Source organism: Hippocampus bargibanti, linkage group LG05 (genome assembly GCF_051943395.1).
Source record: "Hippocampus bargibanti isolate YZ-2025 linkage group LG05, ASM5194339v1, whole genome shotgun sequence".
Taxonomy (NCBI): domain Eukaryota; kingdom Metazoa; phylum Chordata; class Actinopteri; order Syngnathiformes; family Syngnathidae; genus Hippocampus; species Hippocampus bargibanti.
Genome location: NC_142738.1, coordinates 25,918,330 through 25,990,418, shown reverse-complemented (window position 1 = coordinate 25,990,418; position 72,089 = coordinate 25,918,330). Strand labels below are relative to the sequence as shown.

Genomic DNA, 72,089 nt, shown 5'->3' with positions numbered 1-72,089 from the left:
ACCTTCTTTAATCGATTGCAAACATGTATACTTTCCTCTTCAGAACTATTTGAATCATATTCATAACTGGATGTGTAACAAGAAAGCATATTCTCCGAATCCGAAGCCATTGTTTAGATTCTCGAGCAAGGCAAGAAGTCTTGGGGTGACGTCACAAACTGGGGGCGGGACTTTCTGATATTAGATTATTAGATTTTGGACACTTTAAGTCATTTTTATTGGTGTTTTGCATTTGTCTAAAAATATCAGCCTGCCTGTTTTGGGTATTTTAGATGCTATAAAAAGTTTTTCTGATGTCAGTTAGGAAATAAAAAAGTGATGTCGGTTGTCCTTTAAGTGTCGGCAAAGCAATCAAAGTACCATATTTGATTTAATGAGCCATTTCCTGGTTCACAGTACCGCAGGTTCGTGAGAACCGATGTTGTGAACAGACATTTAGTAGCACCTTACAGTAACATATTCCATTTTAGACAGTAAAGGAATTATAACAAGTTATACATCTTATTCAACGAATATACTTAGTTATAGATTCCTATACTATGTTACAAACTTGGGACCATTTGGCAAAATAAATAAACCAACATTATTAAGAAAGAAATTTTAGTTCCAACCTAATTTTCTTCATCATAGAATTAGTTCATGCCATATTTCTTACATGCCTAAAGCAGTCATGCAACAAAGATGAGTACTATTAGAATTTACATGCCAGTTTGCTGTTAATGTAGCCACGAGAGGGCACAAGCCAGTATCTTATTGTGCCGGTCCCAAGCCCGGATAAATACAGAGGGTTGTGTCAGGAAGGGCATCCGACGTAAACATTTTTGCCAAAACAAATATTGCGAATCAAACCTCTGAATCCCATACCGGATCGGTCGAGGCCTGGGTTAACAACGGCCGCCATTGGTACTGTTGACCTTTAGGGTGCCAGTGGAAAATTGACTATTGAAATTGAAATTGATTGTTGGTTGAAGAAGGAGAGGAGGGAGGTGTGCCCGGAGGAAAAGAGAGAAATGGAACGCCAAGAGTATAGAACTAAGAGTAGGAACTTTGAATGTAGGAACAATGACAGGTAAAGGTCGAGAGCTGGTTGCCATGATGCAGAGAAGGAAGGTAGACATACTGTGTGTCCAGGAGACCAGGTGGAAAGAGAGCAAGGCAAGAAGCTTAGGGTCAGGGTTTAAGTTGTTCTATCATGGTGAAAACAGAAAGAGAAATGGAGTTGGGGTTATCTTAAAAGAGGAGTTTGTTAGGAATGTATTAGAAGTAAAAAGACTAGCAGATAGAATGATGAGTCTGAAGCTAGAAATTGAAGGTGTGATGTTCAATGTTGTTTGTGGGTATGCCCCACAAGTAGGATGTGAGCTGGCGGAGAAGGAGAAATTTTGGTTGGACTTAGATGAAGTCATACAGAATATCCCGAGAAGTGAGAGGGTTGTAATTGGAGGAGACTTCACGAAGCCTCTTGGATAGGAGGCGAAACGTCCGACACCTTCAAAAAAGTACAGATGACGGTTGAAGAAACCTTCTCATCGATACTTTGCACCTTGTCTCACAGTTGTTCCCAAGGGGTACCACTTCCATGAAGGAATGCCCTTCCATAATTATTTGTCAGTTTTTTTGTATGATGATATTAGTGCAATCTGTACTGGGGACAAATTCCCTGTGTGTTCTCCATACTTGGTCAATCAATATGATTCTGATTCTGATTGAAAAATCATATGTTCTGCCCCAATTTCAATCGTGTGGAGCTGTCACTTTTCCACCTTGAAAAGTGCCAGCTTCGAGCTACAGAATACGGCAATTACAATTGGAGGATACGGAAACCCAAAGTTTGAACACCTTCGAATCTTTCCACTGAAAATAAGCCATGAGCTGCCACATATATGGTCCAACGATCATACAACACAGACTTCATGTAACGCTGAATAAAGTGAAACTGCACAGAGCCATGTTACTTTCGGGTATTCAGAATGGTGCTGGACCTCCTTTTGCGTTGTTTGCAATTTCTGTGCCAAACACTTGAAAGAGCTGGAAGAAATTGGTCATCCATTCCATAATCTTATAGTTTGTTTAAAATTGTTTAAATTGTTTGCAAAATGAAGGTGGTTACCAATAAGTGTGCCTTGGAACATTAGTGTGCAATGCATGAGTACGACTTGTGAAGTTTGGAAATTATTCAATTTTACTCCATTCAAAATAATGGATGACAAACAAATGTAGCTTTGTTCCACTTTACTGCCAGCAACAAACAGGAAAAGGCGGGCAATTACATTCTCTTCCACTATTTGGCACGAGTCACATGCCTGACATTTCAGTTACTTGGTATGCCGTGACATTTTTTTATGTCAAATAAAACATGGCTTAAAAAAGGTTGGGAAACACGGCAATAGAGAGACAGTGCCACACACTCCAGAGTGTACGAAAAACAAACGGGGCAAGTTATGGAGAAAGGCAAGGTGAATGACCTGATGACCATTTACCCTTTGTCCACTAAAATGCACACCGTCACTGGCCACTTTGTACAACTTCATGTCGTTCGTGTTATATTAAAAGCATCTGTTGGAAAGTGAAGTCATCTGTTTGTAGTTTTTTTGTTGATCTTCATTTGGCAGCTGACGCCGGTTGGTACCAAATCCACCTTGAGCAAAGCTAACAGTTTCTCTCTCACTATTAACAATTCGACCGTTTCTCCTTCCTATCAGGTCAAAAGCCTAGGTGTCATTCTTGACAGCACACTATCTTTCCACTCCCATATAAATAACTTAACCCGATCTGTGTACTTCCACCTACGCAATATCAATCGTCTTCGCCCCTCTCTCACTCCTCAGACCACTGCTATCCTCGTTCAAAGTCTTGTCATATTATTATTATTATTATTATTATTATTATTATTATTATTATTATTATTATTATTATTAAGAGACATTTATTCATGGGGCACCTTGAAAAATATAAAATACAATATCCTATATCATACCTCTGAAGATGGAGGTTACTGATTCGCTGTGGCGACCCCTTGAAGGGAAAAGCCGAAAGGAAAAGAAGAAGATTCATACGTTTTCGAGGTCCACACAGCTGCAGAGATTGTATGGAGCATTCTGGTCGTCATCTTGCTGTATTACTTGAGCTGTTTTTTCTTCTGACTCTTTACAGGAGTTCCTCCTCTCCCTCAGATTCTGGAGAAAATGAAGAAAATGAACAAATGATGAGAAAAGTCAAAGTTAAAATAAGAAAAAAAATGTCGCCGGGGACTGTCCACAAACACATTTTTGCACATATTTTGATGCATCTACAACGTTTTCTTTGCAAAATCTAAGTAGACTGACAAAAGAACAAATGAAATTGAGATTTTCAACACATGCGGTTTCAACAAATTAACAGCAATATTATCACAAATATAGATGCAAATATTTTAGTAAATATTGGGATGTCAATATATTTTATTATATCATCATGAAAGGACAACTGACGTCACTTTTTTGTTTCCTAACTGAATCAGAAAAACGTTTTATAGCATCTAAAATACCCAAAACGTGCAGTATGATATTTTTAGTCAAATGCAAAACACCAATAAAAATGACATAAAGTGTCTAAAAAGTACTTCAATTTGAAACCGGAAGTGGACAGTTTCAGAAGGTCCCACCCCCATGTTCGTGGTGTCACGGCAAGACGTCTTGCCTTGCTCGAGAATCAAAACAATGGCTTCAGATTCTGAGAATATGCTTTCTTGTTACTCATCCAGTTATTAATATGATTCAAATAGTTCTGAAGAAGAAAGCATACATGTTTGCAATCGATTGAATAACCAGAATCATCTTTATTGCCAAGTATGTAGAACACACAAGGAATTTGTTTCCGGTCGAACACGCTGCACTAGTATCATCATCAAAAAAATTGCAAAGAGGCACTATACAGTTCAATTTGGGCTGCTGTTCAAAGAGTTAATGGCTTGGGGGAAGAAGCTGTTTAAATGTCTGCTGGATTTGGAGCGCATGGATCGGTAGCGCCTGCCTGAGGTGAGTAGCTGGAAAAGGTGGTGGGCAGGGTGCGGAGGGTCCAGTATGATTTTCCGCACCCTAGTTTGGATTCGTGCAGTGTACAAGTCCTCGAGAGTGGGTAGGGCGGTACCAATGATTTTTTCCGCCGTCCGAACTGTCCGTTGAAGTCGGATTTTGTCCATTTTTGTGGTGGCCCCGAACCAAACGGTGATGGAAGAACACAAGATGGATTCGATGACATCCGTGTCATTTTGAGGCATCAGGGGTGGGGAAAAAAAAGGCAGAACATGGCAACAAAGCCGTGTAAGGAATTAATCAGACCGTTTCCACAGGCTGATTAATTCCTTACATGGAGCTTTGTCGCTCTCTTCTGCCTCTTTATGGTCCTACACGATGTTTTCAGACCAAAGTACAGCAAAATGCATTGACGTGATGGAAGGACTGCTACAATGTGTCTTTTTTGGTCAGGGGCGTTCCTTCAGTGACGTAACATACGGACTCGTCACTAACTCAAAAACAAGACTTCCGGAATATTCAGCGCGAGTCTGAAAACGTAAAAGATAGCTATATGCTGTGGAATCTTTGTAAAATAGGCTCAGTAGAAGTCATTTGAAGCCATTTTACAAATTATAGACACAACTTGTCCGGAGACGTCGGTTGTCCTTTAATGCACAATAAGTAATTCAACTACAACTCTAAATATGGACTTCTTTTAAGGACTGGGTTATGCCGAGTTCACATGAGCTTTTGGCCATTGCCGTGAGGTTGAATTTCATCTTTTGGATCACATCACCGCCTGTGTGATCAACCTCTTAGCCTGTCGGCCTCGCAATGCAAAGGTGCAGGTTTTGATTTTGGCTTTGGCCTTCCTGTGAGGATTTGATTGGATTGAATTGGATGTACCTTTATTAGTCTCGCAGTGGAGAATTTTACATTTCACAGCAGCAAAGTCATGAAAGGAAGACTAAAGGAATGAAAGAAGTAGAAAAACAAAATACAGGAGCTGTGGGGTTTTCACGTTCACCCCATTCCTATGTGGGTTTTCTCTGAGTATTAGTTTCCTCACACATTCCAACAACATCCATGGAACACAAAATCAGTGGTCCTTAACCTGGGTTTTGTCTCTCTCTCTCTCTCTCTCTCTCTCTGTCTTTCGCTCTCTCTTTCACTCAACAGAAAAGACTGTATACCAGGGAGTGGACATTGTGGCTAAATACAAGAGAAGGTGAAGCTTATGCGAACTATTCATTAGTATTGTCATTGGTCAACAAGCAATCACGCGCCTTGAATGAGTGTGCATTGCATACAAAACAGGCATGTACAAAACATCTAATCATTCAGCATTTTTCTTTCTCTGAATATGCTTTGAAGGAAAAAAATGTGATGTACAGAAGCTGTAATAAATGAAGCGCGATCTAGCAATGGGTGATCCCATCGTGCATTTAATCAGTACATTTTGTGAATTTTTCGATGACAGACATGCCTAAAAAATTTTTTTTTTTTTTCATAAGATCTAAGGAACTGGGGATGAAAATCTCCTGTTTAATGTGGGGAGATTGTCAAAGTAATTTCAAGTCCGACTTTTACTGAATTTCATGATTCTGTAAATCAGTAACAATGGGTGCCGTGATTCTCAACAGTGAGAATCTATAGCAATATGTGTGGAGTGATTGGACTAGGTGCCGCCATCTTCGTGCAATTTTCCATTTTCTTTAGGGGAAAAAGGTCTTTAAATGCTAAAGTAAACAAAAAAAAACCTCAGTAACAGATAAATTTACAAGTAGATAATCTCAATTGCCTGATACAGTTTTGAGGTGGGTACTACCGAGCGGTTGATTCACGTGAAATCAAACTATCCCACGTTTCGGTTCCGGAGCGTGGCTTGCTATGTGACGGCTGTGCAAAAGTAGAAGTGATGAACCTGAATGGTATTCACAAGCAAAGTATTCAACTCTTGCGTACTCACAGAACTCAATACCAAGTAACTGATACAGTCATAGTCTTGTCATTTAAAATCCCAACTAATATGACAAGATATCATCTTAAAGAAAAAACTTTGACATACCCTTTTTCTGACAAAAGTAAAAAAACTCACTGTACAAAGTTACAATCATTTCATTAGACAACATTTTCAAAAGGTCACTTGAAGTCATATTCAGGTGACAGTGTCCAGTTCAACCTTGCAGCCAAGTATTAGTCATTGCTTAAGCCGATGGAGGGCGGTCAGTCACTAATTGTTGGTTGACATCCAACTAGGGGTGATGCACACTTTTCAGTTGTCAGGCAACCAGTGAAGCCATACACGCTCGTGGCCCTTTGTCATATTAGCAATGACGCTAATCATTGTATTACGTTTCTTAATCTGCTCCTTCCTATCACTTTTGATTTTTGTTTAACCTTGACCGTGTGTGTGTGTGTGTGTGTGTGTGTGTGTGTGTGTGTGTGTGTGTGTGTGTGTGTGTGTGTGTGTGTGTGTGTGTGTGTGCGCGTGTGTGTGTGTGTGTGTGTGTGTGTGTAATGTTTGGTTAATAAGTGACTAACAAATGAACACCGCATACCAGTTTACTTTTGAACGTACTGTAAGTACTTTTGTGGTTGAAGGATAAAAAAACTGAATATTCTGGATTGTTACAGTCTTCAGTAATGTAAATTAGAAGGATTTTTGCAGAATGTGGGAGTGAAGGCAGTAGAAATATAAAAGAAAACAAAGGAGCTAGTTTCTGTTCAAGTGTTTGGTGACAAGGCCTCGTACTATCACAACACTGACACTGCAGTGAGCCACCAATGGGCTGGAGGCTATATGGATTATTCTAATTAATGAGTCTTGGAAAAGTGTCAGGAAACAATTCTCAGCACAACTGATTTACACTACTAGTATATTTGTCTGAGACCACCACTCAAAGTTTCTGCCACAACTGACATAATTTTGTAGGGTTGCAAAATATTTTTCATGTTTCTGTAATATTTAATATATATAATATGTAATATGATATATCTTTTAGCTTGAAAATGTCAAATTGTTTAGGATGTCACGTCTAAAAATATAAATTACTTTTAAACTACTGGATCAAGATGTTAAATGATTTTTTTTTTTTTGCCTGGAGTTTTATAAAGGACTGTCCCAAGTATGTTTGCTCTTGTCGGCTTTGAACAATCCTTTGAAAATGTCCAAGGCAAACATCAGCATAGTGAGCGATCACCCAATTGATTCACATTTCCGTAAAACTACCAGTACACCTCATGGCCCGAGGGGCGAATGACAAGGTTGCTTGCACAAACACACGTTTCTACACACATCGACATATGTGGTAGAAGCCCCCTCATCGTCAATTGGATGCCAGGATGATGCTTGGTGCTAGCCAATGGCAGAGCAATTGTATGTTGCAATAGGGAAACTCAGAGCTGCGACTCGCAGGCAACTCCTTGTTTTAAACTTCTGTATCATGAAATTTCTTTCGTAACAAGAGGCAATATTTTACCATTGAGACTTCACATAACTGGAAATTTTTGAATGAAGAGACATTCGTAGATGTTCCACTGTATAATGTTTTATCAAGATGATTTAGTAACATCAAATTTGGGTGTGTGGGTTTGGGAGGGAAGGGTTGGCAGCACATTATGATGATGATGATGATGATGACCCGTTATGACATGACACGTGATAGTTAATCGTCATTTCCGCTTGCTCCTAATACTCAACACACCTCTTGAAAATGTGTGATGCCACTGGGGAGGTTTTGAAATGTACTGCAATTTAAAATCTGCAAACCAAAGAGGGTTGTAAAACACCTTGAGATAGTCATATTTGCATACCGTGCCTATATTCTATGTGACAATTGCTTGTCCTCACCTTTTTCCAAGGGTGTATTTAAATGCGACAGATGGTTGTTTGAGCATTTGAGTTATAGGAGCGATGTCTCTGTGCTGGTCACAGCAAACATTCAACTACAGTCCTGTATTTCATCATTCATGAATTGCATGCTGCCATTTGTGGAAACTTAGCCTTCAATATTAACACAGGAATGAGACAGAATGTTGCTCATTTGACATTACAACTGGATTCTGTTTAGAAGTTATACGTTAAAAATGTTGTTGTTTCCTAACAAAAATAAAATGGATGATAACTCAGAGAGGCATGTCTGCCCATCAGGAAATTTAAAAATGTCTTAATTTTCCCAAACGGTCTAATAATGAGCCAGCCGCCCTCAGTTCATAAACTTTACCAAGTGTGACGTTCGCTGTACCAACCCGTCATCTATTAACTTGAGGCGCATGACGTACTAAGTTCTCACATCAATGATTAATATCATCATTATGATTTCAATCTCAATCCAAATCATTGACATTTCTCTCCATGTAAGAAATTCAAGGTATATTTTGATAGTTAGCTCTTACAGAAATATGAAAAACATATTCACCATCCCTGAAAGATCAAAGAGGCCGACATAGAGTAAATGCCATTGTTCAAATATCATCAGCCAACCCTGATCTTTCAGCGACCAGTGCACACCTGTTTGCTTACTTTATTTAATACGTTGAGTGACTAAGCATCTACATTGTGATCCAGTGCAAACAGTGAAACCCTGACAAATGTTCATGCCATGCAGTGTATTAATTAATTGGTGTGGTTGTGCAGAGGTGTTGGTGTTTGGATTCAGTCAGTTTTTTGAATGACTGACTGACATGCATTTGGGCTAAAATACTGTGTCACAGTTACCCCAATGTGGGCGGATAGTGTGTGTGGTTTAGTTTGCACGTGAGAGGAAGATAAAAGTGCTTATGTCACATACCTTAAAAGAAAAAAAACTCAACAGACCTGCATGACCAGTATTCGAGATTCAAAGCCTGGCTGTGTGCGTTTGCATGTGTACACACACAAGAATCAGAGGCTTTCTGTAGCTAGCCAATTTCAGCACACAGTGTCAAGTTACCACACACTAGGATCAAGCGCATCGTTTTACAGCCATTTCACCCAATTCCTTTACACCAAATAAGTTGCCCATTTTCATAATTTAAGAACCATTTAACAAGACTGCAAACGGTTGTGAAAAACTCCAATTTTGAAACAATTTCTTTATTACATTTGTCTGTTTGTAACAAAAGAATATTTTTATGGCGGTTCAAAATGCTACGTCACATAGTTTTGTGAGACAGGAGCCCAGCTTTGGACAACAAATATATCAAACAATAACCATCCAGATGCAAAGCAGTCTCCAGTCAAAACAATGTTCATCACTGACAGAAAAAGGAGTGGATCTTCATGGGATGTAAGGCCCACATTTCCAATGAAGACAGCAATGCAAATCTTTTTTTCCTGACTTTCAGCCTTTCTTCCCTTGATCAGGTGTTAACTGGCGATGTGTAAAGCCACCTGAGGCCTTTACCTGAGCGCTAAGTGTCATGTCGGCAGTCTCTATGGTAGCAAAGGAAAACAATACCTTGGGTAATGTATCGCCATGGAGCAAACTCAGGGCTGCTTTTCAGACTTGCAAGAGACAATTGACGCTGTCAGGAAATTTAGGAATGCTGAAGACATGATCTAGGACACAGTCTTCTTTCTCTGTAAGCTTCAGTGTCTCGATGGTTGCAAAAGCCAACCGTCCTCCATCTCTCCCTCTCTGCAAGTTCTGCTCTCACGCAACGATCCAACGTGCAGTAATTTGGGTAAATGATGAAATGTAATGAACAATTCTACAATCCAGTAGCTGTACAAATTTGTGTTTTGGCAGTTGATTGCGGCTAATTGTAAAATTCTTCAACTTGGATATTACCGCAGCCAGCAGTTTCCCACGTCAGTGCCTGTGCATTGTGGCGGAGAACAATTGCATCATTGACCCAAAATCTTCCCAAATGGAGGTCTGCATTCCATCCCATGACTAGCTTGGCCGCCAACATTCCATCCACTTTATATATTAACACCCACCCTCACCAATGCAATACTCAACCCTGTGCGCTAATGTTGCAAATGTATTCCACTATTTCATTTGTTATATTTAAATATGTTGCAATATGCAAATCCTTCTAATTACATGCTGGTTGAGCACGCCAGAGTGTCCTCCACACAGGCAACCATTTGTGACTCTGGTCGTTCCACAATGTTTGCACTTTCTTCTGAGACTGCAGTCATGTTTTATCTGTCAAATGGCAAATAGTAATGGCAAGTAGAATTTTTTGTGGAAAGTGTGCATTCACTCATGACTTCTGCATCATTCTGCAGCTTTTATGAAATAATACAAATGTATTTTTTTACACGCTGAAATGAGTGTAGATTTGTCAGACTGGTATAGTTATCTTTTGGCACTATACTGAATGTTATTAGTCAAGGAGGCCCAAAACCAATATTTAGAGCCGATATTTGTTTGCAGTAAAATCTCGAAAATATTCACATCACAGTTCTGATTATCGTATTTTCTGGTGTGTGAAGCGCACCTAAAAGCCTTGATTTTCTTCAAAAGTTTACCCTGTGTCTTATACACCGGTGCACCTTGTATGTGAAGTAATATTGAGCCACAACAGGTCTCACAACTACTATCAGTGCCCACCTACTCCATTTCCTCCTCTAAAAGAAGTAGTGCGTTACTCCAAACTACTGTCGCTCCTTATAATGTGGTGTGCCTTACATTTGGAAAACTTTTCTATATTTATATGCAGTGTCAGAAACTTGTGACAAAAAGTTAGCGGACACCAGGGTAGACAACTCTGAAAAGTTGCCCGGCCATAAAGTTGCCTGCCCGGCCATACAATTGCCTGCCCCATTTTTCACAACTTGAAACACAATAAGACGACTAATCGAAAGAAAAAAATGCGAAGTAAAATGGATTTTTTAAATTAAGGAAGTACCTACCACAAATGCTCTCTTGCTTAATTTATGGTAAATATCCCTTGCTGAAGATTTTGGTCCAGTTATCGTTTGTCATCATGGTGCAACAATGCAATGTTTGCGTTGTGTTGCCTGCGAAAAGCCACGTTGATTCCTCATTCTAAGCGCCTTTCAAAACTCTTAAGTACACTTTACAGTCACAGTATACAGGTAGCATCCGATTTACGATCGGCGCGAGTTACGACCCCCTGTACTTAAGACCATGACCGCCAGACTTTTTTTTTTATTCTACGGCTGCCCTTGCGACAGCCAGCAACGCGGCAGGGACGGAGGTACGTGCAGGATGATTTATTAAGCTACACACAAAGCAGTGGTCCCAAAAAGAGGACAAGAGAATAATCAAAAATAAAGAATACCAAAAACGATGAGTGGGCGGGGGCAATGGGAACCCCGACAATGGCGAGAAGCAACTCGCACACGGTGGTGCAGAAACGGAACAATCCCAAAAGGATTTTGGGGCTCGGACTGAGCATCGAAGACGAAGTCCTGGGTAATACAAAGTACAAATACAAGTTGACAGCGTCCCGTTTTCCCGCTGTCCTGAAGAAGGAAGCAGGGAGGCGTGGCCTCGCCCCCAGCTGTCAATCCAAGGGAAGCAGGGAGAGCGATTTTTGGACAGTTGTTTCTTTTTTTTTTTTTGACAGCTCGCATACGGGAGCCGTGCAGTAAGCGTATGGGCTGACATAGTAATAAAGATCGATAATACGAAATCTAAAATGATTGAAATGACCCTAAAAGTTATAAGATTTATAAACTGTCAAAGTTTTGGTATATAATGGTATTCAATAGAAAACGTTGCTTAAAAACAACAGATTCACATCGTATATTATCCTGTCGTCTATGAGATGCCAGCGTGTCGTCATTTGTTATGATTACGTGATCCACGCGTCAGCCATTTTGAATGCTTTTAGATTTTTGACTTACGACCGTTTTGTCGGAACGGAACCCGGTCGTAACTCTGATATTACCTGCAGTCCGAAGCACGAAACAGGCTTCTGATTGGCTTCCGTACCGAATGTTTGTTTGGCAATTTGCATACTTGGCACGGCAGCCAATCAGAAGCCTGTTTCGTGCTTTGGACTATACCGTGACTGTAACGCTTAGAAAGAGGAGTCCACGTGGCTTGTAGCAATTTGCTTGTAGATTTTGCTTTATTGAATAAAACAAACGTTTGATTTGAAAAAAAATATTGTTTGAAAATACACCATTCATTGGGGGTGTGCCTTATACTCCGGTGACCTTATACACCAGAAAATATGGCAAAACAAACTCACATCACTTGATTTTATTTAGATCTCTTTAAGATAATATAAGAAGGGCATGTTCATTCACAACCTTTCTGATTTGCAACTAATAAATGTTTTTTTTTAAATATCCTGAGTAAAGTTGGCAGGCTATAGCGTAATGTGAAAATGCCAACCAATGAATTGATATGTTTTCTGCAGTCAATGAAGTTTTACAAAATTCCAATATAACTATTCAATCATTCATTGACCACTCAGCACATTTGGAGCAGGTCACCAGTTGGAGGCATTTTCAGTTTTTTCCCCATTGGGACAGTGAACTTTAATCAACACAAGAATAAGCAGTGAAAATGCGCTGAACGTAGCATAAATGCTAGTTTTCAGCCACAGTACAAAGATGGGTTCCTAAAATAGTACCATGAGCCACATATAACTTGAACATGTGCATAGACTCAAAACACTATTTTTTTTTTTAACTGATCCACTATCAGATGTTGATTTTTTTTGTGTGAGGCCAATTTATATCAAAATTGCAGATATTGGGGCATGTAATCTCTCAACTCAACTGTATTTATATCAGTCCAGATCATAGTTCATCTATCCTTTTTCATGATAGAGTACATTTTAATGTCTTTCCAAGGCAAGACTTTGGTGCCCATATTTAAATTTGTTCCGAATTTACCCAAACACAGTCAAAATTATACAAAGGGGCTCAGATCATTAAAATTCAGGTAATTATCCTGAAGCAGGATCGTCCTTGATTACATAACGTTTGAGGTCACCAGGAAGCTTCTGGTGTAATACCAATTTGGTAAAGGATCTGGCCACTCCTCAGGAAATAGTAGAGTAGAGAATAGTAGAGTGAATTTAAATTGTTTTGAATATAATTGATCAAATGCGTGATAATTATCATTTTGGCCCTTGCGGCAGTGGCCCCGCCCTGCTCACCATAAGTACATTACATGACAAAAGAAAAGACACAACAGGATTCCCTCAGTGGTTGCGGGGGAATCTCAACTCTAAAATAAGAAAACAAACAATAGACTTTTATATTCTACTGGCCTACCATATACATCCATCCTTCCACCAATCCATTTTTTAATCAGTTCTATCCTCACAAAGATTGTGAGTCATGCTGGAGTCTATCCCAGCAGTCTTGGGCAGTAACTGGGGCTCGCCCTGAACCAGTTGCCATCCAATCACAGGGCACACACACGAACAACCATATGCGCTGATACTCACACCTAGGGTCAATTTGGAGTGTCCAATCAGCCTGCCATGGATGTTTTTGGAATGCGGGAGGAAACTGGAGTACCCGGAGAAAGTCCACACGCGCATAGGGAGAACATACAAACACCACGCAGGAAGCCCGAAGCCGGTATGCAACCCATAACCTCAACAACACTGTGAGGTTGACACACTAACCACCTGACCATCAGGACAACCCCAGTATACAATATGTTGTTTTATCACACAGCTCTTGTTCACGAATGTTCAACAGACCAACAGAGGTGGGCACTGGGCTTTGGGTGGCTTGTCCAGAGCCATCTCAATTTTGAAAGTGGCCAATTTAAATTCACCTCTTGTTCTCTGGTGATATAAAACTTGGCAACATGCGGACAGAGTCACAAAAGTTATTTTTTTTAGCTTGTGTCATAAGGTCACGAGATTTGAAAGAGATAAAATAATATGACACTCATGCTCATGAAACAAACTTCACACTGATAAATGTTCGAGATGACAATACACAATGTACAGCTCCGACAATACAGTGAGACCTCAACTTACGAACTTAATTGGTTCCCAGACAGAGTGTGTAATATGAAAAGTGTGTATCTCAAAAAACATTTTCCCATAGGAAACCATTAAAATGGGAATAATCCGTTCCCGGGTTTCCATAAAATATACTTTTCAACTAAATAAGCCTTAAAATTACACACAACATACCTTATTCTATGTATAATAAATGTGCTATTGTATTGTAATGAAAGAAATACACTGCATTGTATCATAAAGTCTTTATTTACATTTGTGATGGTCTTTTAGCGCTTCATGGAATGGCGTTGGAGGTCAAAGGGAATTGCTGTTTGGAAACAGAGGCGCATTACATGAGGACTGTAATTAAAGAAATAAACTGTGCTGTAAAATAAAGTTTTATTTACCTTTTTGATGGTCGTTGATGGCTTATGGAAGGACAGTCACCTTCCATAAGGACTGTTGGTGCTGTTCGGTCGTGTGCTTTCGCCAAAGATCACTCCGCCAGCCGTGGTGGATGTGTATTATGAAAATAGTGCTTATTATAAGGTTTAATTTTCATAAATTTGACGTTTGTAAGACGAAAAGTTTGTAAGATAAGTTGTAAGTTGATGTCTCACTGTACCAGATTTCAAATGAAAGAATGTGGCACGGAATGCTGAGAATTGTATTTTGACATTGTCTCCTGAAGAGCTGCGGATATGCTCAACTCGTTTCATTCCTTCAACTGAAAGGGAAACAGTCCAAACAAAAGGTGTCAACTGACACAAGGATGACTGAAAGGGGCACGGCTGTCATCATTGAAAAAAATGCATAATCGTAGACATATGCTGTACAGCAGGGGTGTCAAAGTATTTTTTTTGCCGCGGGCCACATTGTAGTTATGGTTTCCTCTCGAGGGCCGTTATGAATTTGGGGAAACCATTAGAATGTTTAATCCCCTCCACATACGTATTACATATAGAGCGCACAACAAATTAATGAATAACTCGTTTTCAAATCTGAAGTCAAGAATGACTTTTATTGTGGTTTACATCCAAAAATATGAAATTTTGGCTCAGATTTTAGCAATCATCATGGAATTTAACAAGTTTGATTTGCTTTGGCGGGCCGGATTTGGCCCGCGGGCCTTGACTTTGACACCTGTGCTATACAGTATTTGTAATCTTCTTATACAGTACAATCAGCAGCACGGTGGAATAATGTTGAACACCTCATCTTCGTGGACAGAAGAGCAGAGTTTGCATCTATTTTGGAATATACCTTGCGTTTCCTTAGTAAATAAGTACACAAAACATTTACCAAGGTACAGAAAAGCAGTCGCTGAGTTGAATTAAGGCAGTGGTTCTTCTTATTATCTTCGTTGAGGTATAGAACCCAAATAATTCATATGCACATTCACTCAACCCTTCATTCGTGAAAAATAGTTATTTTTTTCTTTTTTTTTTTACGATTTCAAAACATAAAACACTTATAAAAGCAGTAAAAAGGAAACACAATTACCATACGTATAACATGTATATGTTTTTTAATTGTGCACAAAATGAACTGACATGGTGAGACAGGGGTGTCATAATATGCATGGCATATCATCTATCAAACCCTTATGACAGAGTCACCGAAACCCTCGAGTTTGACCGAACCCAGGTAAAAAACGACTGATTTAAGGTCATGGTGTTTTTTATTCAACTCACCCTAGGACATATTGCTATTGAATGAACAGTTACACATTAGGCAATACAAGTTGCATCTATTCGCTTTGTAACTTGTCTCTATACTGTGTATTAAATTCAGTCAATGATGCACAAAGTTATTTTTTTTTAAATAAACATTTCAAACGTCAAGGAATGTACCCTCGCATTATGGCAATACGCACACAGAAAGTTGATATTTTCTGTCAATTTCTTTATTGTTGTATGGATGTCCAAAGCCATATATTCATTCATTCATTCGATCATTCATTCATTCATTATTTCATTCATTCATTCTCATTCATTCATACTCTGAACTGCTTTATCCTCACTCGGGTCCTGGGGTGTTGAAGCCTATCCTGGCTGTCTTTGGTCAGATGGTCAAAGGCAAACATGTTTCAAGTGCAGCTTAGTGTGTGGTATTCCAGTATCTGCCAACGGCCAATATAACAAAAAGATGACCAATGATTTCCTGTCTGTACAGTTACCATTGAAAAGTATCATGTACCAAGCACGATTTATTTTATTTCTGAAAGCAGAAAATTGGATGCGTATTCCACTCATTTGAAGTCACCTACCAAACCTAAAAGAAAACATAGTGACCGAAAACTTTGCAACAAAACCAGAAGCAAAACTAAACCACTTTTGCTTGCACGACTAATGAAGAAATTACTGATAGTTTTGCAAAGTGCGGTCTTCCTGAGGCCTCATAGTGCAAATGCTTCAAAACGCATGCATTTCGAACTTATGTCATTACATCTATTAAGTCACCACTACGACACGCTGAACCATTCAAATACACAAAGTTTGAAGTTTTGGAGGCAAAAGTAGAGGATTGTAGTCGGGAAATTACAATATGTATAAAATATAAATTTTCAGTTTGCAAACATTTGTGTGCTGTGTTCATAGATTTGTTCGGTCAAAACTGTGAACTGTGAACAAAAGCCAACCTATGATGAACGACAGAGTAGGAGACACGTTCTGCAAACATTCAATACAACCAGTTGCTCCTTTATTTGTCTGACAGCGTGGGTTTCAGGTAATGCCATTGTTCCTTTTGCGTCAAAGCCATATCTCGCCTCGACCCACTATTGAACGCAGGACTTTTTATGCTAAATATTTAACTGGTTTAACATTCACAACTGTTTTCCAAGCTGTTTGGGGAGGAAATAACTAATTCACATAATTAATAATAATAATAATAATAATAATAATAATAATAATAATAGTAATAATAATAATAATAATAATACATTAATAATTATATCGGAAGTGTGCCTCCCAGTTTGACGATGACTAAACTGCCCAACTAAAACTGAAATTGCATAATACTGTACCATAGCCTTACCAAAGAAAAAAAAGGCAAAGAAAATATGAAAAATGAAATATCTTTATTTCATTATAAACTAACCCTTTCTGGTTCTGAATGTAAACAATCATTGTTTATTATGAACCAGTTTCATGTTAAGAACGTCTCTCGATCTCCATTTGCTGAATAACTAAATTACAATCCCGATTTCAAGATGCTCAGCAACAAATTAAAGAATTACACAGAAAATAATTCAGCAAATGGAGATCGAGAGACGTTCTCTCCAAATCCCCAACAACTTAATGAGTCAATGGATCTTCTTCACTTTGTCAACATTATCTTATTATCATGACAACTGGGGCTGTCATGATAATTACTATTTCCACTTGTCATTCAGAAGAAGAAGATTCAATGAAGAAAAAATGGACCTGATACTTTTTTTCTGGACCCGATAAATAGTCTTTTACATAAGTAGTTGATTGCATACAACATAAACTTTCATTTGCGCTCCTCCTGTCAGTTAGCCTACTCGTTGAAATAATCTTAATGGTTGGTGAAAGTTTGGTTCGCAGGCCCATCGTTTTGTAGGTAAACATAGCTCTTTTTCTCGTTTAATGAGCCCCAGCAAGATTGACATGAATAAACCATCTAGTATGAATGCTTGCTGGCGTAACCATGAGCATTAGCTAATAGCTGTCTTTTACTGTGTTTTTCTTTGTCACATTTAATTTCTTCTTTAGGGGTTAGGGTTACCACGACCTCAGTCGTACAGGAGTGGTCCATCGATGAAAAGGTTTCTTCAGCCGTCATGTGTACTTTTTTGAAAGTGTCGGACGTTTCGCTACTTATCCAAGAAACTTCGTCAGCAAACTAAAGTCTGTCGTCGGAACGACAGGAACTATCAGTGGAGCAGCTTCAGTGGGTAGTCCTCTGCTCCCCCCAACCTGAGAGCAGGGACCTATCATAGCAGAGTCCGGCACCGCCATGTCTGGACAGTCGGGATATATATATAGGGTGTAAATTACCAGTAAGACTTTAGTTTGCTCACGAACTTTCTTGGATAAGAAGCAAAACGTCCGACACCTTCAAAAAAGTACAGATGACGGCTGAAGAAACCTTTTCATCAACTACCACGACCATGTATGACGCCCACCAAGAATTTAAATGTCTCTTTAAATTCACTGCTTGGGAGATAAAAATGGAAATACTGTGTGAAAATCAAATTAAAAACAAGGTGACAGAGTAAATTCCACTGTATCTGTATATCAAATCGAAAGAGTCGCGGAAAACACATTTTTATCTAGACAAACAATGTTTCTGAGAAGAGTCCAGAACAGACCTACGTGATGTGATAACACAAAAATGTCCTCACAAAAAAAGCAGGAAATGGGTCAGTTGTCACATACCTGGATAAAGCACGGTAAAAGTGCACTTGATATCAAAATGGGACACAATGGCCTTAACATAGTTTCTTGAAAAAAACATGCCAGGCTTTTTTTGTATAGTTTTTTTTGTCGCACCTCACTCAAAATTCTGCTTTATCCAGATGCATGTGACATTACAAACTCGTATTTGCATTTGAAGTCATGTTTGTTTTCATAACTTGAATGACAACCAAAAAATTTAATTGAACAAACAAAGACTTCATCTTCCAAGTTTTCACACTGCATAGCTTTTGGTTCCATTCTCCAAACTTGACTGTACTATCAGCTGTCATTATTTTTAGTTTTGACATACTTCAAACACCTCAGGCTGGAATCTAATGGTAAAAGAGCACATGTCAGCTGGTGTGATAAGATGCAATTTACAGATGCTCTGATTCATCTACTAACCGCAAAGATAACCTGTGATTATCCAACTCCTATTGTCAGGCATGTTAAATTTCATTCACTGGCACCGGTGCTCGTATCGTAATTAATCGGAAATCAACAGGTTACTCATATTTCAAGGCACAACAGTATATTTAATTTTACCATCACAACTTATACATTTCTTTAACATCCACCCATCTATCCATTATATTATCCGCTTATTCTCACAAGGGCCACAGGGATCAGGGTGGCAGTGGTTTGTGCTGGAGCCTATACCTGCTGTCTTCGTGCAGGAGGCAGGGGACAGTCTGAACTGGTTGCCAGTCAATTGCAGAGCAGACATAGAACAAAGAACAACTATCCACGTTCACACTCATACCTCCATTGGGACAATTTTGAGTGTTCTGTTCATATGCTGTGCATGTTTTTAGAATGTGGAAATCAGAAGAAACCCACACAAGCACAGGGAGAACACGGGTAGAAGACGCAAACTCCACAAAGGACAGCTGAAGCCCGAATCGAACTTGGCACCTCTGCACTACAAGGCCAACCCGCGAAGTCAACCAGCGGCCCACCTTTTCTTTAAAATGTAATTCCATAATTATCACAACATACCACAACATAACTACACATGTAGCTTCTTACCTAAACAACATAATTATTGTTATATTTATGAATTACATTAATGAATAAAATAAAATGGCAACACAAAATTAGCTTAGCAAGTTGGCATGGCCTACAATAACCGTTCTAGGTCTTCAAACGGCACCGTCGAAAAAAATATATGCATATTTGTTACTGAGATCATAATTATGTACATTACTATTCATTAATTAATAGAGAAGCCTTGTCACAATAAAAATGCAAGTGTTTCCGATTTCACCCCCTAATATTTATAACATATGTATTAGACCAGTGGTTCTACACCTGGGTTCGAGCGAACCCTAAGCGTTCCGTGAGTCGGTCTCAGGGGTTCGGTGGATCCTCCGCCACAGAGGTCCACCCCTCAGTCTAGTCTGCAGTTCGTAGGCAGTCATTGGAAGAAGGGTTTGGTGAATGAGCATATGAAACTTGTGGGGTTCGGTGCCTCCAACAAGATTAAGAAAAACTGTATTAGACAATCAATTATTTAAAAAAGTACAAAAAAAATCAATGATGTTTGAAGGCAAACTTGTTTCATATGATAGACTGTAGCTATAACATTTCCTCTTCGGTGTATGGTTTAACACTTCTGGAAATTTCACAAAAATCAAACAGCCGTTCAATAATTCTTCATGTGTTTACGTCATCCTCCCCAAGGATAAAAAGTTAACTCAAGAAGATAGAACAGATCAAACGTGGAAGAAAAAAAGGAACATTAACATGAACATCTGGACAAAGTGCACCAGAGGACTGGAAAAATAAAGTGTTTTGCCATGTTGAACGTTACGGAATGGCAATATTGGAATGTTTTTGTGACTCATTGTCATGACCCACGTTGTGCCATCAGCTGTGTTTCAGCTGATCGCCATCAAGTTCCTCATGCTCAATGTGTCTTTGTCGTCTTTAAAACAAAACTGTGCAAAGAATCTACTTTCTTTGCCACGTCATGAGGTTCTCAGCAAAACGCAGGAGCTGTTTGGGAAATAAATTCTTCAGTTCGCATGCAAGCAAAGGTACAGCTGATCCAATCATAAAACGAAGCTGTCAGCAACACCGAACAAGCATCAGCCACCCCAAATTATCATTCAAATTGAATTTCATGATTACCCACATAATATGGCAAAACATCACAATTGGCAAAACATCACAACCTATTTGTTGAACTCAGTGAGTCACAACCAAGGTGTCATATAGCACATTACTGTGCCATGACAAATCGCTAGGTATGCTGCAAAATTTTGTCAAAATTCACTTGATTGGTTCAAAAATTGCTTTGTTTATTTGATCTCGCGAGATTTGAATTATATCCATGAGTGAGATTGGCCAATTTCCATTCCACATCTCAAAGCTCTGCATCGGTGGGTTGAAGAAAGGATGTATGGACGCTACACAGCATTTAGGCCATTATATAACTATATTATAGCTGAAAAGAAAGATACAGGATTTTTATTTATTTATGTATTTATTTATGTATGTATGTGTGTGTGTGTGTGTGTGTGTGTGTGTGTGTGTGTGTGTGTGTGTGTGTGTGTGTGTGTGTGTGTGTGTGTGTGTGTGTGTGTGTGTGTGTGTGTGTGTGCGTGTGCGTGTGTTTGTGTGTGTGTGTGTGTGTGTGTGTGTGTGTGTGTGTGTGTGTGTGTGTGTGTGTGTGTCAATGAAAGGCACTAATCAACCCATTTCAATTTACCCATCAGGCACTTTTCCACGTATGTCGGACGATCACAATCAGTGGGTGAGCAACCAGAGCACCATGAATAAAATCTATCTAGAATAAAACGGGAGATGGTAAGGAATTTAATGATCAATTCATTGTGTCACACTGCTGTAACACATTGCAGAAGAAGAGTGGAGTGTGGTGAAAGTAGAGCAACAAAGCAGACTCCGTTTTTTTTGTCTCACAACATAGAAATTTCCCACTAGCAGCAGCAAATCTATGAAAGGTAGAAGTAGAAGGAAAAAAAGTATTTAGATAAATGTAAATGGTAAGATATAATCAATTATGTCAGAGAGTTTAAACTACAGTTCCACAAAGAACACTTAACAGTTCAAAACTGTAGTGAGCAGCAACTGTGAAGTTGTTTTACATGAATTAGTGTTTGGGTCTGACAAGTTCCGACCACCACCATAAAGAAATCTGAGTGTGAGTGGATGATCAAGTCAGGGGTGGCACCAGTATGAGGGAAGTGAGGGAGAAAGCTTGTGTTTGGAGGCAACTCAAGCCTTCTTTTCGTTTCGGCTTTTCCCTTTAAAGGACAACCGACGTCACTTTTTTGTTTCTTAACTGACATCAGAAAAACGTTTTATAGGATCTAAAATACCCAAAACACGCAGTATGATATTTTTATTCAAATGCAAAACACCAATAAAAATGACTTAAAGTGTCCAAAATCTGCAAAAACTTGAGCTGCGAATTGGGCATTTTCAGAAAGTCCCGCCCCCAGTTCGTGACGTCACGCCAAGACATCTTGCATTGCTGGAGAATCAAAACAATGGCTTCAGATTCGGAGAATATGCTTTCTTGTTACACATTCAGTTATGAATATGATTCAAATAGTTCTGAAGAGGAAAGCATACATGTTTGCAATCGATTAAAGAATTTATTCCGTGCCATTATGAGGTAACATTGAGGGGAAATGTCTCACCGAAAAAGAGGCACAAAATGGCGACCTCCTGTGGCCACCTCCGTTTCCACAGGCTGATAAATTCCTTATATGGAGCTTGGACGCCCTCTTCTGGCGGCTTTTGGGTGCCACATGAGGTCCCCAAACCAAACAAGTACAGCAAAATACATTGACGTGATGGAAGGACCGCTACAATGCATCTTTTTTTGGTCAGGGGCGTTCCTTTAGTGACGTCACGTACGGACTCGTCACCAACTCAAAAACAAGACTTCCTGAATATTCAGCGAGAGTCTTAAAACGTAAAATATAGCTATATGCGGAAGAATCTTATTAAAATATGCTCAGTAGAAGTCATTTGAAGCCATTTTACAAATTATGGACACAACTTGTCCGGAGACGTCGGTTGTCCTTTAAGGGTCGAATCGGTGTCCTCCATCTCACCCTGTTTTTAGGCAACCTCTTCTTTCACACCAGCTATCTTCATATCCTCTTTGACAACATCAATAAACCTCCTCTTAGGCCTTCCTTTCTGTCTCCTGCCAGGCAGTTCAAGTGGGCATGTCCAAATCATTTCAATCTGGCCTCGCTGACTTTCTTTCCAAAACCTCTAATTGAGTTGTCCCTTTGACATACTAATTCCTGATCCTATCCAACCCGATCACTCCCAAAGAAAACCTCAACATCTTCATTACTCCTATCTCCACTTCTGCTTCCTGTCTTTTCTTCAGTGGCACTGTCTTCAGTCCAAACATCATGGCTGGTCTCACCACTGTATTATACACTTTTCCTTTCAACTTCGCTGAAACCCTTCTATCACACATCACACCTGACATTTTTCTCCAGCCGCTCCTGCCTGCCTGGACACGCTTCTTCACCTCTTTTCCACTCTGTCCATTGCTCTGGACCAGGGGTGCTCAATACGTCGATTGCGATCGACCAGTCGATCACTAAGGCACCATCCCATCATTTGATTGATACACCGGACAACCAATGGGATCCATGGCGTGCTGAAACTGATCTTTGCAAAGTTAACAAGCTAGACGTTCGTTACATCCTAATTTTTCACTTGTTTTTTTCCCTCTTGAACATAAGATAGGGGATAAAAACGAGTGGGGGAGCTGTACCAAGTCAGAAGAAAAAAAGTATCCCTTTCATAAGGAATGGAAGAAGGACTTTTTTTCACGATGATATTTTCAAAATGGGTTTATCTCATCTGCCAGTTATCAGAGTGAACTCAAGTAAGGGCAAATAATTTACATAATTATATTGTGTTGTGCGACATGCGGTTATACATTAACATTGGTTTGAAGGATCCTCAATATTTTTGTCAATAAATATAATGGGTAGATCATTTTGACTTGGTCATTTCAAAAGTAGCTTTCATGCTGAAAAAGTGTGAGCACCCCTGCTCTGGACAGTTGTCCCCAAGTACTTAAAATCCCCCACCTTCTTTATCTCTTCTTCCTGTAAACTCACTCTTGTACTTGGGTCCCTCTCATTCAAACATATATTGCTCCTTGCTGCGACTGACCTTCATTCCTCTCCTTTCCAGGGAGAACCTCCACCTTTCTAGTTTCTCTTCCACCAGTTCCTTGCTCTCGCTACAGATCACAATGCCAAATGATACATCATCATGCAAGGAGATTCCTGTCTAACATCGTCTGTCAGCCTGTCCATTACCATAGCAAATAAGAAGGGGCTCAGAGCTGACCCCTGGTGAAGTCCCACCTCGAACTTGAATTCTTGTGTCACACTGACAGCACACCTCACAACTGTCTTACAGTCATCACACTTGTCCTGCCCCGCTCTGACATACTTCTGTGTCACTCCAGACTTCCTCATGCAATACCACAGCTCTTCTCTGGGCACCCTGTCATACGCTTTCTTCAGCTCTACAAAGACAGAAGTCAAATGTATTTAAAGACTGGCCAACCTTTACAAGTTTTCTCGAATCTCTAAAGGGAACCACATTACGGTTGTAATATGTAGTCTTACAAATAAATTTGTGTTCAAATTTTTTGTATGGTGAAAAATGTTCAAATTCACACAAAAAAAAGGTGAATTTTCACAGGTTGGCAGTGCTGTATTTAAAGAATCAACCCCAACAAAATACAGTAAAGTCTCGTTATATCGATATCGGTTATATCGATAGTACTGCTTATTACAATACTATTTCTATGAACTCAAGGAGAAAATTACATGCCCGCAGGATCGGATATATCGATTGTCCGGTTACATCGATATTTTTTCCGACTCCCGAGAATATCGATATAACGAGACTTTACTGTAATAACGGGCATGCAAAACGAGTAGACAACTCACACAAAACATCTGTGATGTCATTGATGGCTCAACATTGGGTCAACTATCATGAGTCGATTACAAAAGATATGAAAATGTGGAACCTCGAATACTGTTCTTCCATCACCGTTTGGTTCGGGGCCGCCACAAAAATGGACAAAATCCAACTTCAACGGACAGTTAGGATGGCGGAAAAAATTATTGGCACCGCCCTACCCACTCTCGAGGACTTGCACACTGCAAGACTCCAAACTAGGGTGCGGAAAATCATACTGGACCCTCCGCAGCGTGTTCGACCGGAAACAAATTCCTTGTGTGTTCTACATACTTGGCAATAAAGATGATTCTGATTCTGATTGAATATTTCATTGAAAACTTACCAAATTCTTACTTAGCTAGATATTGGGAGGTCAATATTTTACTTTTACTTGAGTCATATTCTTAAATACCGGTGACTCTACTACTTGAATACAAGTGCACACTCACTATCAGTCCAGCTAGGATGCAACTGTGTTCAGAATTCAACAATAACATTTGAACTCATGTGAAGTGTGAATTCTGAACATCGCAACATACTTGGTTATAGATATGTATCCACATGTGTGTAACCCAATGGAGTAGGATTCATGGCCAGTGAGCTCAACTTTGGTTTCAAAATGTCCCCACTCGTGTTTGGAGAATTTCAAGTTTGCTTTTGCAAAATTAACACAAGCTCTGGTGTTTTCTTTGTAACACACGCCATCTTCTTTGCCACCCTGGCTGATTGCCCGGACGTACTGTGTGGAGAAGACAGAAAAAAACAGTCCAAAACAGACAGTCCTGAAGCTCCTTCAATGTTGTTGTCACCTTTCTTGATTAGATTTTTTTAATATCAATATGGGGTAGTTACTCCTCACTTCACACAAGTTTTGTAGTGTCAGCGTTCCTTTTTTTTCTCCCCCCAAAATAATCTAAATAAATAAATACAAACACAAACAAACAAACATACATACTGTACATACATACTGTACATACACATACATGTATGTGTCTGTGTGTGTGTGTGTGTGTGTGTGTGTGTGTGTGTGTGTGTGTGTGTGTGTGTGTGTGTGTGTGTGTGTGTGTATGTTTGTGTGCGTGCATGCGTTTACGAACTTGTGAAATTCCATGATGCTTGCTGAAGTCCTAACCAAAATTTCTTATTTTAACAGTCATTATTCTTGACTTCAGATTTGAAAACCAGTTATTCATTAATTTGTTGTGCGCTCTATATGTAATACGTATGTGGAGGGGATTAAACATTCGAATTGTTTCCCCAAATTCATAACGGCCCTCGACAGGAAACCATAACTACAATGTGGCCCGTGGCAAAAAAAATTACTTTGACACCCCTGCTCTATGGCATCTCAGTTGATTTTTTTTTTATTCTGCCACCAATCGTCGAATACATTTTTTTCTCGAAAGAGTTTGACAAGTTCCAGGTTGGGTTAATAGTGGGAAACATTTTGAAACAATAACCTATTGAATCACTCCCAAAAACTTCCACTTGACCAATGGTGTGTTGACACTTTGTATTCATTGACTGATGTGTATAATTTGAGGGTGATGACACGCTGCCACAAATATCTCAAACTCACATCAGCTAAAATGTGCTTGTGACACATGACTACACACTTTGTTCCACTTCAAAAGTCCAACCATTATTGACATGAGATACAGTAGCAGTAGCAGTGTGTGCTGCAGAGACGTAATAGCAGTAGACAAACGCTTGCTGCTGCCATTATATGAAACTTCCAAAAGAAAGATCCAAATTGGCAAGTTGTCTAAATGCCTTTGCAACATGAGACTAGACACACTTCAAAGTAAAGTTAGTGAAACAATTGTTGCTCTTCACGACATGGGGAAATGAATGTCAAAATATGAAAAAGAAGGAATGAATGGTGTCATCTTCAGTTATTTCTGAACAGTCAGGAATATAGGAAATAAGACGCGGAACACTCAGAAAAAGGATAAGAAGAAATCCCCATAAATATTTTTGAAAGCATTTTTATGAATGACTTCAGCGATAATCACGATTATACAGTTTCAAATTTCTCGTCACTGGTCACCCACCCTGTACAAGCAAACTACTTGCTGGTCTTCCGAAAACACAATTCGAGAAACAATCAATCCCATTAAGGAGCGCATCGCAGGTTTCTCACTTTTTGTCCTGCTCTCAATGGGACAAGACAAACCAGTTTTTTCCTCCACTTTGCTTTTTATCTCTCTTCCACTTTGACACCCCTCCACCCTCAACAGAATCACTTCCATCATCCACCTTCAGCCATCATCTGTACAAAAGTGAAGGTTTCGGACGTTTCGCCTCCTATCCAAGAGGCTTCGTCAGCGAACTAAAGTCTGACTGGTCGTATCGGCCCCATTTATATATCCCTAATGTCCAGACCTGGTGGCGCCGGACACAGCTATGATAGGTCCCTACTCTCAGGTTGGGGGGGCGCGGGACCCCCCCCTGTGGCCCCACTGATTGTTCCTACATTCCTGACTAACGATTGGCCTATTACACCCACTCCCCCCGGTATCACCTCATCAGCATAACGACCCTCATCAGCATTGCGAAAGTTGCCTAACCTGTTTTGCCTGAGCAGGCTATTGTATGAACGATCCAAATTGAACCTCACACCACCAGACCGGTTTAATGAAGGATTTTGTTGTTTTATAAGAATCGCCTCTTTTACCCCCCTTTCAAACCATCTATGTTCTTTCGCTAAGATTTTAACCTCATTGTCGTCAAATGAGTGGTTGCTAGCTTTTAGGTGCAAATGTACTGCCGATTGAGGCCCATTAATATTATCCCTGCGATGTTGATAAAGTCTTTTTTTGAGAATTTGTTGAGTCTCCCCAATGTACTGCTCTTTACAATTTTCATTCTTACAATGTATGGAATAAACTACATTACTTTGTTTTTCATTTGGTAGCCTATCTTTTGGATGCACTAATTTTTGCCTTAACGTGTTTATCGGTTTGAAATAAGTAGGAATTTTATGTTGCCAAAGGACTCTTTGTAATTTTTCAGAAACTCCTGCAATGTACGGTACTGCTACTCCTCTCCTTTTAGAATCTTGAGAATTATTGGTTTCGTTTCGCTATTCTTTCTTTCTGACATTTGTTGAATGACCACTGAGGGTACCCACAGTTAGTGAGTGCTCTCCTGATATGTATGTTAGTCAGGAATGTAGGAACAATCAGTGGGGCCACAGGGGGGGGTCCCGCGCCCCCCCCCCCAACCTGAGAGTAGGGACCTATCATAGCTGTGTCCGGCGCCACCAGGTCTGGACATTAGGGATATATAAATGGGGCCGATACGACCAGTCAGACTTTAGTTCGCTGACGAAGCCTCTTGGATAGGAGGCGAAACGTCCGAAACCTTCACTTTTGTACAGATGACGGCTGAAGAAACCTTCTCATCGATAGCTCTCTCCCTGTGTGTCTCTTTTCGCCAACAGCTCATCCCTCCCCAACAATCAATAAAAGCAAAGCAAAGGAGAAGAACAGGTCTCCAATCCTGAAAGTCTCACAAAAACGCCCGCTAAAGTTGTGTCTAAAGTAAATGACATAAAAAGGTACTTGAAGGCTAGGCTATTTAAGAATGTGTTTTGCTAACCTCTTCTTTATCTGTTATCATTGTCATTTCAGGTGTCATTGTCCCATTTCATCCTGCTTGCCCTAATTTACTTTTACTCGTTTGTTGTAAACAAATGAGTAAAAGTACATGCATTTTGTGACTATTGCACACAAAAACCCATATTACTTAAAACAGGGAAAACCCGCTGAAGAAAGCATATTTACTAACATGTAGCTTCTTGGTGAATCAAACACACTACATCCACTGTGTGAGATCTTCTTTTGAAAACCATTGAATTTCATTTCAAATTTAAATCAAGATCAAATTCCTACATTTTCCCAATGTCCCATGCTGTCCACAATTGTTTGAGTCGTTCAATCTACTCATAAGAGTCCCGCTCAAAACCACATCATGTTGTTTTGTTGGTCCCACTTTTATGATTGCGTCATTATACCACGAGTCATTCAGTATTTTTTTTTCTACATGTTAATGTATTTTAAGATTTGAGACCATTTACAAATATAAAATCCTACTTAATGGTCATTAATCCTTGGTAAGATTTTTTGAAAGTGTTTTTAAGATGTCATGTAAATGAAGGCCTTGTTGTTAGATTATGTGTTTTTACGACTTTTCAAGCATCTGTAAGAGCCCTGTTGTAACTCTGGCTTTGGGACGTATCTGGCACCCTCGTGGGCAGACTTGTAGGGAATCTACGGGTTTTTACAACACAACAACAAGAGGACACCTCAAGATTGGGAACATTGGGCCTTGTAATGTAACACTGTGTATGACTTTGACAAAATGGTAGCAGCACAGGTGAGTGCATGTTACATCTTGTCAACTAACATCCTGGTAGATCGTGTCACTATATCTTCACAGGCTAACATTTGTATTCGGGCTAAGTGTAAAATGACTGATCCAGTTTGTAAGGGGCAGTGATTCCCAACTAGAGATCATCAGATCATCAGGTGGATCATTGTTGGAAAATTGTTCAATTTCATTTAATTGCTCTGATAATGTACTTGGTTGATCTGCCAGTGCTGCGACCAATGAGTGGCATGCGGTATATATAAAATGCTCTTCCACAAGTCGTAAATTCGAGTGTGTTGCAAATTCACCCTCAGCCCAATATTGTTTTTTTTGACTGATGTCAAATACGCCCCCTTGGGTCAATACTGTAAAGGTTGGGAAATACTGGTTTCAATTGTGATAAAAAAATTAGTACGTCGGTATGGACCATGAGGAAAGCAGGTAAAGGTTTGGGGCCTTACATTGCCTAACTATAAGTTAAGTCGGGGAACATGACAGTAAATGTCCAATACACCTGCCAGGCTTACATTGAACATTTTTTTAAGACGCCGGTGATGTCAGCCATGATCGCGCTCAGGAGACAGCTGCTGATTACCTGGACCTCCTCTGTGTCGTTGTTGCTGTCTCGGTCCAACTCTCCGATGTAGTATTGCTCCATCCACCGTCGGGCGTTCTCCGAGTGTCGATGCGGGGGTCCCTCCAACTCCCTGCCCACGTCTTTCCCCGATCTGCTCAGTATCAGCGCTTCCCCTCCCGGGTGCATCCGTAAGAAGGCGGTCACGTCGTAAACCCGGGATCCGAGTCGCACCCAACATGAGTCCTTCGTACAGTGGCGGGTCACCTCCCTCTCCGTGAAGAACCGGAGGGATGTGGAAGGAGACATGTTGGCACTGCGGATGCAGAATCCACCTGTGCCGAGAAAAAAAAAACTATTTTGGGGAGTATGAAGAGGGACAAAAGACCTTCACTTCTGTTCGAAGGCTTGTCGTTTAGAGAGTTCAACTTGACAGTTAACACAAGACGCTCGAAGACAAAAAGTACACAGAGGGAGGACAAAGTTGAGAGGCGGGGTCTAGGAGGCGTTCACCGGCTCCGACAAATGCAAATTCGTGCATAGTTCAACGGGAAATGCGTGACTTGTCAAAAAAATGACTTCCAGATCCGAAGAATCAGTCATGTTTGTCCATTTATTCATTCGGTTTTCTTGAATGATTATTCTTAATACTGCTTTCACAAGGCATTTAAGGTCATACATGAGTCTTAACGTAATGCCATTTTTTCTTTGACATTTGATTTCCCATTTTATATGAATGCATCATGACATCTAACCGCACCTGTTGCTCAGGAGGCAGCTACCGAGCCACCCAGCAGCTCGTCGGGTTTGACGGGAAGCACCGACTGTGTACCGATGGCGTCATGTTGACGCTGTTGTGCTGCACTTTAAAATTGAACGAAACTTTTAGAAAATCCAGTCAGATGTTTATGTACATCTAACGAACCCGAAAGCTATCGTTTTTTTCCCCCAATGTCCAGGCCGAATAATAGACATGCCAATAAAATGCTGCACTACTCTGAATCCTTGTGTTTGATAAAAAAAAAAAAAAACCTGATATTTAGATCAATTTTGAAAGTTCTGTATGTGATAACCAATGGTTAAATTGTCAGCTAGCACCAAAAGCAAACGGTGTGTTTGTGAAAATTAGTTGTTTTTGGGGAAAAAAATGCCGTATTTTACAAACCACTAAGGTGGCATGAGAGAAAAGGGAAACTGTGCGTTGTGTCACACCTGGAACTCTGTGTTTTTTTTTTGTTTTTTTTTTTTTTTGTGGTATGTTTTTACATATCTGTCAGTTCCTTCTTTGCCTAAAAATGGATGCTGACTTGCCTTCTCTTGGGCAATTACTGGTAGTTGTTTCCATCAACACACCGTGTAGAAAAATATTCCAACTGAAAATAAATGTGTATGGATGTACAGTATTTGGGGAAGAAAGTGAGCGTCGGGGAGTGGGGTGCTGCTTCAGATCAGCATCCGATTTTGGGACCTTTAATTAGTTCAAGAGCGCCCCTTGGCGAATTTGGGTGATTGTGCAGTCAGCAGGTCTTTTAAGTGTATGAAGAAAATAAAGTTGTAATGTTCGGTCCCACTTTTTAAGTATGAAAGCCCATGCTCAACCATTTGAGTATTGACTCATATCAATACAGAGTAACCGATACAACAAATATTTTCCTTCATCCATCAATCCATCCATCCATTATCCATACCACTTATCCTCACCTGGGTTTGTAATTTGTAATAAATTATCTGAAATTAAATGTAAATTCCCTAAAATAAAATGGATGGCGAGCCGGTGGTCTAGTGGTTAGCATGTTGAGAGCTCACAATGTAGAGGTCTTGGGTTTAATTCCAAGTTAGTATGCTCTCCGTGGGCCTGCGTGAGTTGTCTCTGGATTCTCTGGTTTCCACCAACATTTCATAAACACGCATGGCAGGCTGATTAAAAACTCCAAATTGTCCTGAGAAATGAGTGAGTGTTATCATGAAAGCCTATTCATCTCTGTGTGCCTACTGCCAGAAGACGGCTGGAATAGAGGATAAAGTGGATCCGAACACGAACGAATAAATACAACAGCAAAAAATGGACAGCTCTCATAGTTTTGGTCTTGTTCAAAATGTTGTGGGCACTCCGGTGTCCTTCCATATTGTCAAAACATGCATGGCAGGTTAATGGGAAATTTTATATTGTGGTGTTAGTTTAAGCTTGAATGGTTGTATGTCTTTGTGTGTCCTGCGATTGGCTTGCAACCAGTACAGGGTGTCATGATCTGGATGGCGACCAACGGGGGGCGCTGTCGGCCCCGCCTCCACCTGCACAGGTGCTGGTCGTCCCAATCAGATTGACGACCAACGGGTAGCGAAGTCAGCCCTGCCCGCAGACTCGCAGGTGCTGGTCTTAATCAGTGACACTTAAAAGGACACCCGGCACGACCATCCGGTGTCGGTTCATTGTTTGCTGCTTGTTTGTATGCTGTGCATGTGTTTGTTTAACCTTGGCGGACTTTTACTTTTGGTCTTCTTTTGCTACTTTGTCTTTTTCCATTCAGATGATTTTGATGTTTTACATTTTGTTTCTGCTGACCTTTATTTTAATACAATTTGTCAAACAACCTCCTACTCACACCTGCCTGCTTCTTGGGATCCGCACCCGCCATCACCACCTCGCAAAACCCGACACAGGGTGAACACCGCTGACCGAAGCCAGCATGGGAAGAATGCTTCTCATAGCTCTTCTAAAGATAACCAGATCAGAATTTTTTTTATGTATCTACAGTAAAGTCTCGTTATATCGATATCGGATATATCGATAGTCCCGGTTATATCGATACTATTTCTATGCACGCACGGAGAAAATTACATGCAAACAGGGTCGGATATATCGATAGTCCCGGTTATATCGATATTTTTTCGGACTCCCATGAATATCGATATAACGAGACTTTACTGTATGTATGAATCTTCATGTGGGGCCTCCGTGCTGGGAGGTGTGGCCGCTTTCATTCTTGTTAGTGTGAATCAGCTTGGAATATCTTTAACTTGTTTCTCTGTGCATTGCTATGTCTTTATAAATATCGTTCATCAGAGTTTATGTATGTGTGTGTGCTTGCGTTTGTGCGTGTGTGTGTGTGTTGAGGGGTCCTCTTTTTATGATGTAATTATCAAGTTTTAATTACACAACCTTTCAGTTGAAATATTTTACGTTTGAGAATTGCTAAATAATTAAAGTTTAATTGATTAATAAAATAAAATAGCCCACAACATAACATTCAATATCATTAGTGATAATAATAATCAAAAAGAGTGTCCTCTTTTTAGAAGAAGCCCGAATGCATCACAAATGGTCCTTGAGGGCTACCTGGCACCCGTGGGTACCATGTTGGTGAGTGACACACAGTCTCGGGAGTCTGAATTGGTCTTTTCTATCTCTGGGGTTGAGGTCACCTCCGTAATGAAATACAATTAGACTGTGTCTGGGCCCTGGGGGCCGATTAGAGCCACCAACAGACTGGGAATCAAGTCTCCATCATCACATGGCATTTTCTCTCAGGTATTTGAACAAATAGACTGTTTGGTTGTGTTTGCTTGCCTTTTCAGCATCAAAAGTGAAGTTCGTATCATGAATTGTAATCAGAATAAGAATCAGAATCATCTTTATTGCCAAGTATGTAGACCATACAAGGAATTTGTCTGTAGTACATGCTGCACTAGTATCATCATGGTGAATTGCAAAGAGGCACAATACCGTTGTATTTGGGTTACTGTTTAGAGAGTTAATTGGGGGAAGAAGCTGTTTAAATATTTGCTGGATTTGGTGCACATGGATCGGTAGCACCTGCCTGACGGGAGTAGATAGAAAAGGTGGTGGGCAGGGTGCGGAGGGTCCAGTAGGGTTTTCCACGCCCCTGTTTGGATTCTTGCAATTTGCAAATCCTCGAGAGTGGGTATGGCGGTGCCAATGATTTTTTTTTCCGCCGTCCTAAATGCCCGTTGAAGTCGGATTTTGTCCATTTTTAGGGTGGCCCCAAACCAAACGGTGATGGAAGAACACAGGATGGATTCGATGACAGCCGTGTAGAAATGTTGCAGCACCTCCTGTGGCAGGCCATGCTTCTTTAGCAGCCTCATGAAGTACATCCTCTGTTGGGCCTTTCTCAGGATGGAGTTGGTGTTAACCTTCCACTTCATGTCCTGGGAAACTGTGATTTCCAGAAACTTGAAGGTCTCGACGGTTGACATGAAGCAGTTGGATAGTTTGAGGGGCAGCAATCATCAAATAGTGGTTAAAAACAATCATCATATATTTATGTGTAGTGTCACATTTAGATTTCAAGTGCAGCAAGAGTAATGTCAATTTGAAAATACGTAAATACTGTCTTCTTTTCCCTCCGGCTTTTCCCTTGAAGGGGTCGCCACAGCAAATCAGTGTAATCCACCTTCAGAGGCTTGATTTGCATGTTGGTTTTGGCCAAGCTTTTACGTTGGAGGCCCTTCCTGACACAACTCTCTGTATTTATCCGGGCTTGAGACCGGCACAAGAAGACGCTGGAATATGTCCCCTTGTGGCTACAGATCAAGCAACTCTATGAATTTAATAAAGATGAAGATGCTCAATAAAAGGCTTCCAAACACAAAATGGTCATCAGCACGGCAACATTCAAAAAAGCAAAACTATATTCACCATCTGATGACAATACTCTGTACACAGACTATCCTGTGCAGTAGGGTACGTCTTCCACCACTAGGGGGTATCTTCCCCAGCCCACGATGTAAAATGCCCGTTTACAATAACAATAACAATAATAATAATAATAATAATAATAATAATAATAATAATAATAATAATAATAATAATAATAATACATTTCATTTATGCACTGTACTGAAGATTACATTCAATCCAAAATGTGGATCCGATCACATTTTGTTTTCTGATCTTTCAGAATAAGATGGTTATCTTTTGCGTTAATGCAATCGTCGTGTGTTGTGCCAATAAAAGAAGGTGTGATCAAGGAGGCGCCTCAGTGTGTTTGACCAATGAGCTTTAGATAAATGTGCAATCTTCAGTCGACAATATGCAACATCCAGACGCATCACTTGGTTTAGAGATGACACCAGACACTGAGTGACGATGACTTCCCGAGAGGGACAACCGGCCCCACTTTTTTGTTTCCTAACTGACATCAGAAAAACGTTTTATAGCATCTAAAATACCCAAAACACGCAGTATGATATTTTAGTCAAATGCAAAACACCAATAAAAATGACTTAAAGTGTCTAAAAACTACTTCAAATTGAACCCGGAAGTGGCCAGTTTCAGAAGTTCCCGCCCCCTTGTTCATGGTATCACGCCAAGACGTCTTGCCTTGCCCGAGAATCAAAACAATGGCTTCAGATTCGGAAAATATGCGTTCTTATTACTCAGCCAGTTATGAATATGATTCGAATAGTTCTGAAGAGGAAAGCATACATGTTTGCAATCGATTAAAGAAGTCTCATTTTGATGCGTCGGGAGAGAAATGTCGCACCCAAAAAAGGCAGAATATGGCGACAAAGCTCCGTGAAAATGGGCTTATTTGTCTCCTGGGAATTTTTGTCAGTGAATATCAAATAGTTGTTCGGTGCAACACACAAGGATTCACCATTGCGTTATTTATGTGTTTTCGCCATCAACACGGATCAACACGAAGTTTTAAGACCAAACAAAGTTCTGCAAAATGCATTGACGTGATGAAATGACTGCTACAGTGTGCCCTTTCTCGGTCAGGGGCGTTCCTTCCGTGACGTGACGGCAGGAATCGTCACCAACTCAAAAACAAGACTTCCGGAATATTCAGCGCGAGTCTTAAAACGTAAAATATAGCTATATGCGGTGGAATCTTTGTAAAATACGCTCAGTAAAAGTCATTTGAAGCCATTTTACAAATTATGGAAACAACTTGTCCGGAGGCATCGGTTGACCTTTAAACGGAATTACGTATATATTCACATACAATTTCACCTCCATATGGAAATCTCGACAACCTCAAATGACTCACAAATCGAAGTGCAAACCTTTCAGAATAAGGGTGAAGTCATGTAGTATTTCTGTATAATTACAACGTTAAACAAGTTATAGCAGTGTGTGCAAAATAAACAAATAAACAAACGAATGAAAGAATAAATAAATAAATAAATAAATAAATAAATAAAGAAAGAAAGAAGAGAGAGAGAGAGAGAGAGAGAGAGAGAGAGAGAGAGAGAGAGTGCGCGCGTGTCTGCATGTGTGCGCGAGTATGAATGTGTGTGTGTGTGTGTGTGTGTGTGTGTGTGTGTGTGTGTGTGTGTGTGTGTGTGTGTGTGTGTGTGTGTGTGTGTGTGTGTGTGTGTGTGTGTGTGATGTCACTGCGTTGATGACGGAGGTAGCCAATTGGTCCTGCACAAATGTGTATCAATAAGAAAGCAGCCACCTCACAGTTCACACTGCTTTTTTCACTCATCATCATGGCTACTGTCGTGCAAGTAAGTATGTGTCCATACGCTGTGTAGCATTTATTGACAAACTAAAACATTTCAATGATTAGTATTGGCGGGAATGCTTTTTTTTCTAATTAGTGCCTGGTAATATTAAAACAAATGTAAGGAAACAAGGATGCTTTATTCTGTTCTGTGTTTGTTAAAATCAATCAAATGTACCATGGAATGTTTTCTCGCCGAGCTTTGCCGTGTATGTAATTGTCCTGGATGAATTAAGCAATTGTTAGTTAGCAACATGATCCAGTGTCAGTCCTGTAAAAGAGCACAGGTTTAGGTTTCTGTTCGAGGAGATGATTAAGTCTAGTGCCATTTACACTATTCAGACAAAAAGGAGGGACGCATTTGATATACATTTTATATCACTTGCTTTGGTTGAGAGGTACAGTAGGATACATTGTAGTTACAGTTTCCTCTCGAAGGCCATTATGAATATGGGGAAACCATTAGTGTAACTGGCGGGTATCTTGTCATTGGTTGCCACGACAACAAAAATATAATTTATGTATACTTGCTGTTCTGTAAAAGTGTTTAATGTTTAGATGCGAAACTTTATATGTGTGTTTTTCTAGATTCGGGCATCGTTTGTAAACATTTCTTGAGTGAATTTACAAGTGCAATCAACTTTGAACATGTGTCTTGGAAAAAGAGGAACAAAGTCTATTAAATGAGGGCTTTAAATAAATTAATACATAAATAAATAAGTAAATATATATATATCCATCCATCCATTTTCCGTACCGCTTATTCCTCATTAGGGTCGCGGGGGCTGCTGGAGCCTATCTCAGCTGTCCTCAGGCACGATGCGGGAATTACAGAGATTAGAGAATAAATTATCAAAGACGATTTTTAGAAAAACACACATATAAAGATGAAACACTTTTACAGAACAACAAGTATAAATAAATTATATTTTTGTTGTCATGGCAACCAATGACAACATACCCGCCAGTTACAATTAGCATGGTTCATCTCCTCCACATATTACATAAAGAACTCGCAACACATTAATGAATAATTCGTTTTAAAATCTGAAGTCAAGAATAATGTGTTATTGTGGTTTACATTGGATAATTTGACATTTTCGTCCGGACTTGAGCAAGCATCATGGCACCTGACATGCTTTATTTGCTTTGGCAGGCCAAATAAAATGATGTAGCGGGCCCGTAGTTTTCTCACTTAGCACAAAATGAAGTGAAAAAAAGGGCGGGGTTCATTTTCATTTTTGGATTGATGCCACATACGTTCTTCGTTTTGCTCGTCAAACTTGTCATGGTTTCACTAACCAATCAGATGATGGAAAATGTGGACAATATTGTGAGACAGCTAGCGAATTTGAAATCGGATGGTTCTGAAGATCCTTGGTAGGTTCAACAGACATGACAGTACAGATACAGTACATGAATTGTGACAGTAAGATCGAACATCCACATCAACTGAAGGTTGTACATTTTATTTTCGAGAAAAGCCAGGAAATGAAAAAAAAAAAAAAATACTTTTAGGAATACATTAAGATCATTCTATGGGGAAAAATATAACAGAATTTAAGTTGCACATGTATGTCAGTGTGATTGCGTATAATCTTGAATCATTTTCATTGAGTAAACATATGCTTAAAGAACAACCGGCGTCACTTTTTTGTTTCTTAACTGACATCAGAAAAATGTTTTATAGCATCTAAAATACCCGAAATACACAGTATGATATTTTTATTCAAATGCAAAACACCAATAAAAATGACTTAAAGTGTCCAAAATCTGCAAAAAATTGAGCTGCGAATTGGGCATTTTCAGAAAGTCCCGCCCCCAGTTCATGACGTCACGCCAATACGTCTTGCATTGCTGCAGAATCAAAACAATGGCTTCAGATTCGGAGAATACGCTTTCTTGTTACACATCCAGTTATGAATATGATTCAAATAGTTCTGAAGAAGAACGCATACATGTTTGCAATCGATTAAAGAATTTATTCCGTGCCATTATGAGGCAAAATTGAGGGGAATGTCTCAACGAAAAAGAGGCCACCTCCGTTTACACAGGCTGATAAATTCCTTATATGGAGCTGGGACGCCCTCTTCTGGCAGCTTTTGGATGCAACACGAGGTCCCCAGACCAAACAAGTACAGCAAAATACATTGACGTGATGGAAGGACCGCTACAATGCGTCTTTTTTTCGGTCAGGGGTGTACCTTTAGTGACGTCACGTACGGACTCGTCACCAACTCAAAAACAAGACTTCCTGAATATTCAGAGCGAGTCTTAAAACGTAAAATATAGCTATATGCGGTGGAATCTTTGTAAAATACGCTCAGTAGAAGTTATTTGAAGCCATTTTATAAATTATGGACACAACTTGTCCGGTGACGTCGGTTGTCCTTTAATGTGATTGTAGCAGTTTTTTTTGCATGTGATGAAGGATCACAAATGTATTGTATCGTGTTGTATGATAATTACAATGTTGGAGAAAAATTGCCACTCAACATATTGCCCCTTCTTCCTTGTGCGCTGACAGTGTGCATCCTGCTATTCGCGAGGCAGCGTTCAGCCTCTGCAAATGTTTGGCAAGGGACGCGCTCGTGGCAACTATTTGTCACTCTTGACTTACCAGGGTCCTCCCTATGTCCCACGACCACGCCTGCCTCTACGCACTCCAAACATGACGCTGCGAGAGATCTGTCACATGCTGAAGCTGATGAAACAGGTCAGCAAAAGAGAGACTGCTGCCAGGTTAGGAACACATATGCTGGAGAATTAACTTTTGTGACTAACTTTGTTCGTTAGAGGGTAAACTGCATGATTACATGCTATATTTTATATAATATTAATAATAATAATAATAATAATAATAATAATAATAATAATTTGTATTTCTAAACACCTTTCAAAACTCTCAAGGACACTCTTCTGAAATTTGCTGTTCTTGAGGTTTTAGCACCCGATATCGATGCGTTTGTGAACCCCATAAGATGCTTCAGGAGAAACCTGAACCGAATTCAATGACAATGCCAAAATTCGAAATATTTTATGAAACCGAACATTGCCAAGTATGAAAAATTGAGTTCAAAAGAGGTTCTTTGGTGGAAATATTTCCTATCTATCTATCTATCTATCTATCTATCTATCTATCTATCTATCTATCTATCTATCTATCTATCTATCTATCTATCTATCTATCTATCTATCTATCTATCTATCTATCTATCTATCTATCTATCTATCTATCTATCTATCTATCTATCTATCTAGCTCTATCTCTCTCTCATTATTTATTTATTCATTCATTCGTTTGTTTCTTTGTTTATTTTGCAGACACTGGTATCAGAATCAGAATCAGAATACCTTTATTCGTCCCGCAATGGGGAAATTTGCAGTCCACAGCAGCAATAGAAGAGGGATGGGGTTGGGGTGGGAGTGAAAGGATAGAAAACAAGATATTCTAAGCATAACAAAATAAAAATGTCAACTGTATACTGTGCAAATGTAGATGTGCAAAAACCGTTCTATAAACAAGACTGTACATAATGCAGAATCAAGAAATGCATTTAGATATATTGCAAAATAACTTGATTAACATTGTAATTATACAGAAATACTATATGACTTCACCCTTATTCTGAAAGGTTCCCACTTAGGTTTGTGAGTCATTTGAGGTTGGAGGTGAAATTGGATGTAAATATATAATTACGTTTAAAGGGCAACCGACACCTCCGGACAACTTGTGTCCATAATTTGTAAAATCGCTTCAAATGACTTCTACTGACCTTATTTTACAACGATTCCACCGCTTATAGCTATATTTTAAAATATTATTATATATTATATAATATTTTTTCGAAGATCGAAAACAGGACGAAAATTAGTCGTTTAAACATCGCAAAACGAATTATTTTTTTTCTTTTTATGGAAATTTCATTTTCACTCACTTGAAGAACGAAATTCCTTTGTTTTTCAGCTTGTAGTTGAAGCATCCGTAAGCGAAACATTGCGGCCCCCAACTGTTGTTCCTTTTTACAGCATCCATACGTTAAATAGACCTAAATACGCTCAAAACTATCCTATTTCTATGCCAAAACAAGCCACGTTACTATGGACGCTACAACTCGTGCCGTCACTTCCGGGTTTGCAATCAACCTCGTCTCTACGCCACTTCTAAACCTATCTATTTCTATGGTCCCACGTCACTGAAGGAACGCCACTGACCGAGAAAGGACATACCTTGCATCACCTCAATGCGGTACTTTGTTTGTTCTGAAAATTTTGTGTTGATCCGTGTTGATGGCGAAATTAGAAGGAAAACGCATAAATAACGCGATGGTGAATCCTTGTGTGTTGCACCGAGAATCTATTTGATATTCGCTGACAACAATTGTAAGGAATTATTCAGCCCGTTTTCACGGAGCTTTGTCGCCATCTTCTGCCTCTTTTCGGTTCTACATTCCCTCCCCCCCTAGATACCTCAAAATGACACGGAATAAATTCTTTAATCAATTGCAAACATGTAAGCTTTCCTCTTCAGAACTATTTGAATCATATTCATAACTGGATGTGTAACAAGAAAGCATATTCTCCGAATCTGAAGCCATTGTTTTTTAATTCTCGAGCAAGGCAAGACATCTTGCCGTGACACCACGAGCAAGGGGGCGGGACCTTCTGAAACGGGCCACTTCCGGGTTCAATTTGAAGTAGTTTTTAGACACTTTAAGTCATTTTTATTGGTGTTTTGCATTTGACTAAAAATATCATACTGCGTGTTTTGGGTATTTTAGATGCTATAAAACGGTTTTCTGATGTCAGCTAGGAAATAAAAAAAGTGATGTCGGTTGTCCTTTAAATCACAAGTTGTTCTATAAAATGTACAAATAGTATGTAGATCCACTGTGATCTGCAAATTTGATCTTGTAATTATCTGTACCCTGAAAAAAAAACAAAATTTGGAATTGTCTTTTTTAGTAGCTTGTGGAGCCATCAATATGCTGGTCTAGCCCATATGAAATCGAACTGGAATGAATGGTGGCTCTGCACCAAAATTACTTACATTAAACCGGCCAATGCCAAACAAAATAGAATCTTGAATTGAGCTAATAGTTAGCAAAGGGCCCTGTTTAGTGGTCATGCCCTAAAACTCATCTTTCCAAGTGACATTTGGGTTCCATGCTTGGAGTGGCCAACACAAACGATGCTGTTGATTAATTTGCAACATTTCCGGTCAGGAAAGGAAAGCTTTTTTTTAAAATATATTTGTAAATTGAAAATTGGAATAATTGTGAGACCTCAATCATCAGATCGCTGAAGAAATTGAAGTGGGAGACAGTCAATTGTGCTGCTCACAATTGGTATATGTTTCTGACAAACCAGTTAAACAGGTGATAATAGTGATATAGATTTGAGGGATTTCATTTAACTATCATGTCTCAAGCCTACACGTAATCAGTAGCCACAAAACACGATTGTTCCTTTTTCTTTTGCAACATTCACTCTATTCAGTTGCACGTACAATTATGGAAAAAAAAGAGTCAGCAACGGTCGGTCTACGTCACAGGTGTCAAAGTCAAGGCCTGCGGGCCAAATCCGACCCGCTGCATCATTCTTTTCGGCCCGCGAAATCAAACTTGTTAAATTCCATGATGATTGCTAAAATCTGAGCCAAAATGTCATATTTTTGGATGTCAACCACAATAAAAGTCATTATTCTTGACTTCTGATTTGAAAACGAGTTATTCATTAATTTATTGTGTGCTCTATATGTAATATTTGAAGGGATTTAAACATTCTAATGGGTTCCCCAAATTCATAACGGCCCTCGAGAGGAAACCATAACTACAATGTGGCCCGCGGCAAAAAATGACTTTGACACCCCTGGTCTATGTGTTCACATGGTACCAATTTCTTATGCAAGCAATTTAAATGGATTTTTCCATTCTCAGTGGAAGTAACACATGACAAAATGTATAATGATCTTTCTATCTAATAACTAGCCTAGTTTTATTGACTAAGATCTGTGATCACAACTTCATTTGACCGTATTTGTGTATGGATATATTTTTTACTCCAAGGCAGTGTGCAGTAAATAATTGAACAGTAGTACTGTGTCACCACAACAAGTATTCAATCACACTTGCTTCTCTCATTTCTCAGCCTATGTGTCCGGTTTCTCTTTCTTCACAGGAAACAGGCGTGTGCAGCCCCGACACCGGTCGCCTGCGGCACCAAAGCGGAAAGGAAATGTATCCCAAGCTGTATCAGACGCAAACGCAATGTAAAACGTACCTGCTGATTCAGTAGTCCGAGAGAACCAATTTTACTATTTGCAGAACCCTTTTTTTTAAGTCTTATTTACTATCATCACAAATACACATTACAGAAATACTAATGCAATGACGGCATGGCAAACTGTTCAAGTCCAGTCAAATTGAAATCAACTTCCCTAGGGTAGCAAGCATGCCAGTGATATGGTCACATTTGTGATGACTGTTTTGTCTGCAAACCGTCCTGCGATCAGATTCAATCATGTTTGAAAATCAATAGGTTCTGCTGTTTTGAAGGTGAATTAAACAGTACAGAAAGTGGCAAACATTTGGATGCAGTGCTGATTCTGTTAAATAATTTCAAATAAAGATAATACAAAAATACAATATTACATTGATTTATGTTGATTAGTTAGAGCAGTGGTTTTAAAACTGGGTTCGAACGAATCGTAGGGGTTCTGTGAGTCGGTCTCAGGGGTTCGGTGGATCCTCCACCGCAGAGGTCCACCCCTCCTCAGTCCAGTCATTTAAAGAAGGGTTTGATGAATGAGGATCGGAAACTGGTGGGGTTCGGTGCCTCCAACAACATTAAGAACCACTGAGTTAAAGCATGGGCCTCAAACTCCTGTCTTCAAGGCCCGCTTTCTTGCTTGTTTTTCACCTGTCCCTGCTGCAAAACACCAGATTCTATTATTCAGCAAGCCCTGCAGAGTCCTGATAACGGTCCCGGTCATTTCAATCAGGTGTGTCGCCGGAGGGAGAAAGCGGAAAGCGGCCCTCGAAGACTGGACTTATAGACCCATGAGTTAGAAAAAAGGCTTCGTTGAGGAATATATTTTGTACTTTCTTTGATATTGCAAAATAATATTTGTCTAAGTTGACCGTTTTGAATATTGGATGGCTCAAAGCACCAAAGGTAATGCAGTGTGGTTGAGCACATGATATGGACCCTCCTTGCGATGTGTGAAGATGAGTATTGCTGAACGTGAGCGAGCAGTCATGTTTAAAAAGAACATTCGAGGGAAGTTGACACTTTGTTCCCAAGTTTACTGACAATAATAGCCATAACTGATGAGTGGTGACTCCTACAAAACCAGCCTGTTCAACTTCACAATTTACCATAACACAGTACGAAAAAATGTCAGACCATAGCCACTTTGATGAGAGCTAAGCTTGGTCTCCATACGTTTGTAGTTTTGAGAATAACGGTATACACTGTACAGTCAATATGGTTGAAAATGTATGTATGTTGTTACTTTCCCTCAGAATTTGGGATATCCTCAGTCTGACAACTTGCACTTTCTGTGGGAATTAAAGCTCAATGGGAATTAACAGTGACCATGAGTTCATTTAGAATCAAGCATGAGCAACTGGCAGTCCATGCGTACACAATCCCATGTTTCCTTAATTACAGTGACACCATTAATAGTGGTTCAACTTGGATCGTTCATACAATAGCTAGCTTAGGCAATATAGGATTAGTAATACTGATGAGGTGATACTGGTGGAAGTGGGGCAATCAGGCGTTAGTTCAGAACAATAGGAACAATCAGTGGAGCAGCTGCAGGGAGTAGTCCTCAGATCCCCCCAACCTGAGAGCAGGGACCTATCATAGCAGAGTCCGGCACCGCCATGTCTGGACAGTAGGGATATATATATATATATATATATATATATATATATATATATATAGGGCCTAAACTACCAGTAAGACTTTAGTTTGCTGACGAAGTTTCTTGGATAAGAAGCGAAACGTCCAACACGTTCAAAGAAGTACAGATGACGGCTGAAGAAACCTTTTCATCGTTGGACCACTCCTGTACGACTGAGAGCTTACACAGACATTCCATTCCAATACAAAATAGTAAATTTCCACTGTACTTTAAAGTTGTAATATCACCATTCACCAGTAGTTACCAGCCATGGAACAACAGGTCTGATACTGCCCGACACGACAATGTGAATAGGCCTAATCATAACTTCTGGATGATTTGAAGTGGTATTAAGGACAAACGTAGTATCTCAATGACGTTAACATTGAGAGTGAATTTATTTTTGAGAAAATATAAAAACTCAAAATGAAATCGTGCAGGACAGGAAGTGACTGGTTAGTTCAGCCACCTCACAGTGCAGAGATGTTTTCCCCCATACTCGGGTTTCCTCCTACATTCCAAAAATGGATGGCTATGAATACAATCGTGAGCACAAATGGTTGTCTATGACAGGTTGGCAACCAATTCAGAGGTCCCCCGTACCTGGCTGTTTAACCGCATTATTACCTACTAGAAAGAAACATCACCCGTAAGCAGTTATGTAATCGTAAACATACCCCTCAGAAGAGAACAGGTGCAGGTATTTGTTACATTCACGTCGCTTTAGCTTTTACTTACTGCAGTCTGTGTCATTCCATGCTCTCATGCAATGACAGTAAAGTCTCGTTAGAACGATATTGGTTATATCGATAGTACTGCTTATCACGATACTATTTCTATGAACGCAAGGAGAAAATTTACATGCCGCAGGATCGGATATATCGATGGTCCGGTTATATCGATATTTTTTCCGACGCCCGAGAATATCAATATAACGAGACTTTACTGTACGTTCTTTTCCTTTCATATCGGTTAGTTTTATTTTCAAAACATTTCCAGTTAACCACGATAGACAAGGAAAAAGAAATCGTCCCACAGGCCAAGTTCATCTAAATAAAAATCATTTATTTGTCATTAATATTATTATAATTCTAGCTAGAGAGAGTCCACCATGCCACTTTCAGAACTGGAGTAGTGCTAAGACATTTGTCTTTCAGGGAAAAAGAAAGCGGTAGGGCTGGGACAAATGGATGATTGCATGGATGTACGTATCTCAGGGGGCGGGAGAGGGGGTTGTGGTGGCTTGTATAGGGTCACACTCCTGTCCATCTTCCATGCTGATGCAAACAAAGAGGCGGGACGATATAAAGGAAGGATGGAGGCATGGCGAGGAAATCAGTCTTTAAAAGTAGTTTTTCCTTGAAGTACATGAAACTGACATGGGAGGGGTCGGGGAGTGAGCAGCTTCAAGCTCATTGGTCAGCTTGCTGGACAGGACACCAGAACAGGCCAATCACAGACTGATACAGGGAGGAGGGCGTATGTATGTAAGTATGTATACCTGCTTGCATGTGTATGTGTGCATGTCTGTGTAACTGGTCAGTTACTTTGATCCATTGTCACTGTACACTTGTCAAAGTTACTGTCACAACCGCGGACAAAGTTGAGGTAACAAACGTCCTTCCTTTGTACTTTCTGCAGAGAAAGAGGGAAGAAAAGATACAGGGGAAGGAAAGAAGGAGAAAACAATTAGAGAGCAATGGATTGCTACATTTGAATTGTTCATAGAGGCTCCATGGATCCATGAGTATTTGTCTGTCAAGCGTACTTATTTCCCTTCACTTCTCATGCTAGACTAACATTATATGAAAAACAAATAAAGGTGAATGAAACTGCAGCTACTTCTCCACCCGCAAATACTCAAAATTTTGTTTCGTCCACTCACTTCTTATAGTAGCATTCCATGCCTGCTCATTCCAGAATAGTGTGGCGTACAGTTCTACTAATAACCTCTACATGTGCAGGTGGCCCCTTTATGTCTGAACATGGGGCCAATTCTAAAATTGATGAGGCCTGATTTAACCAGATTGCCGAAGTATACAAAACTGTTTGAAATAAACCAAACTACATTCATTGGAGCATGATATTTCTAAATTGCAAATGAAAACCCCTTGTTTGAGTTAAATCTATTTTTCTAAAATATCAACAAACAATTTTAATTTAAGTCAAATAATTTAATCAAACACTAAATATTACATACTTATCACAAGTGTCGACTTCAACAAATGTCTTTGCTTTGAAGATTTCCAATGTGCAGCAACAGCTCTGAAATCATTCCCATTATCCACTAAATACAAATCATTAACAGCAGTTTGCTGCATCGAATTGTCACGACCCGACTTATTCGATTGTTTCTTTAAAAAATTGAATATTATTATTGAGTTTGCTGCATCTTTTTATTGTCTTTTAGTTTTACTCCTGTTCTCACACTCCATCCATACTGCAACCATCCCCAACGTTCCATGTAAATACAGTGATACCTTGGCTTACGAACTTAATTGGTTCCCAGATAGAGTAAGGCGAAAAGTGGGTATCCCAAAAAGTAATTTCCCATAGGAAACCATTAAAATGAGAATAATCCGTTCCCAGGTCCCCATAAAACATAATTTTCTACTTTCTAATTTTCTAAGCCTTAAAACTACAAAAAATATACCTTATTTTACGTATAATAAATGCGCTATGGTATTATAATTAAAGAAATAAACTGTAGTGTACAATAAAGTAATTTTATTTACCTTTGTGATGGTCGTTGATGGCTCGATGGAATGGATAGATTTTTGCATAAAGTATGATGCAACAGCAACAGAGGCAAGCAGACTCACTAGAAACATCATTAATAGCTGGTTCCTTTGCATGTCTTTTCATTTCAAATTGAACTGATGGCTAGTGTGGGTTATTTGTGTAGCCTGATTGATGGGAATTTGAACTATTAACTATTAACTTTGAACTATTAACGTTGAAACGAGTCCAAATTTCACTGTTTTCCATCCATTTTATAACTCTCTTTCTCTGTCGTCTGCCTGTCTCTTTCAAGTTCAAACCACCTCCCCTCACGGCTGCGTTCTTGACCAATCACGTGGCTTGAACCGAAGACTGGGGGCGGGGAATAGAGGACAAAAAAAATGTCGGCAGCCATTTTCTTTTTTGGAGAATGGCTTCCCTCTCTCTCTGTTTGTAAACACCCCCCCCCCCCACTGCTGCGTTCTTGACCAATCACATGGCTTTAACCGATGACTGGCGACGGGGAATAGAGGACCAGGCTCGTTCGCGAACGACACATCACTCATTGTGGCATCTCCGTGTGTATCCCGAAAAATAGTTCGTATGCCAATACAACATTTTCATAAATTTAAGGTTCGTAAACCGAAAAGTTCGTAAACCGAGGTATCACTGTACTGCAATGCCCAATGGGTAAATGAATCTTCGATTAGCTCTTTCGGCAGTTTCCAGCAGATGACGGAAAAGCCTGATATGACGACTTTGGAACGCACCCAAACAAATGCAAGTTGATTATGGCTTGATATCCGTAAGGCAAGATGGAAGATGACGAAAGATAAAACCTCTGAAGTCAAACAAACAGCTTTCAATTGCCGTTTAACTAAATTTGTTTCTTTAGCTATTTTAACAGAAGAATGTCATATGTGGCACAGATCATGTAGGAATTTGCATTGCAGATGAAACCTTGCATTTCTATCAATTGCCATCCCTATCAGGGATCTCCTGAGCATAGTGCTGTTCACAGATCAAATTAGTGTCAGTATTGAAATGCTACTTTTTTAAAAAAAAATCATGACTGGACCACTTATTGCATTTTTTAAATCCAGAATGCAAAGAGAACTTTCTTCTTACTATTGATCTGACATTCCATAATGTATTTTCATTCCACCAAATGATGCCATTATTTCAATGAAATTTCTGATGGGCCCATCCCAGATTTTATTATATATCGGTCACGTACCTGTGTTTCATCGCGTTGTGGTGTTGCCACTGGAAACCATGTTGTCAGAGTTTGACAGAGACTCCTCCTTTACAACGGGGTCTGTTGTAAAGCACACAGGTTAGTGTGAAAACATCCTGAAGCTCCACACTGAGAAATGATTGAATAACAATAAACTCCACTGTGTTTACCTGTCTCTCAGATATTAAATCTTGGATGCAAACAACCTTTCTCACTCCTAACTGCACTAAATCCCAACTGCTAATAGTTGGTCCTCAGACCCTCACCCAAACTGCCACCAACTTGAATCTCACTATCGACAACTGCACCCTGTTCCCCTCCTCTCACAACATTGGTTTCCTTTTCGATAATCGACCAACACATCACCAAAATCACCAAAACCGAATTCCTCCACCTCAAAAACATGTCTCATCTCCGCCGTCACTGTTTCAACACCACTCAAACCCTCATCCATGCCTTCATCACCTCCCACCTTCACGACTGCAATAGCATGCTTCACGGTACAACCTCCAAACTCATCAATAAACTATAGTAAATCCAGAATGCTGCCGCCAGTCTACTCAACCATACCCACAGCCATGATCACAACACCCCCATCCATAAAAACCTCCACTGGCTCCATGTTCATCAGTGTATTCAGTTTAAACTACTCTTATCCACCTATAAAGCCCTTCACAATCAGACCCCCTTCTACCTTTCTGACATTCTTCACCAATGCACTCCTGCTCGCAACCTTCGTTCCACAAACACAAACCTCCTTGACATCCCTGTGGCCAAACTCAAAACCTGGGGTGACCGACCCTTATCTATACCCTCTGGAACGCTCTACCGCAACACATCCGCAACTGGACCGACCTCCAATCCTTCAAATTAGCGCTTAAAACTCAGCTGTTCCGCAATGCTTTAAAAAATTAGTAGTCTCTTTTACCAACACTTCCTTTTGCTCAATTACATCTATTTTGATGTCAATTGTGTATGCTTGTCTACAGGTGTACATTTTATTTTGCATTTGAAGCTCTTGTTAAGTCTTTGAGTGTGATGAAAAGTGCTTTCAAAAATGAAATGTATTATTATTACTGTTGTTAATAAAAAGCAGCACAAACTAACAATCAAATGAAGAATAATTCAGTGGCACTTCCTAGCGTCAGTGCAGGTCACGGCTCCAAAATCCACACTCGAGTTTCATCAAATCAATGCTGGTTTGTGTGTGTTACGAACAGAAGTAGGGATGCTCCATGGCCTCTGTGGCTGTCAGTCTTTGTTGGTGGTCATAGCGAAGCAGCTTATCCAGGAGGTCCACAGCCTCTGGACTCACTAGGTGCTGGTTTTCCGTCTGCACAAACTGCTCCCAGCGCTTCTTGCTCTGTCTGAGAACACACACACACAGTGAGAAAAGAATTAGTGGTGCATTTTCCTCATTGTACTTGCGGCACAACATTCCTAATAAAACCACCGTGTACGGTGGTTTTATTTATATACGGTTATATTTGTGGTTATATTTATATTTATTTATATTTGTGGTTATATTTATATTTTATAGTCCCGCCCCCAGTTCGTGACGTCACGCCAAGACGTCTTGCATTGCTGGAGAATCAAAACAATGGCGTCAGATTCGGAGACATTGTTACACATCCAGTTGTGAATATGATTCAAATAGTTCTGAAGAAGAAAGCAGACATGTTTGCAATCGATTAAATAATTTATTCCGTGTCATTTTGAGGCATCAGGGGTGGGAAATGTCGCACCCAAGGGAGGCAGAAAATGGCGACAAAGCCTTGTAGGGAATTAGTCAGCCCGTTTCCACAGGCTGATAAATTCCTTCCATGGAGCTTGGTCGCCCTCTTCTGGCGGCTTTTTGGTGCAACACGAGGTTTTCAGAACAAACAAGTACAGCAAAATACATTGACGTGATGGAAGGACTGCTACAATGTGTCTTTTTTTTTGGTCAGGGGCGTTCTTTCAGTGACGTCAAGTACGGACTCGTCACCAACTCAAAAACAAGACTTCCGGAATATTCAGCGCGAGTCTTATAATGTAAAATATAGATATATGCGGTGGAATCTTTGTAAAATACGCTCAGTAGAATTCATTTGAAGCCATTTTACAAATTATGGACACAACTTGTCCGGAGACGTCGGTTGTCCTTTAAGCATTAGCGATGCACTTATGAGAGTTGTCTGTTGATCTGGTAAATAAATAAACAACAAATATTTAGTTTTACGCCGCCATTCTTTTTTTTATCTCAGTCTCCTAAAGATGGTGATTTTGAACACACCCCTGTTCAAATGCCAGGTTTTTGTTATACTGATACAAAAACAAATCATTTCATAACCTTTTCCGTCAGTGTATCAATGAATCACATTTATAGTGAACCAATCAAAGTCAAACTCATCTTAAATTAGAACCAACTCACCTGCCAATAACAAAGTTTGAGTAGGCTTTGCACCCTCACAACCCTTTAGAGAAGTAAAGCCACATAAACACTGTAAAATCAACAGCAATTTTTAAATTTATTATTTTCAATCACATAACCAAGCACTTGAACAGTGGTGTGTAGATTTTAAATCCATGCTGCGGCGAGCCCTGATGGAACACGCTGAAACACAACAACTAAATTTGTAGGTTATCAGTTAATGATGTATTTACTGACATTCGTCAATAGATATCCCATGTCCAATATGGTGGGTATACTGATAGATCATAACATTGAGCCTACATGCTTCAGGCACACGGTGTCTATATGAACATGACTAATCTTCATCATCATAATAATAATAATAATAATAATAATAATAATAATAATAATAATAATAATAATCCTCCCACATTCCAAAAACATGCATGGCAGGCAGATTGAACACTCCAAATTGTCCCTAGGTGTGAGTGTGACTGTTGTACGTCTTTGTGTGCCCTTTGCCCTGGGATTGGCTGGCAACCAATTCAGGGTGACCCCTGCCTCGTGCCCGAAGACAGCTGGGATAGTCCAGCACCCCCCGCGACCCTAATGAGGAATAGGCGGTACGGAAAATGGATGGATGGATAATAATAATACATTTAATTTCTAAGCATCTTCAAGTCCAAGATGGCGGCCAAGTAGGCAGCCGTCAGCAAGTGCTCTCACGAGCCTTTGCTTATTTTGTTGTTTTTGTGTTTTCTTTTGTCACTGAGTTGTTGTGCGTCGTGTGAAACAGATATGGATTGTTTTTCAGCATTTTTGGACACGACATCCAAAAAGGAGGAGACTCTGCTGAGTGGTTGCGCCTTTTCGGCACGAATATGCCAGCACTGTTTTTGATTTGGGAGGAATGTCAGTGCCATTTGACTGTCATTTCTGGATAGCTCTGGTGCAATTGTGCTTTTTTTGCGCCTGTAGTGGGCAACATTTTTACAAAAAAGGTTGGCTTGAGGAGCCCACGATGAGAAGAAAGGTGCATCAGCGCAGAGCGCCGATGCGTATGTTGAAGTGTTGCGGCTTGGAATTGAAGCGGATATACGTGTTATATAATGGATGCTACAGTATGGACAGGATGTTGCAAATTCCCCCATTGTGGGACGATTAAAGGCTTTCTGATTTTGATACAGCTTCGTGTTTGCTTTCAACATTTAGCTTGTAGCAGACGTACACATTTCACAATGACGTCCCCGATGCACTGGTGAAAAGGATGCTTTGATCCTCTCCTCTTTCATCTAAAATTGCTTCATACAACAAAAAGGGTGCAGAAAGTGCTTAAGATTGAATGCCTGTCTGTGTCTTTTGTGTTGTGTCACATTATTTGTTATTTTGTTTTGACTTCAAGATGGTGCCGCCAGAGTAGCTGCCTTTACAGCAGGTCCTGTATTTTATTGTTCGACTTCTTTCTTTCCTTTCCTTTGACTTTCATCACTTTGCTGCTGTGAAATGTAAATTTCTCCACTGCGAGATTAATAAAGGTTAATCCAATCCAATTGCATGCTCAAGGACAAGTGATAACACGATGATTGCATACAAAAGCAGACGGCATTTTTGGACTATTGCAAGTGGATAATTGCCGTTTGTCTTTTTATTTCACAAATATAGAATGTTGACTGGAAAATGCAATTCTGTTGTTGGGTGTCGAACTGCTTCTGCTTGCACTAACACTGTTTCTGTTCACAACATATTTAACTACAAACCATCTCTAGTGAGAACTGATGTGATCGTCTTACTGTCCAAGTAGATCTTTGAATCGTGGATCCAGTTCGATATGGTATTTACGCAGGTAGCCAAACAGCTCGTCTGTCCCCAGAACTTTGGCAATTCGCACCAGCTGCAAAACAGAACAGTGTTAAAAATGGAGGACGTAATTGTCATATGAATGTCTGAAATCCCATGGTGAGAGCGCAACCTGGTCATAGTTGTCCTGCCCGTGGAAGAATGGCTCCTTCTGGAAGATCATACTGGCAAGCATGCAGCCCAAGCTCCACATGTCTAGGCTGTAATCATACATCTGAAAGACCCCAAATAGCACAGCTACTATTATATGCTACACAACACTATTAATCGATGTTAAAAAAAAAAGGATTTAATAAAATCGTAATTACATATATATTAGAAGGAGGGTGGGCTAATGAGCAAAGTTAGTAACTCATCACAGGGTTAAAAAATTATTCTTCCCACTTTATATGTGTGAAAGTACCTCAAATGAGGTGTGATTTTGTGCCTTACCTGGTAATCCACCAGGAGCTCAGGTCCTTTGAAGTATCGCGACGCCACTCTGACATTGTACTCCTGGGAAGGGTGGTAGAACTCTGCCAACCCCCAGTCTATCAGGCGTAGCTATGGAAACAAACACTGGTTAAAAATCATGCATTTCAAGAGAACTGAAAAATATGGAAAGAGCATTATAAAGTGGTCGGTTTAATGTACGAGGAATGTAAACTGGCCCCACGAGAGGGAAGTTCTTTATTTATTTCGTTCATTTTAATGTGTTGCCGTGGTCATAACGCGTCAGTTTGTTGCCCCCTACTGGACACGTTGCGAATGTGTACCATTCATCCTACATGATGAACATTAAGGACTACGACTAAACTGTTCAAATGCTTTCTAGATATGATAAACAGGTTGAATGTCTTCAAAACGACCTTGCAGCACCATACACAATGAACACAACAGCAGGAGTTTCATATTAGGTTACTGTATAATATAAAGTAACTGTGTGTAAGCTCTCAGCTGTACAGGAGTGGTCCATCGATGAGGTTTCTTCAGCCGTCATGTGCACATCTGTACTCCGACACCTTCAAAGTACAGATGACGGCTGAAGAAACCTTCTCATCGAAACATGCGTGTGTGTGGCTCTCACTGAAACACATTTCTAAATATTTTACTTTTATGGCCCTCTTAGTCAAACAGGTTCCCGACTCCTGCTCTCGGGGAATATTTGCAACCAAGAAGAAACCCTGTCAATCTTTGATGTGAATCCAAAGTTGTCTGTCGTCAAAAACACTGCCAGTTGTTTGCCCCCCCCCCGGTGGGATATAAGGGCTTGAAGATCAGAGCAAATTGGGAGAGATAAGAAAATGGCATCTGTTTTTAGCAATCCACTGTTTCACTCATTCTTCATGGACATGCACACAGTGTTTGAAAACTTGATGTCTCACAATTTTCAACATGTATTATTTATTTACTTTGTGATTTTGTTGACTATTTTAATTGGAAAAGATTGTAAGCAACACTCTTCTCTGAGGTGGTAGTGTGTCAAATTAATTTGTGACACGAAATAAATACCCCTGGTGAATTCCTCATAACACGGTCGGGGACCTTTGGGAATTGTTTGAAATATGTCCAAATCTTCTCAGAAATCACGTGTCCCTTGACTTGATTTACAATAGCTCTGTCAGCAACTTTGTCAGATCTCATTTAGTGTGAAAAATTCCACCATGCACTTAACACCAGGTGAACTGTTCAGTAGTGGTCGCGAACAGAGTGGTGGAACTAAAATTACATCTGCTGTTATTTTCAGGCTTGCCCTCCCACACTATTCACACATACTGTATTAGAGGAGCTCGCATTCCCACCAAGACAGAGAATATTCTTGAAAGTGAAAAAAAACTGATGAGGACTGTGACCAAATGAAGTGACAAAAAGACTTTTATGGTGCTATCCCCATGATATGTATAAAATAGTGCCTCAGTCTCAATTGCTTAACTCGTGGCCAGCTCAGAGTGCACCAAACCTCATCCAAAGCGGCAACTGTGGCTCAGAGGTAAGTGCATGTCATCCAGTAGCCAGAGATTCTGCTGTTAGAGGCCCGCTCTGTTCAAGTACCGCGTCGTTGTGCCCTTGGCCAAGACACATCACCCACCCAGCCTCCAGTTCCCCTCACAGTGGTGTACAGCTGGGTGTGAATGTTTGGTAGTGGTCAAAGGGGCTTTAAGCGCAAAATGGCAGCCACATTTCCATTAACCTGCCAGAGGGAAGTTGTAGCTACATACATGTTACAATTTAACCTAAAAAAAGCAGATGTAATGTTTTTGGCAAAAAAATGGTTGCCGTTCGTAAATACTTGCACTCACTTTCTTTACAAACCAAAGGCGAAATCCCAAATTTTGGGGTGATGATAAACTCAAACCTGACTTTCAGTCATGTCAAATCAATTGAGTACAACAACCTTTTACCATCTGAAAAACATATCCAAATTGAGGGGCTGCGTGCTACAAACAGACCAGGAGAAGCATATCCGTGCTTTAATCTACTTGATTACTACCATGGTCTTCTGACTACACTCTCACAAAAGACTGTCAAACTGCTGCGCCTCATTCAGAATGATGTAGCTCAGGTTCTGACTAGAACTAAAAGATCAGAACTCCAGTCCTAAAGGCTTTACAATGAATCAGCTGATGTATCGATTCAAATTCTGCTACTGATGTAGAAATTGTTGAATGATTTGCGTCCTGAATACAATCAAGAAATCCTATTTGAAAAGTAGGGCTCATCAGCACTTAGGTTAAGACTTCCCGTACAATGTGTACAGGCTCATAGAGAGCAGACCCAGGAAAGAGGACAGAGCTTTGAGATGTCCACAGAAAATAAAGATCCCAGGCTTATCAAGGCATTGTTGACATGTGGTCCCCAACATCGAGGCGTGCACACGTCCGTGTGTCATCAAGGAGGACACTGCCTACCTTTCTCAACTGGTGGTCAATCATCACATTGTGGGGCTTGACGTCGCGGTGCATGATTCCCATGCTGTGACAGTAGTCCAGGGCCTGGGCAGTGCGCATAAACATGGAAAATTAAGAAATATATTGGTGGGCAAAAGATTACCGTATTTTACACACTATAAGGCGCACCTAAGAGCCTTCAATTTTTTTCAAAAGCTGACCATGCGCCTTATATATGGATCAATATTGAGCCACAACAGGTCTCGCAACTACGGTAAGCAGCCGAGATTCCATTTTTCCCCATAGAAGAAGAAGTGCGCGGTGCATGCTGGAATATATAAAACGGCATCAACAGAGCATTCAAAGCTAGACTGGGAACTGCGCGGGAGCGGTGGATGCGAGACAGCGCCGGACGACATACGTCACGTCACTATCTGCCAGTGAATCGTAAATGCCTGGGCTGAAAGGAAGGCAGGAATTGTCACTGAACTGCCAGACAACAAGAGTAACACTGACTCCATGAATGACGACTTGGATGAGACGGAGCCGGCCGGGCGTGTTGGATGCCCAGCTGTTCAATTCGGACATGGAAGAAGAATTCCAGGGATTCGTAGATGGGGAATGAACTGATAAAGTGAGCTTTACGTGTTTCCTTTGTGTGATTACAGTTCAACAAGATTGTGAACATGGACATTAATACGTGAACAACGGTTATTATGCTATTGCTTTAGTTATTATTGTGAGAGTGTTAGTATATTGTGATTGCACTTATGTTTAAATTACCCTAACAGCATCAGAATTTTTTTTATGTGTTTACTGAATGGAGGAAAAGTTCCCCTCCACTAGCTTGCTGTTGTTAAAAGATAAACTGCGACACGAAAATACAAATACTTTACCTTGGAGAAAATAATAAAAGTTGTTTATTCCTTTTGAGAATGAATGGAGTTCTTAGAAAGCAGATTTGTAATCTATTAATAAAGTTTGACTGACCTAACTGTTTTGTTGACATTCCCTTTAGCGTAGCACCATCTAAGCAGCGTCTAGCACTGGATGCATAACGTAGCCTATATTGTCGCGCCTTATAATGTGGTGCGCCATATACATGTATATGGAAAAAGTTGTAAAATATGTCATTCATTGAAGGTGCGCCTTAATGCCTTATAGTGCGGGAAATACGGTAAATAAAAGACTCATTAAAAATGTTAAGGTTTCTCACCTTCAGTAGTTCATACATATAAAAACGGATATCATAGTCAGTCAACTTCTGGTACAACTCCTGCATGATGAGAAACAAATGTCATTTGAAAACATTACAACATTAGACAATGGTTGAATAGACAATATATGTTACCTTAAAGTCTGTGTTATTGATGCATTCAAAGACGAGTGCTGGAGTTCTGGACTGTGATGACATGAGAAGTGGTACACAGAAATCAGAACCTGTTCATTTAAAGGACAACCGACACCATTTTTTTGTTTCCTAACTTACATCAGAAAAACGTTTTATAGCATCTAAAATACCCACAACACGCAGGATGATATTTTTAGTCAAATGCAAAATACCAATAAAAATGCTTAAAGTGTCCCAAAACTACTTCAAAATGACCTCAGAAAGTTTCATTTTCAGAAGGTCCCGCCGCCTTGTTCGTGACGTCACGGCAGGACATCTTGCCTTGCTCGAGAATCAAAACAATGGCTTCAGACACGGAGAAGATGCTTTCTTGTTACTCATCCAGTTAAGAATATGATTCAAATAGTTCTGAAGAGGAAAGCATAAATGTTTGCAATCGATTAAAGAAGTCCTTCCGTCTCATTTTGAGGCGTCTGGACTTCAATGTAGCGCCCAGAAAATGCACAAGATGGCGCCTAAGCTCGATTGGAAATGGGCTGATTTATCTGCTGGGAATTTGTGTCAACTAGTATGAAATAGTAGTCTTGGTGCAACACACAACGATTCTCCATCGCATTATGTTTTTTCCTTCTAATTTCGCCATCAACACCGATCAACACGAAGTTTTCAGCCCAAACAAAGTACCCAAAATGCAGTGTGTGTCGCTTTCTCGGTCAGGGGCGTTCCAAACGTGACGTCACGTCAGGCACCGTCATCAACTCGAAAACAAGACTTCCTGAATATTCAGCGCAACGTAAAATATAGCTATATGCCATGGAATCTTTGTAAAATACGCTTATTAAAGTCATTTGAAGTGATTTTACAAATTATGGACACAACTTGTCCGGGGGCGTCGGTTGTCCTTTAACCCCAAATTAGCATACAGACAGTGATGAGAAAACTGGTGAATGAATGAAACCCAGATGCAAAATTGTTTCAGTTTGTAGTTGAATGCATTTTCTTTCAAAATTCAACAACAACATGCATGTCCAACACAAAGGTAATTGTCTTATGGACTGATTACCCCTTACTGGCTCCAGCACACATGCAACCCTCATGAGCAGAAGCGGTTCGGATAATGATTGGATGGCTGAATTGCAGTGTAGGGAATGTTGTCCAACAGCCACAAGACAGATGTGCAGAAGATACATTGACTCACCCAACTGACATTTAAGTGCCACAGTCACCCAATATTAGGCCACAAATAAACAAATGTTTTGTCAAAGGCCCATATACAAATCGAGAAGTCAAAATAACATGTAAAAACAAATTTGTTTCAAAATCATGTAGATACACAATATTTACACTGTGGATATCATCACATGTGATATGCTGTGTTTTTCAGACCGGCGGCGCACTTAGTATACTTAAATTTTTCTTAAACATAGATAATACAGTAAAGTCTCGTTATATCGATATCGGATATATCGATAGTCCCGGTTATATCGATACTATTTCTATGCACGCACGGAGAAAATTACATGCAAACAGGGTCGGATATATCGATAGTCCCGGTTATATCGATATTTTTTCGGACTCCCTTGAATATCGATATAACGAGACTTTACTGTAGTTCTTGTAGGACCAAACTTCACGAGATAAAAGGATATAGCTAGCTTCCAATAGCTGCTGTGATTGAGCTAAAATTGTTGTGTAATGTTGAATGCACTAACTACAATGAAATAAGTTTGTAAACTGTACACTGCTTCACAAAAATATGTAGTACACCTTTCATTCATCCTAAGCATGGTTTTTTTCTTAAATGGAGACATGCATGTATTCATGTTGTGGCGAATAATATGGTGCGCCCAATGATCCGTAAAATATGGTATTTTCAGCAGTTTATTTACCACGGGGTCTTTGACTGTGTCCACAAGACGGATGATGTTGGTCCCACCTCTCAGGTTTTCCAGGATCTTGATCTCACGCTTGATCTTCTTTTTCTTAACTGGCTGAGATGTGACATGAGATGGGGGTTATCACATCACAAAGTTCTCCCACATGTCACTTTTGACCCTGGATGCGAAAGCTGCTGATTCAGCTCATCTGACTCTGCTCTGCATGCCTCAGCATCATACTGTCAGTCATTCAGACAACTCTTGCAGCAACAATGCAGTTTACGTATCAGTACAAAGGCTTATCTTATTTTTGCTGTCTTCCGTAAATAAAGGTGCATTCCAACTGATGTGCGCTAAACAGAGTTGACCTTGGCTAGTTAAAAAACAAAGCTGATAAACGTTGCCACATTAGCAAATGTGCACTAATTCTATCCTGTTTTTCAAATCCCAGAGCAACTAGTTAAAAAAAAGATGTTTAAAGTAACAGCATGAGAGTAGCTTTTGTCTTGTGGTCCATATGACAATCAGCCAGGTGGAAAGCTGCAGAATCAATAACAGCTGAAGTTGCAGGTATGTTTTTACAAGGTGCAATTATTTTACAGCGGATGCTTGCACAACTCAAGATGACAAATGGGCAACAGAGGGAGCTGTGGAGAGGGTGCGGGGTTTGCGATTCAACAGAAGATATTTCAACCAGCTGAGCCCTTTGACAGCTCATTTTGTCATGTTCGACATTTAAAAAAACTATTTTTATTCAAGATTTATTTGACATGTTTCGACAGAAGAGGAAAAAAAGATTCAAAATGTGCTGTCATTTCCGTGGAAGTTGAGGCCAGTTATTTCTTAGGCGAAAACACAATTGTTAAATAAAAAAAAAGAGAACAGAATTTAAGCCAAACTTGATTGGAACAATTTCAACTTCTTTTTTTTAATAAGCAAACACAAAACATTGATTTGAATTGGAAATCTGATTTTTGTAGAAAAACAATAATGTCAAATCTTTAAAGGTCAACTGCATGTTAGGATTAATTTTCCATGCACATTTTGCTTTTTCTTTGGGCTTCTGAGATAATAATTCCAAAAGGACACAATTTCAAATAACATAAGACAGGAGTATTACACACAACATCCAGTCCCACTACTATTTAAACAAGCATCAATGTGCAGCATTTGCAAAATTAAGAACAGGAGTGTTGTCTTTTTCTCTTTAGGATTAAACCTGCTCACCTTGAGAATCTTGACCACCACCTTCTCATTGTTGGTGATGTTTATGGCCTCGAACACCTCGCTATACTTCCCTCTGCCCAGTTTACGGACCAGCTGGTAGTCCTCTTGGTTGCTATGGGGACAGAAAAAGAATCCGTGCAGTGTGTATATTTAAGGAAAGGTGAAACAGCAACTTCAGATCTTAAAAGTTCCGTTGTAAAAGTTCATTCATTCACTTTCAAAAATGCCTGTCGTCATTTTGGTCACAGGTGAGATTTGGCCTTTCTAATATAGTATTTCCTATGTTTTTTGTTCACTTAATCATTGTGCCACCTCACACTGCCTGTAACCCACACCGAAATTCATACTTTGTGTTGCACACATGCATGCAAGGATTGATTCAGATCGAGGGGACAAAAAGAGACTTGCAAATTACATAACTACAGATAGTGGGCACAATGGCTGGCCTCAAGGGCACCTGGTGAGAAAAATGCCACATTTACATAATTGTCGATTGCAAGACTTGAACATGAAGTACAATTGGCAACTGCTCTTTGGGCAAGATGTGCGTGCACACCCCAGGGCACAACCTGGATCTGTCAGCAGCAATAATAGCACATACAAATAACCATTCACGCTCCCGTTCACATCTATGGATGTTGTAGTCTCTGATATAACCTATGGTGAGAGCAGAGAATCCAATCCAGCGCGGAGCAGCGATAGTGATTTTAAAAAGTGTACCGATTTCAAAGCATAAATCTGGCAGAGGAGATGCTGAGAGACTGCACTAGCTTGGTGTCATAACACCCTCGCAGCAATGATTGTAAAAATAGCCACTCACCAACACCTTCCCTCACAAACAACCATCCTGTGCAGTGTTCAGGGATCACACGCTTGGTACTAAAGACAACCAAAGAAAGAAGAAATGCCCTCACTTCCAGTTAGGTACGTGGGCTTCGTAGTCCCAGTAATCCCGGCTCTTCAATGTGTTGACATCGACGTAGACACGGGACTTGCTACCGGCCACCGGACCCGGCATGGCGAGACCCGTGGCACGGAAGCTGTGGTACTGTCACGGGACTGGAGACGGGCCACAAAGAATCTATACTCGGTCGATTGTAGCCCAACAAGCGGGTGGGCGTTCTAGTGTGGGTGCCAAGTCAATGAACAAACGAGCTAGCTAAGTGAAGTTAAAGTTCGAGCGGGTGGAAAGGAGAACAAATGTCCGCGGCTTGTCTTGAAGCTCTGCTTCAACGGATTGTCATAAGCGGCAACGGCCCCCGTGGGGATGAGAGAGGGAGTTGAGGTTCCGGAAAGGGGCGAGGAGGCATCGGGGTGGTGAGGTAGAAAAAGAAAGCGGCTCCAAAAGTGGCCACGGAGGAATGGTGTCAGGAATTTCAACACCACTTGGTTAATAGTGAGGGGCTACTCTGGAGCCACGGGCCCTGCATATACGTATAACGTTGGGGACTGAGGGTAAAGCGAGACGTTTCCGATGCTAAATGGGGGGAAGGACCCCTCTGTGGTCCGCTCTCAGCAATCAATCAAATGTTGATCAGAGATGTTGATCGTTAATATATTGGGGCTGGTTCGAGCTCCAGGGGCGAGGGGGTGGAGTAGATCGATGTTGTTAGCTAACGTTAGCGCCCGACGCTACTTCAGCCCGGAGACGTCGCGCAGACGAGGAGCACTCGCCGCCGTGCACCACCTGCAGGGGATTCCGCGTCATCGGCGACCGGCAGCGCGGGGAATGGGCGCCTCGAAAGTCCCCCAGACGAGGCGGCGGCCGAGGAACCGTGGGTGTCTTCGGTGGCCACAGTACACCCCGGTCGACAGCACAGGAAAAGGGAGCGGATTCGGAGTGAAGAGACGCGGGGGAACCCCGGAAGTGAAAAAATCTGGCTGCGGCGGTGACGAGGAAGAACACGATCACCCCCCTGAGCTGCTGAGACACAGCGAACCCTTGTGACGAGGAGCGTAAGTCTTCCTTGAATGTGCCCTGAAAGTAACTGTGTGTGCGTCACTCAGTTTGTGCCTTTGTCAATTTAATGTTCCCATTGAGCTGTTCCAGGCGGCAAACGCAACCTTTTTGATCCAGGAATTTATAGTGTGATAACATGATATGTATGTGTGTCAAATGTCAGCATTTATCAAACAGCTCTTTTGAAGATGAGTCCACCTCAACAAGTTAGAATAATTTCCATGTGACACAAATTAGAAGAGCTAAAAATCCTGGAGTGAAAATGCACAAATTTCTGGCTAAAGTCTTACTTTTATGGAAGGGGATGAGTGCTCAGGCATTCAACAGAGGGGGCACATGATTGGGGGCATCGAAGTAACAGTGGCCCTGGGTATTCACTTTGCTGAGATGCCATTGGTTCTTACACGGCCACTGGGCGTCGTGTCAATGAGTGACATAACCATCTTGTAAATAAGATACGTACTGAGAAAGAACACATCAAACATCTGTTGCAAACGTTGCTGTTGAGTTTTTTGATTCGAACAGCAAGTTGCGCATAACATATGGAAACGTTTTAAAACGTGCCCTTAAAAGCTTAAGAAATTAAATTCACCTCTTGTACCTTTTCAGTTGATAGACATTTATATAAATCTATTTTAGTTGGTGTAATTATATGATTGTGATACATTGTTACACATTTTATGCAGTGAATTCACTGTCTTCCAAAGAAAGTTTATATTGATATGTTGTGCACATTCCATACCATTCAGAACTTCCATACACGACATGAGTATGTCTGGTATATGTATGAAGACTGATTGAACCAGCATCTTAGATGTATTGCCATATTTATTATCTTAGTATAGCTAGTTCAGTCAACACCAAAATCTCTCTTTCCTACTGTATGCATCTAAATTGACTAATTATGAATCAAATAAACTCATGTTATTCTTATTGTATGATGTCAATGTCAGATATATACAGTAAAATGATAGACATTTGAAGAGGCAGTGCAGCCCACTTCGAGGTTTCAATAGAAAATAAGTCAAAATGAAAACACATTTTAATATAGCACTTTATATATAGCACACACATTTAGGGAAATTCGAGAAAGACGAGTACACAGATCCATCCATCCATTATCCGTACCGCGTATTCCTCATTAAGGTTGGGGGGGGGGGGTGCTGGAGCCTATCCCAGCTGTCTTTGGGCATGAGGCGGGGGACACCCTGAATTGGTTGCCAGCTAATCGCAGGGAGTATAGAGTATTAACCAAATCAACAGAAACAGAAAGAGGAGGCGAGAAAGCCTGTTTCTTAATCAAACCTGCAGATTTGGCATTACTCTACATCAACTGATAGCACCAGGGTCAATAGTATTTTTAGCAAAAAAAAAAAAAAAACAAATGCTAGGGAATCTGTATTCCACAACATACTAAGCAGTGAAAGTGTGCAAATGTTTGTTGTTGTTGTTGTTGTCTAGGTTCATTCAAAGTTGTACACTTCACAAAGATTTTTCCCAGTATGACCTTGAACGAAGAAAGGGTTTCTTCAGCCGTCATCTGTAGTTATTTGAAGGTGTTGGACGTTTGGCATCTCACATGAAGCGCTCCGTCAGGAAATTAAAAATTGTGCTGGTAGCTCTCGATCTATATATATCCCTAATGGACAAAGGGGGCGGTGCCGGACCTCTGCTGATAGCTGATAGAGGGAGGGGAGGGGGGGTAATTGGACAACCCCCTGAAGCAAATCTGATTTCTTCTTTTGTTTTGTCTGATTATGTCCTATGACTGGCCCTGATTGCCTCATTTGCTCCGGTATCACCACATAAGCATGACTATGTGGTAATGATCGAAGAAGTCTGTTGTAAGCACGATCCAAAATTGAATGACAGTGAGGTTAAAATCTTAGTGAAAGAAAATAGATGGTTTGAAAGGGGAGTAAAAGAAGCAATCTTCAGTTTGCCTACCGGGCAAACAGGTCTGTGGAGGATGCAGTCAACATTGGACTGCATCACATCCTCGACCACCTTGACAACACAGGAACACAGGAACCTACACAAGGATCCTGTTTGTGGACTACAGCTCTGCGTTCAATACCATCATCCCAGAACTCCTCATCCCCAAACTTCTCCAGCTTGGTGTGTCCCCCACGATCTGCCAGTGGACCCTCAGCTTCCTGACAGGACGGACACAACAGGTCAGACTGGGAAATATATCATCCACAACACGAACCACGAGCACTGGAGCCCCGCAGGGATGCGTCCTCTCTCCATTGCTCTTCTCTCTCTACACGAACGACTGCACCTCAACGCACCCAGCTGTCAAATTCATAAAGTTCGCAGACGACACCACGGTCATCGGTCTCATCAAAGACGGCGACGAGTCTGCGTACCGACAACAAGTGGAGCAGCTGGAGCTCTGGTGCAGCCGTCACAACCTGGAGCTGAGCACGCTCAAGACAGTTGAGATGATGGTGGACTTCAGGAAACATCCATCACCACAGCTACCCCTCACACTATCCAACTGCCTGGTGTCAACCGTTGAGACCTTCAAGTTCCTGGGAATCACAGTCTCCCAGGACATGAAGTGGGAGGTCAACACCAACTCTATCCTGAAAAAGGCCCAACAGAGAATGTACTTCCTGAGGCTGCTAAAGAAGCATGGCCTGCCACAGGAGGTGCTGCAACATTTCTACACGGCTGTCATCGAATCCATCCTGTGTTCTTCCATCACCGTTTGGTTCGGGGCCGCCACAAAAATGGACAAAATCCGACTTCAACGGACAGTTAAGACGGCGGAAAAAATCATTGGCACCGCCCTACCCACTCTCGAGGACTTGCACACTGCAAGAATCCAAACTAGGGCGCGGAAAATCCTACTGGACCCTCCGCACCCTGCCCACCACCTTTTCCAGCTACTCCCCTCAGGCAGGCGCTACCGATCCATGCGCACCAAATCCAGCAGACATTTAAACAGCTTCTTCCCCCAAGCCATTAACTCTTTGAACTCTTTCAACAGTAGCCAAAATGGAACCGTATAGTGCCACTTAGCAGTTTTTTTGACGATACTAGTGCAGCGTGTTCTACCGGAAACAAATTCCTTGTGTGTTCTACATACTTGGCAATAAAGATGATTCTGATTCTGAAAACAGCAAAACCCTTCATTTAATCGTCATGGTGGTTTGAGGTTCAATTTGGATCGTCACTAAATTGCCACAATCGGATTGGATTTACCTTTGTCTCGCATTGGAGAAATTTCCAGTTCACAGCAGCAAAGTTATGAAAATAAGATTACTAAAGGAATGAAAGAAGTAGAAAAACAAAATACATGAGCTGCTGGAAAGGCAGCCACGCTCACGGCGCCATCTTGAAGTCAAAAGAACAAAAACAACGAAATAAAAAATAATATGACAACACATAGACACAGAGAGTCATTCATTCTGACAAACCTTATTGGTTTGTGGTTCAATTTGAATAGTGCTTACAACAGACTTATTCGATCATTACCTCATAGGTTTAGTCATGTTGATGAGGTGATACCGGAGTCAATGGGGCAATCAGGGCCAGTCAGACAGAATCAGACAAAACAAAAGAAGTAATCAGACTAGCTTCAGGGAGATGTCGACTGCTCCCCCCAACCTCAAAGCAGGGACCGATCAAAGCAGAGGCCTGGCACCGCCACCTTTATACATTCGGGATATATATAGGACCACAGCTACTGGCACAATTTTTAGTTCGCTGATGAAGCTCTTCGGATGAGGAGCGAAACGCCCGACACCTTCAAAGAAGTCCAGATGAAGGCTGAAGAAACCTTTTCATCGATGGACCACTCCTGTAGGACCTTTTATGAAAAATCAACAGTTGCACCTTTGCGGCTCAGTACAATATGGATAATTGCAAGTTCACCCTTTCGTAGACAACACAGGTGCCCTCAAGTGTAAAGAAATTCAAGTCTTTATTTCATTCCTGTGTAAGCATGCCTTGTTTCACATGTTAAGGAATTTGGCAAATTGCTCTGCGCTATGCTGAGCGTTTCAGCATACAGAGGGCGTTACCTTAGACACACCCCTGGTGCACCTGACAATTTGATGGTCGAAAGCAGACTTAACTTTAGACATGCTGGAACCAATGGCTTCTCGTTTTGTCAGCCAAGTCGTATTGGATTGGATATGCCTTTATTAGTCTCACAGTGGAGAAATTTACTTTGCACAGCAGCAAAGTTTGTATTGGTTTATGTTATCTTGTTTCTGTTCCTCCGAACAGGTTGTCACTGGAAAGTAAATTCCTTGTGTGTTTCTTGCATACTTGGCCAATAAATCTGATTGGGATATATTGACGTTTAAAACCCAGAGACCGCATGCTATGCCAGATTTGCCTTGAGCACGAATATAGAGCCCTCAATGACAGATCACAATGAGACTTTTTTCAAGCGCAGTATGTATTTTCTTTTTTTAACAAAATGCAGTCTTATGTTCACACAGTAGGAGTTATCGAATGATAGCCTTTAACGTACTAATACAATCACTACAGATGGGGTGGCCTTAGAGCACAGGTGTCAAAGTCAAGGCCCGGGGGCCAACTCCGGCCCGCCACATCATTTTATTCGGCCCGCGAAAGCAAATCAATCTTGTGAAATTCCATGATGTGTGCTAAAATCCTAACCAAAATGTCAGATTTTTGGATGTAAACCACAATAACAGTCATTATTCTTGACTTCAGATTTGAAAACTAGTTATTCATTAATTTATTGTGCGCTCTATACGTAATATGTGGAGGGGATTAAACATTCTAATGGGTTCCCCAAATTCATAACGGCCCTCGAGAGGAAACCGTAACTACAATGTGGCCCTCGGCAAAAAATGACTTTGACACCACAGCCTTAGAGGTTGTGGGGATAAACTGATGGTGATTATAAGGGCCAAGGGTGAGGGTGACAGAGGTTTTTGTTAATTAATAGTACTTAGTTTTCAGTTTGCTGGATTAAAGAGGCTGTTTTCTCCCCAAAGGGCCCCAAATTGCTCATGGCACTCCTGACTAATTAGACTACACAGATAGCAAAAAAAAAAGCATTTGTTAAAACATTAAACTTGGGTAAAAAGTAGCAATTATACAAAAAACAACTTGAAATACATTTTCTTGAAAGACACATATTGACAGGTTCACTTGTCACATACATACACAATGTACATACACTACTGACCTCAAAAGGAAGCTTTCATCGACTGAATAATTGTACTTGTTTTTGACTGCCAAAGTCATTTTTAATTTGTGGCATCTGCGTCAGACTGTATTGAGGAGAGAAACTACACAGAACTATTTCACCAGGGGAGAAAAATCCTCAATCACAAATCTTAAACACTAGCTGAGTTGCAGGAGCTATGAGAAAACAATGAGTCATCGTCATGTTTCAGCTGTCCTTGGTCTTTCATTTCTCAGGAACCGAAAACCACTGAGCAACAGGACTGTAAAATTGGGTAGGGGAACTCATCATGCATGTTTTTTTGGTGGCTATGAAAAACCAAAGTGATCTCTAGATATCAGTAACCTGTGCAAAAATAAATGCTGCCAGTGTAAATTTGTTGATATTGAACAACCAAAGGGGAAGAAAGGAGACAATGGGCGTAAGGGAAAAAAGGAACACAATTGATTGTATTCTTGGTTAAATGGCAAATGCTGTCTTGTCTTTCCACATTAAGTACTATTTATTGCACTTTCTGGCTGATCGACTTGGGGTGGTGATACCTGGATCAACTTCCACTTAGGTCCTAAGTATTTGGACGATGAAAGTTGTTCATGATTTTCCTTTGCACAATATAAAGACATCTAATACATGTATTGCATCATTCTTGTGATTTTTACTTCTAGTGTGAATAACCGAGGTAACCAGAAAATTAGATATGTCTTTACAGACACTTTTAAATCGTGTTGCACCCAAGGAGGCTGGAATCGATATTGGCGACCAAAAAAATGTAGAAGGGCACAATACTACTGTAAAATTGATAGCTTAGTACAACTCATTATCTTGTGTCAATTTTCCTGATTGTGCAAGTGATGTGGTTGTAAAGCTGTGGCTCTTATGAGAACATACCACAATGGACTTAAATGAAGCGATCAAAATGATAACTTTCAGATGTAAGAAGTTTGAAAAAAAAATTGCATTTGACGTTTAAATTATTCCAGACTTGTTATGGATATCAATTCTTAATTTTTTTCTTTAGTAAGACCAAATAGAACGCCAATAGGCCTATGATGAAACAGAAAGTGAAGGAGGCTGAACTGGGACAGAGCAAAGCCTATCCAAGGAGTACATTTGAAATCGGTTGACATCTGTGGGCTCCGAACTTCTGGCAGTCATGGACTGCAGGTATGGTGGTTGTTATTATACAGTAGTCTCGTTATATCGATATTCTGGGGAGTCCGAAAAATATCGATATAACCGGGACTATCGATATATCCGACCCTGTGCGCATGTAATTTTCTCCATGCGTGCATAGAAATAGTACCGTAATAAGCGGGACTATCGATATAACCGATATCGATATAACGAGACTTTACTGTATTTGCTTTTGGTGTTATTTACACCAATTATTTCAAGACATTTGAGTGTCGGAAAATTTAGCTACAATAATTTGCAAATGACAGCTGGAATGAACCTAACTGGACGTAAAGTAAAAGTTACATTTTAGAAAAGATTGTCAACTAGATCAGATGGGGATTTTTAAAGAGCTGTTTACCTCCATCCTTTAAATAATTGGTTGCTTGGCCAGTATGCTAATATATATATATAATCCAAAATGTATGTAGCAGATGAAGCTATAATCACCCCGCTGAGGAAACGACAACATAAACTGGACTCAACTGCTCAAAACGCACCTTGTGAAAATCTGAGTTTTGTTCTCTCATCCCACATGTGACTTTCTCCGCTTCTCTTCCTATGTGCCTTTCTCCACTTGTTAGTTAAGGTGCCACTGAACTTGGTATTCTATCAAAGAGAGCCAAAATGTGGATCACTGATCTCACTTTTGGTACGCGCCACAATGCTAGGTAAAACACACAATACACACTCGCAAAAAAAAAAAGTGTACCCTTACTAAACGTGAAGTGTACTGCTGGGGTGAAAAAACATGCTTGTAGGGGACAACAAGTTCACTGATTCCAAGGTTCAGTTACATGCACTGAGAGACAGGGTAGTCCCCGCCATCAGCTGTGTGCTGCACCGTGTGATCCTGCAAAGAGCCCAAGTCACTGAAACGCTCCCCACACCAAACACACTTAAACTGTCCTTCTCTTGAGTGTGTGCTCTGGTGTTTGGTCATGTGTTCGCGTTGCTTGAAGAACTTGTTGCAATGCTCGCACTTGTACGGCTTTTCCCCCGTGTGCACACGCACGTGCCGGTTGAGATCTGAGGAGTATTTGAATCGCTTGTCACAGTCAGGACACTTGAGTGGTTTTTCCCGCGAGGGGTCGCAGCGGTGCTGCACAAATTCAGAGGAGGAGAGGAAGCGGCGGTCACACAGGGAGCACTTCAGTGGTTTTTCTTGACAGTGAGAGTTTTTATGGCGCTGCAACGTGGAACCCTTCTTGTAGCCCTTGCCGCAAATGTCGCACTTGAATGGCTTGTCGGGCACCGTGTTGGGCGACTCGCCACACTTGTGCCTAAGCAGCTCTCCCGACTGGCTGAATTCCTTCTGGCATGAGGTGCACTTAAACAAGTTGTCCATGCCGTGCACATGCTGGTGGTAGAGGAGGTGCGAGGGCTGCATGAAGCCCATGTCGCACAGATTGCATTTGAACGGACGGTCGCTTGGCTCTTTGTGCGTGCGGCGGTGGCGCAGCAGGGCGTACTGCTGTTTGAAGCTCATCTGACACTCATCACAGTGGAACGGGCGCTCCTCTGAGTGCGTACGCTCATGTTGGCGGAGGTCAGACGGTCGCTTGAAACCCTTTCCGCAAGTTGCGCAGCGAAAGGGGCGAGAGCCTTGGGGGTGGCAGGGATGGTGAAGGAGCTCTGATGACTCTTTGAAGTGCAACTCACATAGATTGCATTTGAATAAGTGCTCACCAGAATGCACATACATATGTCGCACCAGGTGCGAACGGTGCTTGAAGCTTTTGTCGCAAACGGCACACTTGAAAGGGCGTTCGTTGCTGTGTGTGCGCTGGTGGTGCTGAAGGTGTGATGACTGGCTGAACGCCTTGTCACACGTGTCGCACTTAAAGGGCTTCTCACCTGTATGCACCCTGTCGTGACGGGTGAGTTCTGACAAGTGTTTGAAGCCCTTCTGGCAAATAGAACATTTGTATGGGCGGTCACGGGCCGACGGAAAAGGTAGAATGGATGAGCTACTGGTGGCTGATGCCCTAAGACTACTGGGCTGCTGGGCATTGTTTGCTGAGGAGTTGGTGGCCACGCTGCCGGAAGAACCAGGTCGGTACGTCTTCTCACAAATTGAACATTTCATTGGATTGCTGCTGTTGTGGGATGAGTGATGATGTGCCAGAGATGTCAGCAAGGAGAAGCCCATCTTGCAGAGGCCACATACAAAAGGCTTCTGTTCCACTTGAACACACTGGTGCTCTAGTAAGTCAGTGGCCTGGTGAAAAATCTTCATGCACTGGGTGCACTGGAAGGACCTGTCCTGACTTACCATACATTGGTGCTCATGGGGATTGGTTAAGTGGGAGATATCATGTCCACAGGCCCCACACTTGTGTCCTCCCTCAGTTCCTACCTGCAAATTGGCCTGCTGGGTCTGGGTAGAGTGCTGCTGACTGTGCTGCGCACTTCCATGCTGCCCACTCCCATGCTGCTGATTCCCATTGTGTGGCTGATTCTGCTGGCTGTGCTGTCCATGCTGGGTCTGCTGCTGCTGTTGTTGTTGTTGTTGTTGTTGTTGTTGTTGAAGAGATGTAGACTCTTGCTGCAAGACAATTCCATACACAGCACAGCCGAGAGAGTTTTCAGATCCAGGTGGGATGGTGTGCACCACCTGAGGTTGAGAAACACCATGCTGCTGCCAGGCCTCTGTCATGCGGGCTCGAGTGTAGGGGTTTAGTTTGACAGCAGGAGTGGCCCAGCTGAAATGAGTCGAAAAACTGTTAGCTAGTCATAATTAGAATGTTTTTCCCGGTGTATTATATGACACAGAAAAACAAACTCACTCCATGACTGCCAAAGACACTGAAGATCTACCTCAAGGTAATTGCTGAAGGAACGATGTTTTAAAGCGGAGGGCAATATTTGTGGACAACAGGAGGAAAATCCAGCTCCTTCACGTTTGTGTGATATCTGTATGGACAAATGGTATTGGTAAATTAAATATTTTTGCAGTAAATTGAATTGAACAAAATATATAAATTGGGGCTAACTATTCTTCACCTTATTACTAACACAAAAAACACAAATCTTCCCTATCGTGTTTGGTAATGTCACCCTAACCTACTTAATACAACACAAGTTGATATAACATGGTAATGGTTTTGATCCTCTCCTCTTTCATCTGGAACTGCTTCGTGTAGCAAAGAGGGTACAGAAAGTGCTTCAGAATGAATGACTCTCTGTGTCTTTGTGTTGTCCTGTTATTTGTTATTTCATGCTTTTTTTTGTTCTTCTGACTTGAAGACGGCGCCACGAGAGTGGCTGCCTTTCCAGCAGCTCCTGTATCTTGTTTTTCTACTTTCACTCCTTTCATAACTTTGCTGCTGTGAAATTAAAATTTCTCCACTGCGAGACGAATAAAGGCAAATCCAATCCAATGCAAGTAAATCATGGACACAGTGGTGTGTGGAAATTTAGCTCCACGAGCACAACAGAGGAGGTACCGTTATTTCAATCGCTTAGGTCGTTTTTTTCGTTGTTAAAGGTCAATAATTGACCATAATGCGATAATTTAAAGGCAAGCATGCGGCATCATAGCATTTCACGTATCTCCAAAACGCCAGCGTGAACACGATTTGGTTAGCAAGATTAGCTTTAGCAACACAGATGAACACAGAGTCAACGCCAAATCAGGTTTACGCCGATGGACTAAAACCTCGCACGAACTTCTGTTTACCTACCGGATGCATAAAATGGCTAATTGGGGAAGTATTCGTAACTCAAAATAGTATTAGATTCCATCTTCACGTCGGCAAATGGTACTCAGATGCTCTCATCGAAACATTGTGGTTTCAGTTCCATGGGCCGACGCAATGGAATAAAACATGTTTTAAGGCTTTCTAATAGAGTCTGAAAATGCAGGCCATTCCCCCGAAATCCTGTGAATTATTCTGGCTCAGAATGCGTCTATTCGCGACGCAAAAATTAGTGCATTTTGTTATAAATTGCTAGTTAGCTTCTTTCTAAGCACCCCGTGTTAGCAAGCTTTTCAGCGTCTGTCTGCGCCCCGCACACGGGAACATGAATAAAGCAGGAACAGCTCAGCAATGGTTCGCAACTTTTTCCTTTTACAGTATATGCCTTTTATGATTTTGTTTCACTCACCTTTCACCTATTCAGCACAAAGCATTTTGGGATTTAATACCAATACTACTATTTTATAAGAATTATTATTATTTTATAATATGAATACTGCTGCTAGTTCTAGTATCATAATAACAACAACAGCAATAATAATGATAATAATAATAATAATAATAATAATAATAATAATAATAATAATAATAATAATAATAACTTTGAATTAGTGATCAAATTTGAATTAGTGATGTCTCATTCGCGAACGAGCCGTTTTTTTGAGCCAATCCCATTACCGGCTCCGAACAAGGAGCCAGAATTGGGAGACGACTTTTTTCCCCTCTATTCCCTGCCCCCAGTCTTCGGTTAAAGCCGCACGTGATTGGTCAAGATCCGTGGGAGAGGAGGGAGGGGGCAGCGAGAAGAAGGGGGCGTTAGAGAAACAGAAGCACACTGAGTAGCAGAGGAAACAGGAAAGGGAGACGACCGAGCTTGATAGCACTACAAATAAAAACCAAGAGTGGGGCAAATGATTGC

General features: G+C 40.7%; 4 protein-coding genes across 7 annotated transcripts in view; 1 reads left to right on the top strand and 3 right to left on the bottom strand.

Moving 5' to 3' along the window:
- Window positions 1-29,694, bottom strand: part of fa2h (fatty acid 2-hydroxylase) — a 40,656-nt gene extending 10,962 nt beyond the window's left edge. Inside the window, exons 1-2 of one of the 2 annotated variants that reach the window (XM_088997492.1) lie at window positions 29,259-29,694; window positions 3,057-3,176 (exon numbers count right to left, since the gene is read on the bottom strand). In XM_088997492.1, the coding sequence (XP_088853618.1) occupies window positions 3,057-3,176; window positions 29,259-29,546 (408 nt within the window). In that variant the 5' untranslated portion in view covers window positions 29,547-29,694. The remainder of the gene's footprint in view (window positions 1-3,056; window positions 3,177-29,258) is intronic. The other variant, XM_088997490.1, reaches the window with a different exon arrangement.
- A 5,970-nt stretch (window positions 29,695-35,664) lies between these two features.
- Window positions 35,665-42,310, top strand: LOC148898335 (uncharacterized). 2 transcript variants are annotated; one of them, XM_088997327.1, is made up of 3 exons: window positions 35,665-35,717; window positions 38,241-38,429; window positions 41,894-42,310. In XM_088997327.1, exons 1-3 carry the CDS (start codon window positions 35,700-35,702, stop codon window positions 42,008-42,010), a joined length of 324 nt encoding a protein of 107 aa, XP_088853453.1. In that variant the 5' UTR covers window positions 35,665-35,699; the 3' UTR covers window positions 42,011-42,310. The 2 variants fall into 2 exon arrangements, with proteins under 2 accessions (XP_088853453.1, XP_088853452.1); XM_088997326.1 differs by having other exon boundaries at window positions 38,241-38,455.
- A 2,359-nt stretch (window positions 42,311-44,669) lies between these two features.
- On the bottom strand, window positions 44,670-61,034 carry csnk2a2b (casein kinase 2 alpha 2b). Its single transcript, XM_088997489.1, has 12 exons — window positions 60,072-61,034; window positions 59,158-59,269; window positions 57,943-58,044; window positions 56,054-56,104; window positions 55,919-55,978; window positions 54,724-54,807; window positions 52,268-52,378; window positions 51,948-52,049; window positions 51,769-51,869; window positions 48,802-48,950; window positions 47,584-47,664; window positions 44,670-45,260 (listed from the first exon to the last, which is right to left on the bottom strand). Exons 1-11 carry the CDS (start codon window positions 60,173-60,175, stop codon window positions 47,591-47,593), a joined length of 1,050 nt encoding a protein of 349 aa, XP_088853615.1. The 5' UTR covers window positions 60,176-61,034; the 3' UTR covers window positions 44,670-45,260; window positions 47,584-47,590.
- Window positions 61,035-65,635: 4,601 nt separating this feature from the next.
- znf319b (zinc finger protein 319b) lies at window positions 65,636-71,632 on the bottom strand. Of its 2 annotated transcripts, none has more exons than XM_088997486.1 (3): window positions 71,156-71,632; window positions 70,290-70,385; window positions 65,636-70,174 (listed from the first exon to the last, which is right to left on the bottom strand). In XM_088997486.1, exon 3 carries the CDS (start codon window positions 70,126-70,128, stop codon window positions 68,263-68,265), a length of 1,866 nt encoding a protein of 621 aa, XP_088853612.1. In that variant the 5' UTR covers window positions 70,129-70,174; window positions 70,290-70,385; window positions 71,156-71,632; the 3' UTR covers window positions 65,636-68,262. The 2 variants fall into 2 exon arrangements, with proteins under 2 accessions (XP_088853612.1, XP_088853611.1); XM_088997485.1 differs by having other exon boundaries at window positions 70,259-70,385; window positions 71,156-71,630.
- Between the last annotated feature and the right edge of the window lie 457 nt (window positions 71,633-72,089).

What these genes read in the sequence shown, in the direction of transcription:
- LOC148898335 (XM_088997326.1), top strand. An exon ending in AAAAGAGAGACTGCTGCCAG is followed by an intron (nt 38,456 to 41,893) that starts GTTAGGAACACA and finishes CTTTCTTCACAG; the next exon opens with GAAACAGGCGTGTGCAGCCC.
- csnk2a2b (XM_088997489.1), bottom strand. Translation starts at nt 60,175, where the DNA reads ATGCCGGGTCCGGTGGCCGGTAGCAAGTCCCGTGTCTACGTCGATGTC. An exon ending in GCCCACGTACCTAACTGGAA is followed by an intron (nt 59,270 to 60,071) that starts GTGAGGGCATTT and finishes CTGTCCCCATAG; the next exon opens with CAACCAAGAGGACTACCAGC. An exon ending in TGGTGGTCAAGATTCTCAAG is followed by an intron (nt 58,045 to 59,157) that starts GTGAGCAGGTTT and finishes GTCACATCTCAG; the next exon opens with CCAGTTAAGAAAAAGAAGAT.